Source organism: Elaeis guineensis, chromosome 2 (assembly GCF_000442705.2).
Source record: "Elaeis guineensis isolate ETL-2024a chromosome 2, EG11, whole genome shotgun sequence".
In the NCBI taxonomy this organism is placed as follows: domain Eukaryota; kingdom Viridiplantae; phylum Streptophyta; class Magnoliopsida; order Arecales; family Arecaceae; genus Elaeis; species Elaeis guineensis.
In genome coordinates this window covers 105,446,417-105,516,994 of record NC_025994.2, presented here as the reverse complement: position 1 = coordinate 105,516,994, position 70,578 = coordinate 105,446,417, and the positions used below count along the sequence as shown (strand labels likewise).

Genomic DNA, 70,578 nt, shown 5'->3' with positions numbered 1-70,578 from the left:
GCATAGCTCCATATGTAGATATGTATGTGTTGATATATGCATTTGTGCGTGCGTACGTATGTATGTATGTATGACCTACAGTATATCTTTGCAGCCAAATCTTGACATCTGGAGCCCCTTCCTTCGTGCCCCCGTAGTAAGCCACCAAAAAATCATCCTTGTCAACCTACGAAAGAAGAGAGCGATTAGGAACCTCAATAGATCGATTACCAAATCAGACACATACATCTAGAGAGAGAGCAACCTGGACTATGGTTGAAGCATGGCAGCTATTGAAAGGGGCAGTGCCCGCGGCGAAGGTGAACTCCTCCTTCACTATCTTCCAACCGGAGGAGGTCGTGGTGGTCTCGTTCTTGACGATGTTCTCCCCCATTCGCCGTCCCCCTCCACCTTGGCTGTCGCCCAACCCACCTCAGTTTATCAGAGCCAATTTCTCGCGCAGAAACGAGCAGATGTTATATGCGGGCATTTTATTTATATCCGCCATACCTGTGAAATGGGAGAAGAGCATGGTGAGGGTCCTCGGCGGCGGTGGTGGTCGTGATGGAAGAGGAGACTGCAGAGAAGAAGAAGTAGGCCTGATGGCAGCACAACAGCCTCCGTTGCACGTCGGATGAGGCGGAGAGGAAGAGAGACAGCAGACCTGTAATGCCCAGCACCGCCACAGCCATCGCCACCGCCACCCTCCCCATCTGTCTGCGTCGGTTGGAGTGGGCGGCGACGGACAGCGATCGCTAACTATCGACCCAGAGAGAAGCCAATTCAATACGTTGACCTTGTGAAAGTGAATTGGGTGAGATCTAGCGGTTTAAAAAAATGGTGGTGGTGGTGGGAGGCGGCAGGGTTTGTGCCGGAGGGTTTGGATTTTTTTTAAAATAATATTTTTTTATTACTTTATTCTCAAAATACAGCGGATACAAACATATTTGTAGATCTACCGTCCAACAGTAAAATCATATGTTTAACCCATGATTTCAATACCACATCGGCATAGGTTCAGCCAACATTTTCGAGTCCGTAACCTAGCAATCTAAAATCATAGGCTGCAGCTTGGAACTACGATTTTAAGTGAAATCGTGGATCCAACCCTTGATTTCAACCCTTGATTTCACTTAAAATCATGAGTTCCATCCATGATTTCAAAGGGTTTCAATTTGTTTAATGCCCCAACTAAGCCTCTATTTCTCTCCATTGATCTATTCGAAATATCTCATCAATCTAATCTATCCCAACCTCAAACCCTCATCTCCATCTTAAAATTGACCTAATGGCTTAAAAAAAAAATGGAGATATATCGGAAGAAAAAAAAGTTAGAGTAAAAAAAAAAAAAAAAGAAACAACTTTCACTTAGGTATAAAGAAGATTTATTTTTGAATAATAAGTATAGCGAAAATTTTAGATTTAATTTTTCTCTAAGAAAAGTTGTAGGAGGAAGAATAGTAAATTTAAATAGTTTTGATGATTTTTTAATTAAAATTTTATTTGAAAGAATGTATTGCCTAACTATGATTACATTAAATAAACCAATCTATCCTAGTGTAGTTAAATATTTTTATAGTAATTTTAGTTTTAATAGTTTAATTTATTCTATTACATTATATGTGAAAGAAAAAATTATTGAGTTTGACAGTTGTATTCTTAGTCAAATCTTGGTATTCTGGTAGATGTGATGAATATTTACTAGTTGAAGTCATCGAGATTTAGATTATCTTACCTGTATCAGAACAATTTTTGAAAATGATTGTTTAGATCAAACCATTAAACCTAATGCACATCTATTACCACTTGAAAAATAGACTAATTTATTATATTTTTATATTTAAGTTTCTATCAAGGATGTCACAAAGATAATATATCATATTAGATATTTATCTCCTCAGAGTGATGCTTTCGAGTGATAAGGTTAATTTATTCGCTTTATTTTTATATGATGTCATTCCACCTTACCCGGAAAGTAGTTTCGAGGAAAGCCTCAAGTCCAGCTAGAGGAATAGTGAAAAGTAGCAGACAGAGAGGTGCTCCCGCTTAGGCATTAGGCACAAGAAAGGACCCGTCCCTTCCTTGCCATATGTAATGGTATGTTATATAAATGAATATTTTCAAAGTCCAAAATCATGTTTATCTTATGGAGCTGTTATGACCGCTATCTTCATAGCCTTTCATGTCTCTATTACTGATGAGGATAAAGTTATTAAGCTCAGACCTCCCGACACCTACAATCACTTATCTCTAAGACATATAAGGTATATATTTACTGATGGGGTATAGAGGCGTATGTCTGAAATATATGAAGAAAAAAGTGATAGTGAAGGAGAAGGTCGGCTTGCCGACAGAGATCAGTCTAGACATTCTATTCTGCATACATAGCCTACACAATCAATCAGCAGTCTTCTAATCTACATACATTATCTACTCGGATAGATGCATTGGAGATATCTATCAGTGCGAGATTTGCATGTACAGATGTGCGACTGGATGAGAGATTTGCACGATTTGATTAGTTCATACAGTATTTTTATCATCAATTTCCTCCACCTCCATAGGACTCTACAACGGGTCATTAGGCTCCGACTTCTAGTTGCAGTATATGAAGCTCCACTCGATGATGCATCATCTTTTTTATTTATTTTTAGAGTAATATAATTTGATTTGTTGTAAGTATTTTTTTTTTTTTTGTGTTCATCTAGTTATCAAATGAAATCGTATATTTTTATTAGTTTCATCTTGAACTTGAGATTTCTTTTAATTTAGTAGGTTTCAATTAACACCATTATTCTCATATATTTGTACATTATTTTTATGATGCTCAACTTGTATATTATCCTCATGCACTTGTATAGGGATATCCATATGGGATCACACTATCTCAAATTGCAGATGAATTTATATGCTGGCGATTAACAGACGGCTTCTTTAGCTTAAGTAACAATATTTTCCTATCATGTGATGTGAATTTATTCTCAACTATCATATCAACAGATGACGACTCACAGACCTTTTTCACATCACAGACCTTTGGAATGAAGACTTTAATAATATAATCAGCACTCTTGCATGTGCATGATCCAGCTCAAATCAAAATTGTTGCTTTGTATAATATTTGTCTGTGAGGATTTTTTGAATTGATCCTCAATGAGCGGTTGGCATCGCATATGAGTTAGCATTCGATTGTCCATGCCTTTCAGCCTCAAAGATGTCATGCAGCTTCTAATTCTATAGCTTAAGTAACACCATGATTTTATCAGGGTTTTAGGGTTTAGGATTTTTAAGATTTAGGATTTATGGGGTTTTGGATTTGAGGGTTTTGAGATTTATAACAAGTTTGTAGCAGAGACAGAGATATTTGTAGCAGAGATATCAATACTTAGTAACCCAACAATAAAAAAAAGATAAAAATAGAAAAAAATTAAAAATCCGACTGGTCATCATAGAATAGTGGTCGATTGGACATGGTGGTTGATCACCACCATTGATCGAGCTCGATCGTCGGGCTTAATCTGAGGCAGTCAATAGTCCAGGAGGCGGTCAACCGCCTGAGATCGAGTCAAGAGTCGAGGTCGGTCAATTCAGTCAGTTGACCATCGTTGCTCCATCCGAGCTGTGCCAAAGCAATTGATCGGGCCACAACAACGGTCGACCACCTGAGATCGAGCCGAGAAGTCGAGACCAATCAATCCAATCAGTCGACCACCATTCTTCTCGATCAATGCTGGTTGTGCCATAGAGGTCAACTGTGGCACGGAACGGGCCAATTGACTATAATTTTTTGTCATTTTTTACTGTTGAATTTTCAATCTACATTCCCTAATCTACCTCTCCTTTTTAGAATACATACCCCTACTGATTTGATTGAGAAACCAGCCCATTGAGGCGGCTGACCGCCTGAGACCGAGCCAAGTAACATGCTAAGGTCATGGTTGACGTTGAGTGATACTAGTTGAAAAGGTAACAATAGTACTCTAGAATTTGGGGTTTCATACTTGATTAGTTAAAAAATGTTTTGTATATGTACCATTTTTTGCATCTCTCCATTGATCAAAACATGATATGCAGGTATCAAAATAGCATGCAGTATAGGCATATCGTCCTTTACTTCTCACATTTCTAGGGGTTACGGTGCCAATCGACCGTAATTTTTAAGATTTTTTTATTTTCAGTTGGATTTCCAAAAAAATCCTTTCCACATGTATTGGCACCAAATCAAGGTTAGACTACATACTACTTTTCCGATTACAATTTATGCATGTCTTATGCTGATTTTTGATATAAGATACATATTTACAAAATTACAAGGTTACGTGGGACTTCATATACTTATCTATTCTATACTTCTCATAGTCGTATATATCATGTCCATGTAATCGGATCAACCTAAAAAAATCAAGACTGATAGTCGATCGGTTACCTTAATACGGTTGATCGCATAAAACTGAGACCGACGGTCAAGTCTAATAGATATGGACGGTCGATCGGCAACTCAAAAAAAAAAATGGCAGGGTTCTCATGGAGTCAACACCTGAATATTGTAAGACAAGTATCATGATTTCCAATCCGAATATTATTTTCGAGTCAACATCTGAATATTGCATGATAAGTAATAAAATAAGAACCAACATACCATGAATTCATAGAAAAATATACAACTTTATTTATAGAAAAAAAATAATCAGATCCATATGGTACATATGTATAATAAAATAAAAAAAGATGATGTCCCACATGGTAGCCATCGCATTTTCCTTGCAGGTTGCTTTCAACAATCCATAGGTGGAGCTTCACTCGAGCCCTCATACTTCTCAGTACTACACTCTATCTATATAGCAGCCTCCTATGTAGCTTCCTCATCTATATGGCCTGATGCATGATACAAAAATCTCTGACAGCTAATGTCATCCACCGCATACTCAAAATGTGCTACAGTCTCCTTAATGGATCGAAATTGGATCCTATCATTGTGCATGTATGCAGTCGAGGACATATATGGCTTGAATGTAGAAAAGTCCGAAATCAGAAATGAAGAGGCAGTATGTTGTTGGCTATCTCATCTGTGCATAGTAGGAGGTGCTCCCGATGATGATAGATGCAGAAAAGATAAAAGAGTGGACTTTGAGGTGCCACAGCCATGATTTTAAACATCCATGGAGATACAATCATGCTCGTCGATGACATGGAGGACTGAAGTGTATATCTCCTAGATGATATGTACAAATGCGGATATAGAGTCTGGATGAGTAAGATCATGAATCCACACCAAACTATCACTCTGACATAGACAAGCAAGTAATGTGCAGTACGAACAATAAAAATAAACATGAAAAAAAATAAGGAAATAAAATTAAACTCTCACCAGATGTCAAACATCACACCACTATGATAAATGAATGATGAGTGATGTGATGGTACCAGTCCATATAGGGGTCATAATAGTCTATAGTACTATCAACCACTGGACTGTCCACAACATGATCTAGCCGATTTTTTCAGAGTACAATGAACTGCTAATGAGTGATGCTCCAATCATGATCAACCATCTCCTAAGGTCAATATGATACAATCTAGAATCTATATCATAGTCGAGTAGACTAGCCAACTATTTCCTAAACTGACACATCAATCTATCCATGTAGTGTCACTTTACGATATGAAAATATAAAAATGGCTTCCGACATCGCCATATATCCCATCTACAAAAACAATAATCTGATAGAAGTGCAAGGACCTTAGAAATATATGGCTACCATATAACCTTTTTATGAACATAATTAAATATAAGTACTTTGAATGAAGTCATCCCAAATATAATTATAATATATATAAATCAATTATAATTATATCTGCTCCATGCTGAGACGATCAAGCTGGTACTGATATATCATCGATACATGGGTGAAAACCTGCATCACTAAGAAAGCATCTCTCCACTTGTGCAATGAAATTGGATAAGTGAGTTTCATATCATTCAAATTAGCTTGGATATGAAAATTACTAGTCAAGATTTATTACATTCCTCATGGCTAGCGGACCAGATGGTAATGCACCTCCATCAGCCAAATCCGTAATAGAATCTACAATAGAATGACCTAATCTATAGGGATGAAAATCTATCCTATGCCCACACCTGAAATAAAATGAAGGATCTCGTGATATCATGTGCATTTATTCTACTTGTCCTATAAAGCTTTCTGTACAACCAAGCTAGACCCGCGCTACCCCAACTGTAGTATCCTACAGTCTCAAATTCGACTAGTAGCAAAACATTATATGCATCAGGTTATTTGATTTTTTTTGCGAATAGACACCCTCTCATCAGCTATAAAATATATACTTATGCATAACACTATATGGCTGTAACATCTGCATGAGGGGGTAGCCCATAGAACTGTTGTGCTAACCATACATACCATAGTCGAAAATCCTTGAGTTTATTAGGAGGTGGGATAACACCTAACAAATCTAAGCATACCTTCCACTAATCATGACGTATACTTGTTGAAAATTATGTCCTAAAGCCAATTGGCTTATTGTAAATAATTAAATTTTGTATATGAATTATTGATCAATGAATAAAAGTAATTTTGACATTTTCATCATAAGATGTACATCTTCATTATTAAAACTTTTGTATTATGATGAAATCCTTAGAACTATATATATTATGATAGATAAAGAAAGATTTATCGAATAGTTCTTAAATATATTCGCAATCAAATAATATGTTATTAATAGGACGATGACGCTTATCGAGTGTAGGTCATTGTATGCCATATAGATTGATTATCCTTGTAACCAAGGAGTGTGAAAATACTAATTTGGCATACAGGTGAGATATAGGAGTACATTATCACTGAACAAGTGACTCACCTACTGAGTATTCTACTGTCAAGAGAAGCTCGTAAAATGTATAGGTATAAGTATCTTTCAGATCTGAGAATATCATAGTGACTTGCAAGCAACTCATTGTGCTTAGATACCGGACTACCTGCATTTCTAATGCAAGGATAGAAGACTACTAGGTACAGTCAAGTATTTGTGAAGTCTGTGTGTGGATCAAGATGGGATTGATCCCTCTAAATTATAGGAGATAATGCATCACTGTATTTCAATTTTAGTAAAATTTTGATCAGGATAATCCATATGATGGATTTGAAAGATTAAAATATGATATGGATGACTGATTTAGGGTTGACAGTTAAATCCTACGTCACCTTGAGCATTAGGATCAAAGGGATCAATTATACGGTAACCATATATCGAGGTTCTTGAATATTGCTTTGTAAATATTTGACCTATCTGGATGTTGGATATCATTGCTTAATGGTCACTTCAATTAGTATATGAAAGAGTTTCTATGCTACCGACTTAGTGTTCAAACCTATAAGTCACGCACAAAAGTCAAATATTGTAGGAAAGAATTGACTGGATATTTATATATTCAATTTGAAAGTATGAGACTTGATTGAACATATAGATTAACTTAATTAAAAATTAAATTATAGATTATATAAAATTAAACACTGACTATGTTCAGCAAGCACTGCACATGATGTGCAGATATGATTCCGGAGATGATTAAATCAAATCAATGATCCAAACGATTATAAGAGAATGGATTAAGTCTTAATTACTTTAGATCAGATCTAATCTAATTGGACTTAATTTTATTCAAATTTAATTGAGTTAATTTATCAAGTTAGACTCGAACAAAAATCTTAATTGGATTAGGATCAGCAGTCTTTTCGAAATTGGTTCGAATTGAATTCGAATTGGATTTGAATTGATCCAAATCTAAACCAAATCTGATTGATGCACTTAGCTATTTTTCTCAAATATTCTCTCTCCTTATGGACTGGCTAAGATGGTTGGGAAGAGACTGAAAATAGCCCCCTCCTTTTAGATGTGCGGCATAATGAAAGGAGACACATCTCCTACTTGGATTAGGATTCTTTGTGTTTTAGGGAGTTTAGATTTGATTCAAACAGGAAGTTTATTTTCTAGCATCTAAAGGAGTTTGATTTGATTCTAGGACCTCTTGCCTATATAAGAAGGGGTGTAGAAAAAGAGAAAATCAATCAATAAAAAGCTTGGTGTGGGCATCACCTCTCTCTTGGGCATCACCTAGCACTGGGCGTCTCTCTCCTCTTGGCATCCTCCCTCCTTGCGTGGTAGTGTGTGGGCTATTCCAAAGGCTTGAGATTATATCTCAAGTGTTCTTCTCCTTTCTCTCTAAAGAAAGAGTTCATCCCTCTCTCCATAGCCTTTAGCATGCATGCGAAGTAGAGGATCCATGCATCCGAAACTCGCAAAGCATATTGATCGAGGAGCTTCTTCAATCTTGATTATTTTTTACTACAAATCAAGATAAGAATTTATAAGTATTATAAAAATTTTAATTACTAATCTATTCTATCTTTCTAACATCCGATGCAATCAGATGAATATTTTCTTCAATTGGTATCAGAGTCAGGCCTGTATGTCATGATCGCATAGTCAAATTTTAAAATTTTTTTGATTTTTTTATCTGATTTTGAATCAATTTTTTTAATATCATTAAGCCATAGTCTCTTCTAATTTCATCTATATATTTTTCATCTGATTTTGATCAGCATATCAAATCGATATCAGCCTCTGAATTCGGGCTGCTGAAAATCTATTTTAGCAAAATTTTTTATATAAATTTTTATGCTGATTTAATACATGATTATGAATGAATTTATATCTATTTTGATAAATTTTTTATGATGTAATTTAATTAGAGAATTGATGTTTGAATCAAGCTCAGATCTGAATTTGTTTGACAAAATTTTAGATCTGATTTCAGCATAATACCTGTGCATATTGGATCACATATCTAATCAAAATTTTTCTATACAATCATACATATATTTGAAATAGATTATTATATTATTTTAGATCTAAATTTATTATTTTATATGCTATATAAATTTAGTTTCAGATCTAAAATAATGTATATAATGCATTGATCTAATAGGATTAGATGTATAACATGCATGATATGATCATATTCATGTGCATGCCTAGATTATTTGATAATTTACATGGTGATGTAATTAGTTTATGAAATTAGATTTGACATTTTAGTAGCTCAGTATTCGAATTGAGAAGATCTCCAAGCCATCCAGTCAGAAGAGCAAGTAGGATTTAAGATCCTCTCTTCTTATTTGATAGGGTGCTCTTATGATGTGTAAGGGTACCATTGTAATTAAGTCTCATAATGAAGAATAACGAAAAAAATTTTAAAATTATTTTGATCAAGAGTATATTTAGATTAGATCTAAAGTGATTTATGGTTAATTAAAATTTTAGCAAAATAAATTTAGATATAAAAATTTGATTTTATAATCTGAATTGTATGTTGCATATGATGTAGAAACATGAATTTCTATGATATATATGATGTATACATGAAATTGATACATGTTTAATTGTTAAATATAGAATTAAAAATTAAATTTTGATTTAAAACATATGGTATGCTTCACTTAAAATCCTAATAGAATAGTTCTACAAACTGAAACATATTTCACACATTTAATTTGAAATTAAATTTTAAAAAGATCTAGATTTAAGAATTAAAGATCTTAAGATGCCTCATAAATTGATAGACAATGGATTAGCACGAATCAGGTCATCTAACTGGATTAGACCTAAGATTAAAAATGAATATGGATCAATTAGAGAAATTGATTAAGTCTAATCAAATATTAAATTAGATTAGATCATGATTTTTTTAGATCAACCTCAGTAGTTGTAGCTTGATCAAGTCCATATTTTTGACCATATTAATTAGACCATGATCATAGCTCAAAGGTTCAGTCTGAGTCCTTTGGCTAACTGAATTAAAACTAATCGATCAATTGATGTCTAAAGTAAGTTTGACAATATTGCAAGATAATTCGATCGATATTTTTAATTGATAGTCTGCTTATCTGACCATTTTGATGGTGTTTAAGGTAAGCCAAGACAGACTCTCTCATCGATCTCACTTATGTGGCCAATTTGGTAGATCATATTTTGATTAAGTCACTGATTAATTCCAGTTGACCCATGCTGTTAAGGTAAATCAACGTGACTGATTTAGGTATCTCTAGACCAGCTTGTATAAAGTCCTCTTTATGGTTTGATAAAGTCAGTGGAAGGATTTATGCCTCACAGATCAATCTCTTCTCTTATTCTCAAATCATTAAATCAAATTCTCTAAATTATTAAGTCCTTAAAATGATACAAATATGGAGATAATTAGTTCATAGCCTTCTATTAAGGTATGTGATAATGCATCTAATATTCTAAATAGGCATTAGAGATGCTACACGCCTTGTGTCTATTAGGTATTGAAAGTATTATTCATCATATGATCATCTTGTTCTATCCTTCAGATCAATGGTCAGGCTGGTCGAGCCACATTGATCGGACCTGGGTATTTATTTGTTGGATGCACTTGGTGTAGTCATGTTAATAGTTGGATCTAACCAAAATTTTTAGTTGAGGCACCACACCCTGCTAAAGAGATGCCTGAGGTAAAATCTAATTGCTAAAAATTATTTGAAGAAATAATTGGTTAAAAATCTATCCATAGATGCACTAAGGTTGGCTGAGCTACACTCGGATCCGAATGTAGTCTGTGTGGATTCTAGTACCTGCTAAGAGATTAATATAATTTTTTGAATTGAAGATAAATGCTATTAATTCGTATAAAATAGTGAAAGAATCTTTAGACTAAAGTCTATATCTTTAAGATTTAAATAATTTATATACTAATAGATTTCTGATTTTTTTCAGCAATGACCAACACATTATCGCTTCGATCGCTGTTGGACAGCGACAAGCTTACTGGATCAAATTTCGATAGCTGGTATCGAAAGCTTAAGATCATCTTGGAGCACAAAAGAATCTTGTACGTGCTTACGGATCCCACACCTAAAGAACCTACTACCAATGCACCCCATACTGCGAGAGATACTTATATGAAGTGGCTCAGTGACTACACTACAGTGCATTATGTTATGAGGGCAGCCATGAACGATGAACTTAGTCATAAGTTCTAAGATGCATAATCCGAAAAGATGATTCAATTGTTAAATGAGTCTTTCGACACCCCTGAGAATATTGAGAAACACAAAACCTCCTATGCTGTGTTCAATGTTCGTATGTAAGAAGAAGCATCAATTATAGATCATGTATTGTACATGATCGAGCAGATTGAATGCTTAACCAAATACAGCTTTCTATTACATAAACAATTGGGCAAGGATACTATCCTAAACTCGCTATTGAAGTTCTATCTACCCTTTTTGAGTTATTATAGAATGATCAAGCCTGCAGTGAACTATCATGATTTGTTAGGATTGTTGCAGACATTCAAAAAGGATCATTAGCTTCAGAAGGAGTCAGTGCATATTCTAGAAGGATCGTCTATAGGTCGTTGTTCCTCCAAGAGGAAAAAGAAGAAAAAGATGCAGAAAAATCATGCCTTCGATCCAAAGCCAAAGTAGGACAAAAAGTTGAAAGTCGACAAGAGCCAAGCAAAATGCTTCTTCTGCAAGAAGTTGGGTCATTGGAAGAAGAACTGTCCTGCATATATAGCTTTCCTTGATCCAAACAGGCCAAAGAACAAAAGAAGTAAGCAATCTGTTGCTTCATAAGGTACTTATATGATAACTTCTTATAATTTTTCAGTATGTGATATTATTAGTTGGGTATTGGATACCAGAAGTTCAATTAATATTTATAATTCATTGCAGAAACTACAGATTAGTAGGAAGTTTAGAGAAGACGAGCGATTCCTGAACGATGAAGATGGAAGTCTTGTTCTAGTTCTAGCCTTAGAAACTATGTAGCTTATTTTCGAGTCCAATATTGTCATGTTAAATGAGTGTCATTATTATCCTTCTTTTATGACGAATATCATCTCTATAGGTCTTTTGGCCAAACTCAATTTTAAATTTTTAATAAAGGATAATTTTTGTGATATCATTATGAATGATACTAAAATCATGCTAAGATAATTGAAATATGGCATATACTTACTATCACGACCTGTTGGTGTAATGTACATATCGAACGAACGCTATAGGATAGATAATGTCAGTGATTTCTATCTTTGGCACTATAGGCTGGGTCTATGAATAAGAGCAGAATAGACAGATTAATCAAGAAGTGTGTCCTTAAAATTAATAATTGTGAATTATTACCTTGTGAATCCTGTCTACTTGATAAGATGACCAAGTCACCTTTTAAGAAAAAAGATGAGCAAGCCAGTATGTTCTAGATCTAGTATATACTGATGTATGTGGACCTATGAATATAGGCATCAGAAGAGAATATTATTACTTCATTATATTTACTGATGACCTATCGAGGTATGGGTACGTCTATCTTATGAAGTATAAATTCGAATTATTTGAAATGTTCAAACGATTTCGCAGTGAAGTAAAAAAATAAACTGAAAAGAATATTAAAACTCTTCGATCAGACCAAGGAGGTGAATATCTCACCAGTGATTTTCTAATATATCTAGAAAAGAATGAGATTCTCTCACAATGGATCCCTCCTGAAATACTACAACATAATGGGATCTCAGAAAGAAAGAATTGAACACTGTTAGATATGATTCGATCTATGATAGGCTTTGCGACTCTATCAATTTTTTTTTGAATATATGCTCTTGAAACTACCTACTACATACTTAATAAGATCTCGAATAAGTCTGTAAATAAAATATTATATGAGATATGGTCAGAACGTAAGTCAGTACTCTCACACCTTAAGATTTGAAGATATTCGGCTTATGTAAAGCGTTTAAAGACAGACAACTTGGACCTAAGTCCGATAAATGCTTGTTCGTAGGATACTAAAAAAAACTAAAGGGTATTAGTTCTACCTCACTGAAGAACAAAAAGTATTCGTCAGCAATAGGACAGTCTTTTTAGAAAAGAAGTTTCTTAGAGAAGAAACTAATGTTACTAAAATCGAACTTAATGAAGTTCGTGAGGTAAAAATATCGGCATATACAGAATCAGATTTAATTGGAGAATCAAATTCAGAGCCAGTAGAGGCATCATTAAGGAGATCCGATAGAGTACCATATCAACCGAATAGATATTATGATTTCTTGATCTGAGATGGTGATCCTATCAAACTAGATGAGAACGATGAGGATCCGAATACTTTCATGGATGCTATGCAAAGGTCCGACTCTTAGAAATAGCTTGATGCCAAAAAATTCGAGATGAAGTCCATGGAGATCAATGATTTATGGATACCGGTTGATCATCTGAAGGGATTAAATCCATAGGATATAAATAAATTTTCAAGAGAAAAAAAAAGCAGACGAAAAGGTGGAGACCTATAAAGTCTGTCTAGTTGCCAAGGGATACTGTCAGCATTATGATATAGACTATGACGAGATGTTCTTTCCTATGGTAATGTTCAAATCCATCCGAATCATGCTTGCGATAGCGGTACACTTAGATTTTGAGATCTGATAAATGGATATCAAAATTATTTTCCTTAACGAGGAGCTGGAAGAAGAGATGTATATATGATACAACCTGAAGGATTCACATTCTCAGATGAATCTAAAGTATGCAAGCTAAATAGATCTATCTATGGACTGAAGCAAGCATCTACGAGTTGGAACATGCATTTTGATAAGATAATCAAAACATAAGACTTTGTTAAGAATGGAGAAGAGCTTTGCATCTACAAGTGGGCTAATGATTTTGTGGTCATCTTTCTTGTACTGTATATAGATAACATTAATAGAAAATGACATCCCAGCTTTGCAAAGTGTAAAGTTGTGGCTATCATCGCAGTTTTTCATAAAAAATTTGGAAGAAGCATCCTACATCTTAAGGATGAAGATCTATAGAGATAGATCTAAAAGGTTGCTTGGGGTTATCCCAATCTACGTACATCGATACCATGCTGAAATGGATCAGCATAGAGAATTTCAAAAATGACTATCTATCGATAGGCCAAAAAATTTTTCTTTCTAAGAAGGATTGTCCGACAATTCCTCAGGAGAGAGAGTATATGAGTAGAAACTCATATGCCATAACAGTGAGATCTGTCATGTACGTCATGACGTATGTAAGATCGAATATAGTATTTACTAGAAGTAGTGAGTAGGTACCAGTCTGATCCAGAAGAAAATCAGTGGAAGGATGTGAAGATAATCCTTAAGTATTTAAGAAATACTAAGAACCAATGACTTATCTATGGAGACACTGACTTAAAACTTATAGGATATACTGATTTTAATTTTCAGTCAGATCACAATGATAACAAAAGTATGTCGGGCTACGTATTCACCATGAACAGAGGAGCGATTTGCTAGAAGAATTTCAAGCAATATACGATGGCTGACTCAGTATGCGAAGCAGAATATGTTGCGGCATCTGATGCTTCATAGGAGGCTGTTTGATTGACGAAGTTTATCACTGAACTTGGAGTGATTTTCTCTATTAATAGTCCAGTTTTACTATATTGCGATAGTACTAGAGCTATAGCACAAATAAAGGAGCCCAAGTCCCATCACAGAATCAAACACATTCTGCGATGCTATCATCTTGTTCGTAAAATAATGGATCAAGATAATGTCGAACTGAAAAAGATTGACAGAAAAGAGAACCGGACCGATCCCTTCAATAAAGCTCTCAGGATCAAAGAGTTCGATGATCATAAATGAAAGATGGATATAAGATACTCCCTCGATTATTTTTAATTCAAGTGGAAGTTGTTGAAAATTATGTCCTAAAGTCAATTAGCTTATTGTAAATAATTAAATTTTGTATATAAATTTTTAACCAATGAATAAAAGTAATTTTGGTATTTTCATCATAAGGTGTACATCATCATTATTAGAACTTTTGTATTGTGATGAAGTCCTTAGAACTATATTATGATCAATAAAAGAGAATTTATCAAATAGTTCTTAAATATATAAGTGATCAAATGATACGTCATTAATAAGACGATAATGCTTATCAAGTGTACGTCGTTGTGTGCCATATAAGTTGGTTGTTCTCATAATCAAGAAATATGAAAATACTGATTTAGCATACAGGTGAGATATATGAGTACATCATCACTGAGCAAGTGACTCACCTGTTGAGCATTCTATTATCAAGAACAGCTCACAAAATGCATAGATATGTGTCCCTCAGATCTAAGATCACTATAGTGATTTGCAAGCAACTCATCATGCTTAGGTACTGGACTACCTGCATTTCTAATGCAGTGATAAAAGGCTACTAGATACAGTCAAGTACTTGCGAAGTCTGTATGTGGATCAAAATAGGATTGATCCCTTTGAATTATAGGAGTTAATGCATCACTACTTTTTGATTTAATAAAATTTTGATCAAGATAATCTATGTGATGGATTTGAAAGATTGAAATACGATGTGAATGATTGGTTCAAGATTGACAGTTAAATCCCATGTCACCTTGAGCACTAAGATCAAAGAAATGAATTATGCAGTAATCATATATTGAGGTTCTTGAATATTATTTTATAAATATTCGATCTATCTGAATATCAGGTATCATTGCTAGATGGTCACTTTGATTAGTATAAGAAGGAGTTCCTATACTATCGATTTAGTATTCGAACCTATAGAGTCGTGCACAAAAGTCAAACATTATAGAAAAGAATTGATCAGATATTTATATATTCAATTTGAAAGTATGAGACTTGATTGAACATGTAGATTAACCTAATTGAGAATTAAGTTGTAGGTCATACAGAATTAAACATTGACTATGTTCAACTAGCACTGTGCATGAGGTTTGAATTTGATTTTAAAAATGAATTAAATCAAATCAATGATCCAAGTGATTATGGGAGAATAGATTGAGTCCTAATTACTTTAGATCAGATTTAATATTATTAGACTTAATTTTATTAAGGCTTGATTAGGTTAATTTATCAAGTTGGACTGAAACAAGAATCCTAATTGGATTAGGATCAATAGTCTTTTCGAAATTGATTCGAATTGGATTCGAATTGATCCAAATCAGAATCAAATCTGATTTTGTGTACTTAGCCATTTTTTTCAAATATTCTCTCTCCTTATGGGTTGGCTAAGATGGTTGAAAAGGAGTTAGAAACAGTCACTTCTCCTTGGGCGTGCGCCATAATGAAAAGAGACACATCTCCTACTTGGATTAGGATTCCTTATATTTTAGGGAGTTTGGATTTGATTCAAACATGGAGACTCCTTTTTCTAGCATCCAAAGGAGTTTGATTTGATCTAGAACCTCTTGCCCATATAAGAAGGGGTGTGGAGAAGAAGGAAATCAATCAACAAAAAGCTTGGCATAGAGATTCTTTAGTGTGGGCATCACCTCTCTCTTGGGTGTCACCTAGCACTGGGCGTCTCTCTCCTCTTGACGCCCTCCCTCCTTGTATGGTGGTGTGTGGGCTGTTTCCAAGGCTTGAGATCAGATCTCAATTGTTCTTCTCTTTCTCTCCAAAGAAAGAGTTCATCCCTCTCTCCTATAGCGTTTGGCATGCACGCTAAGTAGAGGATCCGCGCATCCGGATCTCGCAAAGTATATTGATCGAGGAACTTCTTCAACTTTGATTATTTTTCATTACGAATCAAAATGAGAATTTATATGTATTATAAAAATTTTAATTGCTAATCTATTATACCTTTCTAACATTCAATGCGATCGAATGAATTTTTTCTTCATACTACATATAACTAAAAGATCGTCAACTAATAAGCCCAATTAGATACTGATGTCCTATAGTATGATGGTGTACTCCCTGTATGGTAGGTGAAACATATGAGTCATTGGATGCCACCACTCTACGGATATAGTGATCAAGTGCCAATCTATCTAGATGAAACCAACACAGCATAGGCCATAGAATCTGACTAGCTACAGATATGGTACTATATGTATATCGAGTAGTATCAACCAATGGATGGCCAGCTCCCTCCTTCGATAAGTGAGAAAGGTAGACTCCTGTTAACACCAAAAAAAAAATCAACACATCAAAATTAAACCAATGCAAATAACTTATTTATATGATTTTAATAATATAAAAACATATCTAACCATCTAGATGGTCGATGAGTGATGAGTAGCCTACCCCTATAATACGGAGTAATCTACCAAATCTGGCTCTATGTATACAATATGCTGCAGATGTTAAGAGTAAGAGAAATGAGTATTATTCACCTATAAGCAAAGCTACATAAAATTACAAAATTTGCACAAACTTTCATGATATACTATATGCAAAGGAAAAATTGGCAATATAGTAGTACTAAATCAAAGAAACCAAATATATATCATAGATAAACTGGATCAAAGGTTCATTAAATTTCAACAGAATACAACATTAAATGCAAAGTTTTATCAATTTTTATCAAAGTTTATTCGCTATTTCTTGGACATATCCGTCTGTCATGTCCTTCGCCATAAATTTGACACCTAGATCTGTTGTCGACTTTCGTCCAATCCATTGTATTCCTAAGTCTTGAGGATCATAGTCTTTTCTTATATATCATAACCGTTCTTTTTGTGATACTATCTATATATTATTTATTGGTTGCGATCGATATTCTGCATCTAAATTAGTCAAAATTGATAACTATAACTGTGATGGGACTCCATGGTATGGCATTGATCAATATATCGTCAGAAATCAATTGAGATATGAGTACAAGTAGCCATCACATGTGAACACGGTAAATGATCGCACTGTCATTTGTGACACAATACATACGATCTAATAACCGTTCTATTTACACCCAATATTGTTTAAAAATTAAATTTAGTCATTTATTACAAATATTAACTTGATCATAAAAAGAATGTTTTGCATTACTATTCACCTTATTATTATTGTCCTTATTCATATAAGGTCCATGGAACGTAATTTGAACTTGAAACACCCCACTTGCCCTATCAAATCTTGCAACATTATGGGACGTGGCTTTAGATTGGTTGGTAATTACATAAGTTGTAGCAATAAGGATAAATCTTTTATTTCTGTTTAATGCATCCTCTGTCTGGGCATGTCAAGCATCGAAATATGATACAAGTTGGAAGAATGTTAGCCGTACCAATAAAATTACTGGTAGGAAGCGAGTATTCTTACGCACTCCATTGAAACATTCGGACAAATTAAAAGTCATCATTCTAAATCTTCGGCCATCATCATGTCCAATGGATCATTTATCTATAGAAATTTCATTTAACTACTAAATGACTTTCGAGTTTATTTTTTCAATCTTCTTTATGTACTTGTTGAACTTTTTGACTTATGTTTGTGTCCTAGTTTTTTCATCAAATCTCTCAGTCATGCATCCCTCCTTATATTGAAGTTGCTCGCTATATGGCGTAAGAAATATACATGATATACATTGGATAATTGCCAATCAAGATGTTCATTTTATATAATAGACAATATACCTACATGCTAATCTGAAATCATACAGATGTCCTGACATGATGGAATACAATGTCTCAAACAAGCTAAAAACCATCTCTATATATCAGTAGACTCTTCATCTACTATAGCAAATATAAGTAAACAAATTTGATTGTTTCCGTCTGCAACAGTTGCAATCATCAATTTCTTTCAATACTTTCTATATATGAATGTAGCATCAATACTGCTTATTGGTCTACAGTATTTGAAGCATAATATTTCGTCTCAGTCTGAACTGATCAATACATTCCGTACCATATCATACCAATGGAGAATCGATTTGGTTCAGACTGATTTTTCGAAAAATGATCTAAACTGGATCGAACCAATCAGATCGATATGGTATCAGTCCGAACCGTCCGATTTCGAACGGTATGATCCGATATGGTGTGGTATGATATCGATTCGATCCACTTCTGCTTGATTTTTTTCTTTTCTTTTGGCCATTGGGTGAGATTTTTTTAAATTTTTTATTATCGATGCGGTCCAGTATGATACGATACCGTACCGGCTAGCAACCAATACAGATTCTGGTATCAAGTCTGCGAGCCATTAATATATAGTGCAAAGGTCTAAAAAAAATATGATTAAATACAGTACATGCTAGGTGACCAGTAGGAGTGCTAATAAACTTCATCCAAGAGCTAGGGTTAAATTTTTCTACAACATGCAACTACTTCGATAACAAGTCACATGATTTATCCCAATTTCTATATGTCAAGGTCATTATTTTTTACTTCACCTCCCATAGCTTTATATAGTCGGGCATGTAGTTGAATTTATTCTTTATGACTATCCCAATGCCAGACGATGGAAATAAACAGTACTTCTTTTACAAGATCCCATATTTCATTCATGATGAAGTTCGAATCAAGCCTAGAATGATTTTTAAAAAGTATGGCCGAAATACATGTATGCAGACCAATATATCATATGATTTCAAAAAAAAATCATACCGCTTACTTACTCAAAACATCCAATTGTATCCTGACTCTCTATTTTTACATTTAACTACCCAAAGCTCTGGCTTCAACTCAACAATCTTAAATTCATAATGTATCTCAATGGAATACTATTTTACTATTATTTGTAATTCCCACTTATCCATAAAATGAAGCCCTTTACACAAGTCATCATCTCTTTTCGATGTGCTATCCTATGCCTGCAATGCAGAAAATATTGATATATTAATAGCTGCCCAATTAATACTCTTGAATATCCTAAATGGAGCTTCAAACACTAAAAAATTAAGCGCTCTCCAATAGATCGGCACTCTACATCATGTGATGTACCGTCTTGCTGAGCATCATAGTCCACATCACCTTCACTTGGTACATCATCTTCCTTAAATAGCCGATTATCTATATGAACTATATTGTTGGCAACTATATACATTGAAGTTTGTCTGATAGTAATATCTGGCACATCACTATCCATTGTAGGAAATTGATCCCCGGTGTATCTTAAACTGGTATTCATTGGGATAATGTCAACTACATAGGGCCTAGAGGCTCCAATCTATTCGGTCCCTTGAGTTGTCATTCCTATGTCTCGGCCAGCTATTTCATAATCATCCCGATCAGAAACAGTTCTGGTGTCTTCAATGGATTGCACATCAACGTATAACTCAGCACCAGATAAATAAGAATGTAAATTTATTGTTGAAAAGATAATTTCAATATCTTCATCTTCAGTAATTAGAATAGGTTCATACTTTAATAGGTTCAGCCTAAGTGCTTCATGTTGTCAAAACATAATAACCGTCAATGTATGATATACATAGATAATTTGCAACTTCTAAAGATGAATAAAGCACATAGTTCCCTTATTCACACCCCCACAATATCACTGAGCTGGAGGATGACATGCTGCAAATCAAATCAGCAGAGGTTTAACGTTAACAGCAAAGTAAAGTTAGATGAAATGTTGTCAAGATAAGGATGATACAAAATAATGTTGGTTCCAAGTTGAGATACCTTGATCTGTGTCCTATTGTAGGTGTAAGCCACATGTTTGAGGTCATCTGTGCTCTGGATCAGTGCTGGATATGAAAATTCCATTCCCATATTCTCCTCCAGTGTCATTATTTCATCCCAGGTATCACCATCATCCATGGAGAAGGCAAAGCACAGTCTCCCTCATTTTCGCGGTCGTCCAAGTTCCTTCGGCCTACAACGCCATACTCGGACGACCCGGACTGAACGCCCTCAGGGCGATCGTCTCGACGTACCATCTCCTTGTTCGATTTCCGACCAAAAATGGAGTCGGAGAGATGTGCGGAGATCAACAGCTCGCCCGATGATGCTTCCAAATCTCCGTCCAAAGCGACGAGACAAAGGATCCCCTGACAATCGACAAACTGGATCAACGGGAGGAAGAAGAGCGGGGTTCGCCGGCCGAGCAGCTCGAGGCGATCCCGATAGGAGAAAATCCCGACAGAAAAGTTTGGGTCGGGTCTCAATTGCCCGACACCGAACGCCACCGACTGGCGGAGCTGCTGACGGCCAACGCCGACATATTCGCATGGTCGGCAGCAGATATGTCGGGCATCCCTCCAGAAACAATTACTCACCGACTCAACGTCGACCCGACCATGAAGCCGGTGAGGCAGAAGAAAAGGTCCTTCGCCCCAGAAAGGCAGAAGGCCATTGACGAAGAAGTGGACAAGCTGCTCGAAGCAGGCTTCATTCGGGAATCCACGTATCCCGATTGGCTCGCCAATGTCGTCATGGTCAAGAAAGCCAACGGGAAATGGAGGATCTGCATCGACTATACCGACCTCAACCGAGCATGCCCGAAGGATAGATTTCCACTCCCGAAGATCGACCAGCTGGTGGATGCGACGTCCGAATTTCGACTGCTCAGCTTCATGGACACCTTCGTCGGGTACAATCAGATCCGGATGGCGCCTGAAGACGAGGAGCACACCGCGTTCGTGACCCCCAAGGGCCTCTACTGTTATCGGGTGATGCCCTTTGGATTGAAGAATGCCGGCGCCACCTACCAGCGACTCGTCAATAAGGTCTTCAAAGACCAGATCGGGCGTAACATGGAGGTGTACGTGGACGACATGCTGGTAAAGAGCACGCAGATCCCGGACCATGTTCAGGATCTCGAGGAGACCTTCCGCACCCTTCGACGACACCGAATGAAGCTCAACCCGACCAAATGCGCCTTCGGGGTGACCTCAGGAAAGTTCCTCGGATTCCTCGTTTCTCAGAGAGGGATCGAGGCCAACCCTGAGAAGATAAAGACGATCCTCGACATGCGTCATCCGAACACCAAGAAGGAGGTCCAACAGCTGAACGGAAGAATCGTCGCTCTTAGCCGATTCATTTCCCGATCAGCTGAAAGGTGCCTCCCGTTCTTCAAGACCCTGCGCCAGGCGAACGGTTTCTCTTGGTCGGATGAGTGCGAACAGACCTTTGAAGACCTGAAAAGGTACCTGGCTTCCCCGCCGCTGCTCGTAAAGCCGCAGGTCGGGGAGACCTTGTATCTCTACTTGGCCACATCTTCTGAGGCGATCAGTTCGGTGCTCGTTCGGGAAAATGAGTGCCGAACCCATCAGCCCATCTACTACACCAGCAAAGTGCTCCACGGCGCCGAAGCCAGATACTCGAAGACGGAAAAGATGGTTTTCGCCCTGACCGTCTCCGCGCAACGGCTCCGACCATACTTCCAGGCCCACGCCATCGTGGTACTCACCAACCAGCCCCTGAGGGCCATACTGCGCCGACCCGACACATCCGGACTACTCGCTAAGTGGGCGATGAAGCTTAGCGAGTTTGACATTCAGTACCGACCGAGGCCTGCCTTGAAGGCTCAGGTCTTGGCCGACTTCATCGCTGAATGCCCGACGACCGACCGAAGGTCGGGAGCTGAAGGCCCGGGACGAGATTCGGTCTCTGAGCCAGACCCGATCTCCACCTGGGTACTTCACATCGACGGAGCCTCCAACGCTCAGGGAAGCGGGGCCGGGCTCCTGCTCACGAATTTGGATGGGGTAGTCACCGAATACGCCCTCCGGTTCGACTTCAAGGCCTCCAACAACCAAGCCGAATACGAGGCACTCCTCGCGGGCTTGAGGATGGCGAAGGAACTGGGTGTCGACAGCCTCCGGGCATTCTCCGACTCTCAGCTGATCGTGGGGCAGGTCAAGGGCGACTTCGAGGCGCGAGATCCGACCATGATCAAGTATCTTCAGAAGGTAAAGGATCTCGTGGCCCGCCTCGAGCATTTCGAGATCTCCCACATCCCCAGGACGGAGAACGCCCGTGCCGACGCTCTCTCCAGATTGGCAACGTCGGCCTATGATTCTTTGGGTCGGACGTTTGTCGAAAACCTCCAACAGCCGAGCATCGATCGGGTCGAAGAAGTATAGCAGCTAACGTCTGAACCAAGTTGGATGGACCCGATCGTCCGGTACCTGTCCGACGGGACCAGTCCCGAAGATCCCGCGGAGGCCAAGCGACTCCGATGGTCGGCGTCGCAATATGTGATCATGGACGGCCGACTCTACAAGAGGTCGTTCTCCCTCCCTCTGCTCAGGTGCTTGGGACCGACCGACGCTGACTACGCCCTCCGAGAGGTTCACGAAGGAATTTGTGGGAATCACTTGGGGGGCAAGTCCTTAGCCTTCAAGGTCTTACGACAGGGCTACTACTGGCCGACCATGAGGAAGGATGCGGCAGAGTTGGTCCGAAGGTGCGAGCCATGCCAGAAGTATGCCAATATTCAGCACCAACCGGCCAGCCAAATCACTCCCATTGTCGCTCCATGGCCCTTCGCTCAGTGGGGAGTCGATATTCTCGGCCCCTTCCCACCGACGTCAGGCCAGAAGAAGTTCATCGTTGTCGCCATCGACTACTTCACGAAGTGGGTCGAGGCCGAGCCCTTGGCGCAGATCACCGAGCGGAAGATGGAGGACTTCATCCAAAAGTCCATCATCTTCAGGTTCGGATTGCCGCGCACCATCATCACCGACAACGGACGGCAATTCGACAACCAAGACTTCAAGGACTTCTGCACCAGGTTCCACATCCGTCATCGACTAACTTCAGTCGGGCACCCGCAGTCCAACGGTGAGGTTGAGGTGACGAACCGAACCCTGCTCCATGGACTCAAGACCCGACTGAACGAAGTCAAAGGTCTCTGGGTCGACGAGCTGGGCTCCGTCCTATGGGCTTACCGAACGACCCCCCGTGTCCCGACCGGGGAGTCGCCGTTCAGTTTGGCCTACGGGACAGAGGCTATGATCCCGCTCGAGATTGGCCTGCCGTCTTCAAGGGTCGAGCAGTACCACGAGCCGGACAACTCCGAAAGTCGGAGGGCCGACCTAGACCTTCTCCCCGAACTGCGAAATGAGGCTCAAATCCGAATGGCCTCATATCGACAGAGGGTCGCCCGGTACTACAACGCTAAGGTCAGACCAAAGCTCTTCAGGCCTGGCGACCTAGTCTTGAGGAAGGCGGAGGTGTCGAAGCCCTTGGACCAAGGGAAGTTGGCTCCCAACTGAGAAGGACCCTACAAGGTTGCTGACACCTTCGGCCCGAGGGCCTACCGGCTGGAGACCCTTGAGGGGAAGCCCATTCCCCGAACTTGGAACGCCGACAACTTGAAGCTGTATTACCAGTGAATTTTGTGGTTGGAATACAAGTTCAGTTTTAAATTTCGGAGTCCTGATCCTTCGACGTTCAACGATCCATCGGCCCCTTACCAGGACCGATGCACCTACGGGAGTCGATACTCCTTCGACGTTCAACGATCCATCGGCCCCTTACCAGGACCGATGCACCGACGGGAGTCGATACTCCTTCGACGTTCAACGATCCATCGGCCCCTTGCCAGGACCGATGCACCTACGGGAGTCGATACTCCTTCGACGTTCAACGATCCATCGGCCCCTTACCAGGACCGATGCACCTACAGGAGTCGACAGCTCACGCGATTGTTGTCGCGACTTCCGACCAGGCTGCGACCGGTCGAGGGATATTCGGCTTACCACCGTTTTCACACAACGCGACCTTAGTCGCACCCATAGCTTCCCGACCGATTGACGGTCGGTCGAACGACATCCGGCTTGCTACCATATGTCGGACGATACAGAACCCGACGCAAGAGCTTGGGGATCCGACTTACTATCGCTCCCCCGACACTGCGCCGGTCGATGTTCGACTGAACGCATCTACGGAAGTCCGACTACCGAACCTTTACCAGGTTCGGTCGGCTCCCGACTTAACAGATGCGCCCGAACGGCGACTTCAACTATTGGAAGCCGACATAAAGTCGGGACACAAGCTACTTCGGAGCTATGCAAGTCGGTTAAGTCCTACCGACTTACCCGAGTTGGCGACTTCTCTAAGTTGGTAACTAGGGTTCGACATTACAGCAATAAGAGATATTTCAAACAAAAGACACAAGAAAAGACAATTTCATTCATTGATCAAAGGAAATTACAAAGTCGGGCCGAAGCCCGATTACATGTATTTTCAAAAAGAAACAAAAGGAAGACGGTCGGCTGGACCGATCATTCATCCTGGTTGATCTCTTCGACCGACGGAGGATCGGGAAGGATCGGCGTCTCGACCGTGAGCGGCGCTGGGTCAACGGCAGAAGGATGTCCTTCAGTCGGCAAGGGACCTTCGGTCGGCTCCTGCTCCGGGACGGCTTCCTCCGCTGGGATGACGCCTCCCGAAAGCTGGTCAGCCTCCTCTTCGGTTCCCTCCTCTTCGGCGAGTAGCGGGACGACTCGGCTGACGTCCACCTCCGGGTACAAGGCATGGACGGCATCCCGACCGTCCTCGAACCCGACCCGGTAGGAGGCGAAGCCCGACTCGAGCATCTCCTCCTTGTACCGGTCGGAGGCCCGGAAGTCCTCAACCGCACGATCGGCCGACTCCCTCGCCGACCGTGCCTCATCCTCAGTGTGGGCCAGCTCCTCCCTCGCCAACTCCGCCTCGGCCCTAGCAATTTCGACGTCGATCTGGGCGATGGACAACTCCTCTTCGGCTTCCGCGAGCTTCCCCAGGCTGGCCCGAAGTTGCTCGCGTTCCCTTTGGAGTTCGGAGGTGGCACCATCCCGTTCGCGTCGAAGACGACGCACGACCCGACCTTTGTGCTTGGCCTCCTTCTTGGCCGACTTCAGTTCGGCCATAAGCCGGGAGACCTCATCCGTCAACTTGGCCTCCCGGTCGACCGACTCCTGCAGTTGATCGACCAGCCTCGCTCTTTCGGCCTCAGCCGCCGCCGACCTTTCCTTAAAGGCTGCCCGAACGTCGCCAAACCTTCGGTATCTGGCCTCCAACTCGGACATGGTGAAGATCAGCTGCCGACGAAAAAAAGCTTCGTCAGAATTATGTGGCAAGCAAAAATTCTTCTAAGGAAAAAGGTGACGCGAAGCTTACCTCCACCATTGTCGGGTAGAACCGCGACAGCATCTCGGTCACCTGTCGAGACCGCAACGACTGTACGTCGGTAGGGAGGAGGATCCCCTGGCACAACCTCCTCGCAAGGTTGTGGTCGGCCAAGGCCGATGCACCCTCAGGGTAGTATGCGTTGGGGGGCATTGATCTCTCCTCCTCCGAGGGCTCCATCGGGGCTTTCCCCCGATCAGCTGCCCCGACCGATGGGGCTGGCAGCGATGGGACGCTGGAGTTCGACCCAGCGCCCCCCGTTGCGCCAGCGGACGCCTCCGGACGATGTTCGGCTTCCCGAACGACATCCGGCTCCACCCGCGGCGGCGAAGCAGCCGACACTCCTTCGGCCACTTCCTCGGTCGGCCTCTCTTCGACTTGGACAGTCGGAGCCACGAGGGCTATGATCGGCTCCGACCCCTCGATCGCCGACGCTTCCACGGTCGGCGGGACTGGGGCTGGTCTCTTGGAAGGGCGCGAAGGGCCAGCCCCCGACGCTGGCCTCTTCCTCGCGGCGGCAAACTGACGAATCTCGGCATCGGTCGGCCTCATCCTCGGCGGTGTCCCTGCAAAACCGACCAGTGTCAAAGGCCAGACCAGAACTATCCTAAAGCCGAACAAAAAGAAAAGCTGGGGGATCGGGCGATACCTATTCGGGGGACCAGACTCAGGCCGGCATCATAGAGAGCTTGCTCGGTAACAAGCTCCCTCTGCTTCGGGACCGACATGTCTTTGAGTCGGTGGAAGTCCTCCCGGTCGTCCGCGTCGACCCGACTGTTGTCGTTGGCCTCAGTTCGGGGTACACCCCAGCGGGAAGGAAAGCCCCAAGAAGAAGAAGAAGAAATGAAAAAGAACTGGTTCTTCCATCCATGAATGGACGATGGAAGACCAGTTATGAAAGCAAGACCCTTCCGAGGGTTGAAGAGCCACCACCCTCGGGCCTTGGGGTGGGGTCGGAGCACAAAAAATGCCCGGAAGAGGGAAACGCGAGGGTTGGTCGGCAAAAGCTGACACAACAACGCGAAGGAGATTATCAGACGAACAGAGTTCGGCGCCAGCTGCGCCGGACAGAGTCCGTAGTAATCAAGCAGATTCCGGACGAACTCCGAAATCGGGAGCCGAAGACCCGCGCGGAGGTCTTCGACATATAGCGCCAGGTCGCCAGGCGGAGGGTTGTTGACCCGACCGCCGGCCCCTGGAGCGGAGAGCCGAAACTGCTCCGGGATGCGATAGTGCTCCCGAAGCTGATCGACATTCGGCCCCGAAAGCGAGGAAGCCTCATCTTCCGGAGCCGATCGGGAGTCGTCGGTCGGGTTCCCCGACCGAGCTCCCTGGGTCGGTTTCCTGGTCATTATGCAGGAACCAAAAGAGCAGAAAGGGAAGAAGAAGGAGAAGAGGGGACCACGAACCCGATGGACCCTCTGGAAGCAGAAAGGAGCTCTGCCCGCGACGACCAAGAAATCGCCCGGACAGAGTTTCCCCCAGCAAATGGCGAGTGTGGGTCCTGGGTCCGGGAGGTCCTATATATATAGGGCCGACCGACGGCCGAGATGCTCCCGCGCCAACCAAAGACCTCCAGATGCGCGACGCGTGGCGCCCGCCGGTTGGCTGAGGATTCGGCGTGCTTCGTCCCGGGACGCCCGCACCGCCCTCATTAAATGCCGGAGCGGACGCCGGCCAACCACCATGACACGCGGCGCGCAGGGGTTGGCTCCGCAGTCGGCCGCCCGCGCCGGTCCGCGTTCCCGATGGGACGCCTCACCCGCGATCGGCGCCGAATATCCGATCGACTGACGCCGTATCATCCGGCGCCCGATGTTCTGACACCGACGTGACGACTGACGACGACAAGACGTGGCGTCTGACACCTGACGCCGGCGCGACTTCTGGCATCGACTAGATGATCGGATCACTTGGGATTCGTGAGGTGTCTGACAACGGATCAGCCGGCGGTACGGTCGGATCTGCGCATGCGACAAACCCACTCCCAGTCGTCCGGTCTTGCTACCCGAATGAAGGCATCGGCCAGCTCTCCACCCGACTTAGGAGTGGAGGGGGGCAACTGTTGGGGGATACCCACCGACCGACCGACCGACTATCGGAGGGCCCGACCGGCTGGCGGCCCGACCGACCGACCGACTATCGGAGGGCCCGACCGGCTGGCGGCCCGACCGACCGACCGACTATCGGAGGGCCCGACCGACTGGCGGCCCGACCGACCGACCGACTATCGGAGGGCCCGACCGACTAACCAACGGCCCGACGGACGACTCTGACTGGCCGATCGTAGGTCGGGCGACAGGCCGACGGACGCCATCAGCGGCTAACTACGGTCGGGCGACAGGCCGACGGACGCCATCAGCGGCTAACTGCGGCCATTCCACGGTCTATTCCCGACCGACTAAACCCAGAGGTCCGGTAGCTGACCCACATGAAGCTCGCCGACCGACGGAGGAGTCCGACGCCACTCTGCTGGCCACCGACCTGGGGTCGGCCGACTCCACCAACCACCGTACGGTCGCCAGACGTTGTCAGCCCTGACACGGACATGTGGCACAGTTACCTAAGGGCATTGTCCCGCCGAGAGCCGGGTCAACCCTGGTGATTAGACGGCTACACGGCGACATAACGTTTTCACGGCGGCTCTGACAGCCTACAGTGAGTTGACAGTTCCTCACTTGTCCGCGCCATTAATGACTGCGCCATACCTAGCTCCATTATATATACCGGGGAAGGCAACAGTGCAAGGGGTCGATCCGCCCGTCTCTCCCACATACGCAGGCTCGCTCCTCTCTCACTCTCCCTCTCTCTTTCTCAGAGCTCTCTGTTTGCATTTCACTGTTGCCCAGTCACCTCTCTGACTTGACCGTCGGAGGGTCCCCGCCGGAGCCGCCTCCGGTCAGTGCGGACTTCCTTTTGCAGGTGCACGCTTCCCGGCGATCGGGCGACGAGGCGATTGGCCGCAACAGTTTCCTTACAGTATACTTCCTGCCCTGAATGATGATGTTATGGAACTTACCATGATAGATTTCTTTGTTAACTTCAGGTACTACTAGTTTCTCTTGTCCCATGAAGGAGATTTGTTATATGTTTCTTGTTTTTTTCGATGGGTGGTGAAGCCCTTGACATTAAAGGTTCAAGCTTGCTAGTCCTTGAATTTGATATGTAAGCTATCGAAAAGGTCCGGACCCAAGCATACCGTATGTCATTATGGTATGAGATTGTGTATCAGTTCGGTATCAGTGTGGTACCGACTGACAAACTTTGCTTCCATTTACTGTAGCCAAATTTCAGCTGCTTGCATAACAAACCTAGAAGGAAAGCTTGATGGGGTTTCTGATGTGCACTGGATTGATGCATCATAGATGGAATATGCCAATGATGTATGATGCATTTGCTGCTACTAAATGATATAGGAGAAACTGCTAAATATTTGATTTGAGTTGATTAAGGATCAAAGGTTGAATTTTGTTCTTTTTTGATGAAATTTTAATGGAAGAGAATAGAATATAAATTTTTTGGTGTGGAGTTGGAGCCCTGTCAACATAAAGGCACTCTTGTCTAACCTTCCTGAGCATGGCTGTGCTGTTTTACTACCGGTCTATAGTCATGCATATACATGCCGCGTGAGTTCTATGTCAAATAATTAGTTTTCATCAAAGAAGTTCCAAGGCAGAATCTCATCACACTGCATTCTAGGCTCGTAGCCAAGTCTAGATGTATATACCACGCACCTGCCCCCTAATATGGATTCTTATATTGTTTTGATCCATTCAGTAGCTTCCTCTTCTAGTTTCACTTTTGTTCTTTCCTGTGATTAGTTTCAGATTTAATCAGTGAAAAATAACAACAGTTCCCTATAAACCATTAATTGCTAGTTATAACTGCTTCTCGGGAATATTGTTGAAACGAAAAGGAAACGAGAAGCAGTTTTCCCCTTTAAACAATGAAATCTTGTTGTTGTTGATGCAGTGCTTCATTTGATGTATGCCTCCTTCTTGCATTGGAAAATATGTCCTTGGTTGGTTAAATCTGTCCAGAGCTCTCATCCAGCTTACACAGTTTTCTGATTCATGGTGAAACTCCTTTTTTATCATACGTTACCGACTAAACTGACTGAAGATGAAAATTTATCTTGAAATTTGGGATCCTTGTTTGCTTACTTTTGGTATAATTTAGGATCCTGATTTTCTCATGAGTTGAGGAAAGCTGCATTTTTTTTTTGATGAAAATAAAATTTGCATTTGTCATCCGTTTGAAAATCCATCAGATGGCTTCTTCCAACACACATCCAATAAGATGTTCGATACCATGAAAAAGCAATTGCATCTGTGCAACCTGTAGTTCAGAAAGAGCTTTAGCCTTTCCTTTAATATCTGAGACTATATTCTGGTTCTACTATATGATACTGTGACTTTGTAAATCCTTACTACTTGTGTCATTATAACATTATCTTGGAAGACGTAGAAAATGGATACACTTCTATTTCAGCAGACTTAGCTTTATTTTTCCCAAAAAAATGATCAAAATAGTAATGATTAAGTTGGATCCATTAGCAGATCCGATCGCAAGGGACCAAATCTGTTACTCCGATTATGTAATTGAGCTTGTGTAAGTACGAAACATGAAACAATGGTTAGTCTTCAACAAAAATCACTGACTAATTAGCATGTCTACTTCTGTCTTAGAGTTAAAACGGGTCGTAGTGTTGCAGGCTTGCACAAAGAACAAACTACTTGCTGGAGGATGTGATAATGCTTTTTCAGCAAATATTTGGTATTCTTAGAAGAACAGTTTAAAAAACATGGATTCTTGCTATTTGTCTACTTCATCAGGTCATGTGATCCGCAAGGAGGATGGATTTTTGCAAAGAAAACCCTCTGGCCCACTTTCTCCCAGGGCCAGCAGGAGTGCACATATTACAAGGTGCACCATTGTCTCTTTGCCCTTCACAAATTGCAGCATAGAATGTTTATATACATTGTACCTGTTCAACAGTTTCATAATTTTTGAAGAAATACGTGTTCGTGTGCCATAGCTTTTGATACATAAGGATGTCTCTTTTAGAAATTGAAGAGTAGAAACAACTGAGAATGAGAACTGAAGATGACTAAAATAGGCTGTCTTTGCAAAATACATTACTTTTGTTCAGTGTACAGCTCAAAACCCCTCCCAAACCAACATGCACAACACATTCCATGCCTTCTATATAAATTTGTGAAACTGTCTGCCCTTAAAACATGACCATCTGTCGCTTGCATCTTAATTTCTCCTCAAACAAATTTCCTCTGTCCACGGTGTATAGCCTCATCTTTGCACCCTTTTCTCCTCAGCTGCTTGCCTTATTTTGAGTTCTAGTAGTACATACACACGATGGTTGTTCTGGGACTAGTTCAGCTGACAGCAGTTAATTCTGCAGCTAATGTCGAGAACTGTACCAAAAGAGATATTCAGATTATGGCCATGAGCAACCATGAATTCTGGTACATTGGTTCTGTATCATATGAGAAAGCCTTCGAGAATCTGAGGGAGGCCCTGCAGTATTCTGATGCGAATAGCTCTCATGTACATAGCTTAAAATTACCATCCTTAGCATTTGATCTAACTGCTATCAATATTTAGGGGAAGTTCTGATGGAATTCAGCCTGGGTGCTTCATGTTGTCAAAACATAGTAACAGTCAATGTATGATAATACATAGATAGAGTTTACAACTTCTAAAGATGAATAAAGCACATAGTTCTCTCACTCACATCCCCACAATATCACTGGGCTGGAGGATGACATGCTGCAAATCAAATCAGCAGAGGTTTAACGTTAACAGCAAAGTAAAGTTAGATGAAATGTTGTCAAGATAAGGGTGATACAGAATAATGTTGGTTCCAAGTTGAGATACCTTGATCTGTGTCCTATTGTAGGTGTAAGTGACATGTATGAGGTCATCTGTGCTCTGGATCACCGCTGGATATGAAAATTCCATTCCCATATTCTCCTCCAGTGTCATTATTTCATCCCAGGTATCACCATCATCCATGGAGAACGCAACCTTGAGCACCCCTCTCGAAATTGTATTATATACTAGTAAGAGTCGCCCATCCTTCAGCTTAACTCCGTCAATGCCTATATTATGATCATAATCATCATGCAATGTAAGCCAACCTAAACAAAATGATCTCGGTCGAGAAGAACATCGCAGAGTTCAAAGATGAACCTGAATTTGGATTAGGAAGTTCTGTAGGTGTTGCAGAGCTCCATGTCAAGCCCCCATCAACCGATTCCGACATACAAATCTTGCCTATGGTTTCAAACGATCGCAACAGCATGCGCAGAGTCCCCTTGGCAGTCTGGTATGGGACAGGTTGAATCACACTGAGGGTTTCATCTTCAACGTAGATAGGTCCATATTTCTTCCACGACCGGCCACCATCGGTCGCAACCTGAACATAATTCAAAGTAAGAATCACCCAGCGGAATGATGAGCTCTAAGAAGACATTGATGTGGAAGATCACCTCCAACCAAGCTCCCCAAGAGTTCCAACTTTCCACAGAGGATCCACAGAGCAAGCGACCATCATCCAGCAAGATAGGCTGCAAGCAAAAGTTGGCTGTCAGCAAACTAAATGCTCCCCTCCCTTGCAAACCTCAAGATCCATTACCCCGTGGTGTTGTTCTGAATAGAAGCAATTAGCAGGTTAAAGTAATAAGACGTAGACGTGCCTTGTTCTTTATCGGGCCAAGAATTCCAGGTGGAAGCTGTTCTCTGTCCGACCAAGTAATGCCGCTATCAAGCGAGCGCTTCATGCAACCACTCCATCTGAGGTTGGATGGATAAAAGGAGTATACAGCAAACCCAGTGGAAAAAAAGATTAAGGTAGCAAGAGTTTTCCGTGTTTGTTTGCTTATAATTTGACACCCAAAAAGTATTGAAAGGTGGCATACTTACTTTTGAACATCCTGGCCAATTTTGTAGAAAAGGAGCAGCTCGCTCGAGGGAAGCCGAAACAAAACAGGGTTCCACATGGGCACCTCGAATTCTTCATCCACAACTGATGGAGGATGCCAACCTCCATCCTGCACGATAGAAAAATTAATCTGCTCCTTCGGTACAAGCAGCATGCGAGATCTCAAGCAGCAATAAAGAGGGAAAACAATAAGCGTGGACATGATATATATATATATATATATATATATAGTGGATCACCCACCGTGTATCTCTGCAGCCAAATCTTGACATCTGGAGCCCCTTCCAGCGTGCCCCCAAAGTAAGCCACCAAGAAGTCATCCTCGTCAACCTACCAAAAAAGAGATCGATTAGAATCCCCAATAGATCAATTATCAAATCAGACACATACATCTAGAGAGAGAGAGAGAGCAACCTGGACTATGGTGGAAGCATGGCAGCTATTGAAAGGGGCAGTGCCCGCGGCGAAGGTGAACTCCTCCTTCACTATCTTCCAACCGAAGGAGGTCGTGGTGGTCTCGTTCTTGATGATGTTCTCCCCCATCCGCCGTCCCCCTCCTCCTTGGCTGTCGCCCAAACCACCTCAGTTTATCAGAGCTAATTTCTCGAGCAGATGTTATATTGGGGCATTTTATTTCCACCATACCTGTGAAATAGGGGAAGAGGATGACGGTCCTCGGCGGTGGTGGTCGTCGTGATGGAAGAGGAGACCGCAGAGAAGAAGTAGGCCTGGTGGCAGCACAGCAGCCTCCGTTGTAGGTTGGATGAGGCGGAGAGGAAGAGAGACAGCAGACCTGTAACGCCCAGCGCCACCACCGCCACCGCCACCCTCCCCACCTGTCTGCGTCCGTTGGAGTGGGCGGCGACGGACATCGATCGCGAACTATCGGCGCAGAGAGAAGCGAGTTCAATACCTTGATCTTGTGAAATTAAGTTAGGTGAGATCTAGCGGTTTAAAAAAGTGGTGGTGGTGGTGGCGGGCGGCGGCGGCAGGGTTCGTGCTGCATGATTTATTTATTAGTCTGCCCCGCGAGGGACCCGGAGGAGGCGTGGGCACCCGCCCGTCACGTGTAAGGTCGGCTGCGGTCACCGCAGGCAAGACCGCCCGATATTGCGGGATGGCTACTTTCTTAGTGTCAGTGTCAATGTCAACACGTCGACTTATTTAATCTTGTCATGTACTGGCATTTACCGCAGCACGAGATAAGGTGAGAAGGAAAACGGGTGGTTGTGATTATAATCCTGATGAATCAGTATTTTAATATAAATATATTATCAATATGTGTTATTGTATTTTGTTTGTTTCTTTGTATCTAGGTTTTAGTTTACATGGCAGATAGATTTCCGAGAGACGCGGTTTCGGTCGCCACACCGTTATTTTGCGTTTTTTTACAAAAAGCCTCTGTTTATTGGAGATCTCTCGAGTTGGAATTACCGACTGCTAATAAAATTACAGTTTATGTGGGGACGTTTAAATGCTTCTTCAGCCATCTTTTATCTTGTGAAACGTTAAAATTTTTTTTTTTTTTGGAACCCCTGCTCTGAAAATCTTCCTTGCGACTCAAATCCGCTACCAAGAACCGCTCAGGTAGGTGGATACTCAATTCTTTTTTTAAAATTATTTCTGACAAACCATTACTTCTCATGACTTGTCTTGTCTGGACCTTAGTATGTAGTTTCTATTTGTTTTGCATCTCTATCACGCTGATGCAAAAGAAAATAAAAAATCTAATGTTTCTTGAAAAGCGATGATTCATTAATTGCCCTAGAGCCTGTAGAGTTATGAGAAATGGTAAGCTAAGCTGATAGCTTTAAAAGATGTTTAAAATGTCTTTTTCTAGAAAAATGATTCCAGAACTTGCTGGATGAGAATACTACTAAGAGTTCCAGATGTTGATCATAGGGCCAGAGTCTAGGTTGATTATCTAAGAAAAAAAAATGGAAGAATTTTGTTGGGTGGGTGCCGGCCGCGGCGCGGGGGGCGGGGTGGTTTGTGTGGGGGTTTGGGTGGGTGGTGTAAAAAAAAAAGAAAGAAAAAGGAAAAAAAAAAGGCCTGAGGGCTTGTTTAGGAAATCCAACAAGATTTGGGGCATGAATTGGGCCTGTTAATCTATCCAGCCCATATTGTTATAAAGTCCCATCCTAATCTTAGCCTAATGTTGGCCTGTAGGAAGAGAAAAAGATTTTCATGAATCTTTTTCTCTTTTATAGGGGATAAGAAAGTATTAGATTGATATGGGCCTACTCAAATGAACTTTCTACTTCATGAATCTAATGGAAAACCAGCCCAATCTTGCTGGATTTTTCAAATGAGCCCTGAAAATATTAATGAAACTTGGACCATTCATCTTGACAATAAGAAACATCTGTCAGTTAGAATTAATAATTAAAAGCATGTTTTGATATTCCTACATGAAAATTTCATATGAATTGTACCTGTTGGCCACTTGGCCTATCTAACTTATATTTTCTAAGAGTTTATCCAAATCCAACCCAAATCTTAGTCTTGGGACTATAGGAAAAAGCTTATGCAGATTTTTTTCCCCCTTCCAATAGAACTTAGATTCTGTTTAGCTAAGTTTTTAGAGTGCCAGAAAGTATTTTCTAACTCTCAAAAAGCACTTTGGAGTAATACAGTGATGTTTGGTAAAAATATCGAGAAACTATTTTGGCTTTGTCAGAAAGTTGAAAAGATCTATTTGGAGAAATTTGTATTTTGAAGCTTTCTTCAAAAATACTTTCTGCTAATATCGGGAAGCTGTTTTGCTTTTTCCAAAACACTTTATCAATATGGTTACCAAACAGCAAATAGTTTGTTTGTAAAAACTTTGTTTCTAAAAATTCTTCTCAAAAACTCTACTTCCGAAAACTTCAAAAGCTCTACTACCAACAGCAATCCCAAATAAGACTTTAGACTGGATGAATTTTGGTTGATACAGGGCCATGTTTAACCCTATAGAATTTTTATTCTAATTCCATGGAAATAGCCAGATAGGTCCTAAATCTTACATCTCTTTTGGTCAGAATCTTACTAGTTTCTGTTTACGCATTTACGCCATTGATGCACATTGTAATTTGTGGAACAGATGTTTATATTGATCCAAGTAGCCGTCATAATGCAGTACTATTAATTTAAGATAAATTTCAAATGTTTTTATCTTTGTGATTGTCCAAGACAGATGCTATGTTTTTTTTTTTTTCCCTTCTAACTCTAAAACAGTTTCTATACGAAGGAATAGTGGGAGCAATAGCTGTCTTTTTTAGCCGGGAGACCAATCAAGCGCTAATTTTTCTGATGTTTTAGGATCTAGTTGGAATCTAACAGGAATTGTGGCCATGTCCTACGGTTCCGACTTGTTTGACTATTTCATCAGTTTGGTTAATGAACATGGTTTACAGATCTTGTGTTAACATCCATCTGGTTCATTTGACAGCATTGCTAGCTTGCCCAGACAGAGAATAGGAGGAGAGCAATGATAGGTAATGTGGTTTGGTTAATCTGGAATTCTCACAATGCAAGGATCTTTCAACGTCATTCGACCTTTCCTATTCAATTGGTACGCCGGTTGACACTTTATCTACAGGACATCAATGAAGCTTTTTAGCCAAATTCCTACTCAAAGACCCGGGGCAGCTTTATGTGCCTAGTCGGTAATCAGCACATTTTTTTACCAAACTTGTTTGGCCCTCTCTTTGGGGTATGAATTCTAAACTTTGATGCTTTCATGCAATCTCAAGGAGTTGGCACCACCTTCATTATTAGGGATGCTTATGGTATTCTTCTATTTGCTCAGGGTAAGCGCCTTTCCTCCTGTTCTGTGCCTCACGTAAAGCTCATGGCAGCCTGGTGGGGCTTGAAAGCACCAGCCCAATATTTTATAGACAAATAGTTCATGATGCAAGGTGACTTCCTTACTGTGATTCATTGGATTACACGTTCCTCTTCATGCTAAGTGATTGAGCTTCCTATCTATGAAGATCTTTTGGCTACAATTAGTCTGTTCTTTGCTCGCACCGCTTCCCATATCTATTGTGGCAGATTGGCTATCAAAACAGGCTTTACTAGGAGATTGCTCTCTCTCTCTCTCTCTCTGGGAGACCTGTTGCCGTTTCATTTTGCCCAGATTTTGCAACATGATTGGATGCCAATTGCCAAGCCTCGTCATGGAGTCCAAGTGCTGGCAAATGCAAGAATTCCTCCCATTCCTCATGGCTCACTTTGTCCAGCTGGCACCCACCCCCCCCCCCCCCCAAAAAAAAAACAGACTTAAACCTGGCCCAAAGCTCGAAAATTATTTCTGATCGGACTCAAATAGAGGTATGGCCCGACCCAATTCCATCCGCCAGAGGAGGTAATACAGTAAGCTACATTGGTGCATGAGTCAACGAAGGCATAACTCTGCCACAAGCAAGTACTTTTGATGCTCATAATTTTTTACAATACTCTTCTTGCATTTCACATAAAAGTACAATAGGGATTTCTTTGTTACATCGCAAAGTTAAAAAGAAAGGATGTTTTGGAGAATGTCATATTCTAACAAGTGAAAATGCCATCACGAGCATGTGAGGACTTGCACTGATATATTCTCCCAGCATTGAAGTTATTTACTATCAACAACAGCAACAGTCAACTAACACACAAAGCTGTTTATTTTTTTTACTGTCAATACAAAAGAGAGTTAATGTACTGCTGATATACACTCTCCGATGTCAAAATTTTACGGCTAACCACTATAAAATCAGCATATTTCTCCATTGGCATGTGAGGATCCACACCTCAGATATGCACTTCAGCCCTTGCTCTTCAGGAGACTCCAATTCTGCCCATGGTTGGCAACTCTCTGATCGGAAGATTCGACACGTGCCGCAAGCACAGCTAGCTGACCTTTAACACTGAGGTCAATAATATGGGAGTCATCATCACCATAGCTAATGACAAAGCCAGCTATTAAGGATGGATCGATGATGTTCTCCATTCTCAAGTTTCTAAAGCCCGTCAATCTCTGCATCTTCCTAGCAATGAGATCGATCTGTCTGCTATCCAGCTTCACAGCAGAAGAAACAACAATGGCAAGCACATCAATTGGCTGCGAAGAGATGCTGCCTACCTCTCCCACGACATCTTCTATCACATTCAACTTCTCATTATACATAAAAGAATGGAAGAAGTTCGGAGTAAAGGGCTGGAATTCCACATCATGTACTGCTGTCCTGCGTTCATCGTTATGCTCGATAGTCATATGATGATCCATAGAACTAGATTGATGTTCATCACCGAGCAGATGAGACAGGTTGCAAATGCCATTACCGAACCCTTCTGGCATGCCATTCTGTCTTTCATTCTCAATAGTAACATTGGTTGCTCCAGTAAATGATTCCCCTACTGAGGAGTCTCTGCTTGCAATGGTTATTGAGGCACTCTTCGATGAGCTCAGCTGCGGTGCCTTCAAGGAACGAGTTCCATGCCGCGGCATAGCCATCGGAAGTTGTTGACACACATCTTGTGCATCAGTACCTTTGGAAGGGAACAATGGCTGCCCACAGGGACCGATGGACTGATTTAAGATGCTCATCTGCCAGATTTTGAAAGTGTCAATCATCTCTTTGAACATATCAAATGACATCCAAGGAGACACAAACTCAAGCAATACAATTTTTTTCCCATGATTTATAATGCTAAGATGAAGTATCAAGATATGATTTGTTAAACCTGAAAGAAGAGACAACTAAGGAACAGCACTTGAAAAATTGGGTTGGTGATATAAAGCCAAAACAATACAACTAAGGCCCGAATTAGTGATGAATTTACTTGGCTCAGAAAAATCCTGACATTAAGCTCCCCTTGTTTCCTAACTTCTGATTTTTCAAGATAATGCAGATAACAATCTATATGCAATTTTACATGAAATGGCAGGTTATGTAGAACATAAGCTCAATCATCAATGGGCCAGAAGTGTGAATTGGCGCATAGAAAGAGATTGATCTAAGGCTTTGAAAGGCAGAGTTGACACTTGTATCTCTCCAAGAACTAAGAATACTCACTAAAATTTTCAGATTAGCCTTCTCCTTGCAAGAAGAATGATAAAATCTCAGGTTCTCTGGAGCCAACAGGACTGATCTTGGTGTGAATATGGAATTGAATTCAAGCTGACCCGCACAGACACAAGCATGGTGGACAAGTGTGCATCTACGGGTCCTGATCTTTTTAACTGGCTTAGAACTTGAGAAGATTTGTTGAACTAGTTGGATTTTTTTCACGATTGCAGAGCTGAGATTTTGGACCGGAAAAGCTAGGTAGTCCGCATAAAATGATTTGCTGCTAGCTTGCAAAAAATTCATGGCATGAGGTGGCCTAAGTTGAATGCAGAGCATTTAAGTTTCATAACCATGTGAAGTTGAGTGCTTCTCCTAAGAAAACAACTCCTTAAGATATTGTGCTTGTTTTCCATCGTAGCATTCATTTCGAGACGAACACTCCATAATGCCAAAGACAGAAAACAAATGGAGAAACCTAAAGAAGAAGAGACAATCCAGTTTATTTTAAAATGGATGTAATCTAGAAGTCATCAAATCCAAATCTTTACCAGATTCAGGTCTGATCCCACTGCTCTGAGACCCGGTAAGATTATATGAACTAGTTGGCATAATCCCAGCGTTAAGAATCCTAAGAAAGAACGACGAGATCTTCCTCCACGCCAACAGACATGTTGATCGCTTGGAAATTCCTATTTTGAGTGAAAACATCTAATTTTCGAAAACATGTGAAGTTGAATTCCCCTGTTGTAGAAAAAAAGCTCACAAGATGTTATGTTAGCCCTCTAGCTATGCTTGCGGTACTGATTTTGAGAACAAACACTCATTTATCCATCTTCTATTATCGGAGGAACAAAATACTCTCTCTCTCTCTCTCTATATATATATATACATGACAAAACCTCGTATAAAAAAGCATTATGGTAATATGGTCAGCAGTAATTATGGGGAGAACGAGCAGTTTGTAACAATAAACAGAAGAATAAGAGAGAGACCTGTAAAGCGGAAGAAGAGATGTCCTCCACTTGAGTTGACTCGAGTTGAGGAAATAAAGGATGAGAGGAGAAGCCTCAACCTTTCTCTGAAAGAGCAACAAAGTGGAAGGAAGAGGAAGGGGAAAGTGAATAAGGATATAAAAATGTCATCTACTTTATACTGGGGAATGGATAATGGGGGATTGCGTGCATAGGGAGCTCTCTTATCGAGGAGGAGCAGGAGGCGATGACAGCCGCAGAAGCCCCATCTTCACCTCTAATACGATATCCACTCGTCTCCATCCCCTTGAACGATCTCCATCACATCACATTCTCTCCATCTCCAATGGATAAATATGGGCTACCTCAAACTTACTCAAACCACTCAATTTGCACCTCCAAGGATATGTTTGGGTTAATTTCACCCACATTCTCGGTGGTCTAATTGGCGACCGCCATCATCCATCTTATGCGAGAGGAGCTATGTATTAATGCATGGTGGGGGTGTTGTACAATGGATGGGCTCCAATGCAACACGGGCCGTCACGGCTGGGACTGCGCTTCCATCCATTAGCATAGTCTAGATTAACCCAAGCTGCCTTCTCTCTCTCTCTCTCTTCTTTTTTTTTTTTTTTTTTTTTTTTTGGGTAACATGCAAACATTACTATATTATCAAAATTAAATCCGTCAATATATACTTATTACATCATATTCAGATCCCCATCTATTTACAAATAATTAAAAGACTAGCATCTCAGAATATAAAATCACAGCTGAAATAATAAAAAGATGCACATAAGTCTTCAAGGTCTTTCAGAAAACTCATTTAATGATGCATTGACTTATATGAGGTTGAAACAGATAAGCATACTCCAGATTGATATTGTGGTTGACCTTTGCTGTTGAAAACTCAAGAAAATATGAAAAAAATAAATATGAGTACTACTTTGCCATAGATAAGCAGAAGAGTTTACATTGTTCAAGTGACGACATAAGGATTTAAAATTTGATCCTTCCAAACTACACAGATACAGAATTTTCAGCATTAATCCTTCAAAATCGGCCCTGTTGAGAAGCCAACTATAAAATGAGCAATCAACTATAAGCATAATACTAAAAGGAGTGTTCCTGTTCGCTGTTGTTTTGCAGTAATATTTATCTGTTTTTCAATAAATTAGGTTGGCAACATGAAATAAGTAATGATCTGATGCAGTCATGCAATTAATCCTGTCAGTGATGCTGGAAAGGTTAAATGAATATCTAAGTTCAACATCATGGTGAACAAATGTAGCTCTTATCAAAGAGAATAATTCATAGGTAATAATAATTTGGCAGCCGGATTGCAAAAAAATATAGCAATATGAGTGCCCTCGATACAAATAACACCAGCTTTTCTGTCGAAGTCTGCATTCTCAATGTAATAATATAAACAACCTAATTTTCCTTGACTAAGGCCATCCTGACCTGATATATCCACCTACCCTAATCTAAACCATACCATGGACACGTAGAGATTGATAAAGTCGCATTGGTCAGGCTACAAATCAGTTTGAGTCAAATTCAAATTAGGTAATTTAGAATAGGAGCAAGAATGAGTCAAGACCATAACCTATGGTAATCATCCAAGTTGCACTCTTATGCAAGAATGAAGTTATCGAAAAGATCAGCCAAAGACATTTGTCGAAAGACATAGATGCCTAATAAAATCATTGAAGATATCCATTATATATACAATTCTCACAATCAACAAAAATATAGGTTATAAATGGCATCATTAAATATGCCAATAATAAAACCTACTCCACTTAGGTAGAATTGAGCTCTATTTACACCGAGTTTTATATCTTCAAAGACATGATTTGTTTCAAAAATATATTCTATATTTATTAATACTGTAGCTCTATCTCTAACAAAAATTACATCTTTTTAATATCAATCTGTTTTACGTTTTATGATTTCAAAATTCAAGTAGGTAGATGAACCGAACTCAACACCATATTTCACAACATCCTTCTATTTTTTTATAGTTATTTGTAAAATCAAAGATTTATTTCTCTCATAATTTTTGGAAAGCAAAATCGTATTTCTTTTAAAAGAAGGAATGAAAGTAAAAGCAAAACATAGCAAAAATTTGTGCGAATGTTATATTCACGATCACTCTCCTTACAGTATTTGCTAAGTTATAGTCAAAAGAAAACGACCACGACATTCGTGCATTCAATTAATGAATTCTCTTCATGCATCATTTTCTTGTAACAATGTCAGAATTATGATCATCACAATATTAAATGAGATCTGTCGCGTGCGGCATGGATATAATCCTAAATAAAATAAAAGTATCAAAACATTATTTATTATGTAGAATACGTTTGCTTGTTATATTACTTATTACCAACCTTCCATTTTTCCAATCCACCCCCTCTCCCAAATCTCTCTCGCGGATCCGCCATCGCTCCATTCTCCACAGCTCTAGGGTTTTCTCGGCTGGGGCGGGGGCCAGCGTGGGTTCTTCCGGTGGGATCCGGCTGGGGCCAAGGGCCGGACCGGGCTGGGCTCGGGCCGGACCGGGCTGGGCTCGGGCCAGCAACTTCTGTCCAGCTCTACGCAAAAATGCAACCAAATCGGTAGGGCCACGTGGTTCTCCGAGGCGTCTCCTGCTCAAACTCCACTTACCTTCTTCCTCGCCTCCCCGCCTCCCCCACCATTCTCTCGCTCCAGAAACCAAGCTTTGGAGCAGCTATATCCGACCGGTAATCCTGTTGGCCTCCGATTACTCGTTCATTTTCTTTTGTTTTTTGGTTTCTGATCAAGAATCCTTGTCTTCTCTTCGTATTTTCTTCCACAGAAGGCAAAGGGTATGTCGGCAATCGCAGGACTCGACGATGAGACCGTCCGCAGCATGGCAGTCGGTTCCATCTTCGATGACTATGTGAGTCTTGATTTCCGATCAACACATACGTTTATACATTGCTGTTTCCTTGCAGACGAAATTTTTTAGGTTATTTGGATGTTTATGTTCCTGAGAATATTGCACGATTGCCATTCTTTATATATGATTGGGTACACTGTTTACCCTAATTCTAGTAGGGATGAGATCGAAGGGATTTGTTCCTTCGATGTCTTGATGTTATCGTGTGCTTGATGCTATCTGTTTAAGGACATCTTTTGTTCATCTTTTTTTCCCATCCTCATGGTCGGAGCTTGTCCATTCGGGAGAAAGGTGAAAAGGACCCTATGGAACTGTCTGGTTGTTTTCTTTGATGGTGGTGGCCACTGATAAGAAGATACGGCTTATTGAGCTACAAAAGCCACGGTTTCATGTGTAGTGTTTAATTCTCTTCAAATTTGTTCTGCTTTACCTCATGTTGATTCTGGATTAAGGATCTTTGCAAGGAAAATGGGTCGGTGGATGTGCCCCAAGTTAGTTGTCAGTTGCGGCTTATGCATGCCATTATTATTATGGGGGATTCTGTTATTTTGGTTCGTTGGATTACACTGTGTTCCTAAGAGATGAATACAGTCTGATATGTTAGTGCTTGTCTCCCCTTCTTCATGTTAAAATGATTCCAACCATGGAGGAGGCTTTCTACATCTGTAGGATGTCTTATAGACTTATACAGCCAATTAGGTAGCTTTCCCTCTCTTGAAAACTTGAACTATTCTTGCATTTTGGTTGGAGCACCCTGCTTTGTCCTAAAGTCACCTTTCCTACAAAGTCAACAACACTAGTCAGAGTTAACTTAACATTGCAAGCCAGTACTAGGAAATATCAGTACTTTTATGAACCACACTTTGATTGGAAAACTGAACCTTGGTAGATGAACTCAGAGCACAATAAACTTGCCCAAGCTATATAAATTCTAATACTAGATAACCCAACTAAAATATAATGCTGTGAAATAACTTACTTTGATTCTTACTTTTTAAAAGTTTCTAATATTTAGGGATTTTATTCTGTTTTTTTGACCAAAACTCTGAAACTCAATGCGAAACTGTTGGAACTGATGAAACTCTACCAAGGGCAGAAACCAAAAGCAAAGTTGGATTCTAAAACCTGGATCTTAAAGGTGTATTATCCCATCTTATATCAGAGTTGTACCTCATTTTTATTATTCTAGAAACCATCTGCTTTCTTGTTATCTGCATTAGAAGAATATCCTCTCACCATGGCTGGGAGTTGGGAAGTGAATGGTAGCATTCTAGATAAATTGGTTTTATTTGGATCCACTTGCACTAAATTTCTTTTTGAAATGTGTAGTGGATCCAATGAGATTTATCCAAGTCTCAGTTACCCATTTGTATGGTTAATGGTCTTGAAGCATGGCATTTATCTTATTTCACTACATGATGTTTTATTACATGAGTTAGTTGTTATGTCTTGCTGATCTCATGTCAACTTGTTGCAGGTAGGGAAAATAAGTTGTCTTGATTTTCATCGTACAGAAGATCTGCTTATCACCTCATGTGAGGATGATTCTATACGCCTTTATAATATCACAAATGCTACGTGAGTATGCTTTATCCCCTTGATTTGATGCACATAATGAGATTAAGTTTGTTATAGTGGTAATGTGGTAGTCATGGAGTTTACTTTTATTGGACAATACATTGTTTTGGTGTTTAGCATCAAACTTCTATTGTGATTTTTAAGTAGCTTGTTCATATTTTTCTTGACCCAAATCAGGGTTCCTTATGGTCATGGTCCATACTTGCTTGTGGGCCAATTCGGGATATAGATATATGGAGGACTAAACTATGAGAAAGCTAGACATGTGGAGGGCAGCACCCTATTCATGTGCTCATTCTCTTGGTGGGTACAGTGGCATATTATTAGGTGTTTTTATTGTGTGAAGCTTTGATATTGACTAATTTATGTTAGGGTATGACAAGTTGATCATGGGACAAATTTCAAGATTAGTAGACTTTGCCTCTAATTTAATCTATATCCAATGCTTCTTTTAGAATTATTTATCACATCTGAGATGTCCGCTCATGGTGGCAAGGTGATTACCTATTTTCTTTTCTTCACATCCATCACTATCTCGTGCATCGATCAGGCTGATTGACATTAGAAAATTGCAGATGCAGGAAAGTTCATCTCTGCTTGTAACCACTGGATGAGATAGTCATATTTTGTGGATAGGTGAACCCTGCACGGGCCAAATTGTGCTTTAGTTCTTTCCCTATGCAGATGTGCCCATGGGCTGTTTGGGGGGAGAGGGTTCTGGGATTAATGTTTGTTGATAGTTAGCATCTGTCATGTATCTCTGTTATTTGTGGTATCATGCTCTATGTATAGTGTTTTCATCTTCCTTCTTGTTCTTCAGGTATGAGATCTAAAAACTCTTTAAACAAGTAAAATTTATACAATGAATCAAGTGTCTCATTATCTCACAGGCAGGGTTTTTTGCTCTTATGTTACTCTATAAGTGGATTTTATTGTCTGTTCATGGTAAGGGCTCTATTTTCATTACTCTTTTATAGTATCTATGGCTTTGCTCTTTTGCCAAAAGATGAGACAACATGGAGATATAAAAGCTGTTCTTATTTTGGCAAACCAGAACCTAAAAAAATAATGTGGATTTCTGCATTTTCTTTAAAATATTTGTATTAATAAGTCAGAGTTTATCTTTATATTCAGGTTGCTGAAGATGACATATCATAAGAAGCATGGTGCTGATCGAGTTTGCTTTACACATCATCCAAATTCCATTTTATGCTCTTCAAGATATGATTTGGAATCTACAGGTGCTGCTTTTCTTTACATTGCACTATGATTTGAGTTCTGTTTGACATCTTTCCTAGAAACATTCTGGTTTTTCCCCCTCTAATACTCTTTTTCTTAAACAGAATCTTTGCGGTACCTTTCTATGTATGATAATCGTTGCCTACGCTACTTTAAAGGGCACAAAGAGAGGTGGTGATTCTGTTGCCATTTGGTAATTATTCAGTTGAAATTTGGATTCTTAGCACCCACCTTATTTCTCTAATTGCTAAATAAGCTCTTTCATTTTGATTTCAGAGTGGTTTCACTCTGCATGTCTCCTATCAATGACAGTTTCATGTCAGGATCACTCGACCATAGCGTAAGATTATGGGATCTTCGTGTAAATGCTTGTCAGGTTGGAGTGTCTGCTTCTTGCTGTGCATTTTAGGTTTTGAAATAAGTGCATAGGGGATTAGCAACAGATGATTTTTTCCAACGGACTTGTTCTAGGTCAAAACATACTATTCAGATTGTCTGAATGCAATGCATACTTGTTGTTTAATCTTCAGGGGATTATGCGGTTACGTGGTAGGCCTACCGTTGCTTATGATCAACAAGGCCTTGTTTTTGCGGTTGCAATGGAAGGGGGTGCTATTAAGTTGTTTGATTCCCGTTCTTATGACAAGGTCTTTATCCAAAGTAACCATGAGTTCCTGCAATTTATGTGGAATGATTACCTATGACATTCTTTCCAATTCTCAGGGTCCATTTGACACCTTTCTGGTTGGTGGAGATACTGCTGAGGTTTGTGATATTAAGTTCAGCAATGATGGCAAGTCCATGCTGTTGACAACAACAAATAACAATATCTATGTTTTAGATGCCTATGGAGGAGAGAAGGTTAGTTTACCACTGGGATTTTCATGCATTATTCATTAATCAAAATTATTGAAATCTGGCATGACAATGTTTGATGGTTAAAGTAAAAAAGAACCTTCTACTTTTGATGCTTACCACGTCCACTACTATCAGTTCTGTATCCTGAGATTCTTTTTAAATTGTTTCTACTTAAGGCATAAGTGGCTTATGAGTGGATGTATGCATGACATTGCAAAGTGTTCTGTCAGTGAAAATCTTGTTTTTCCTTTGATTTATGATCGTATTAAATTTTCTGTTAGCAAAATTTTGCATGTCTGCAAGAACTTTAAATAAACCTTTATTTATGGCATTCTAAAAGTGATTAAATCATTTACAAATTTTGTAACTTTGTTAATAACCTTTATTACATGAAAGCTATCTTTTTAGGAAGATTGTAGTGCTGTTATCACATTTTATATCCTCTTGAAACTTGAATTCTATTCACTTTCCTTAACAGAGTGGCATGCCAATATGTCTCAGCCTATGTGTCAAGCAGCTTAAAACTCCTTTCTTCCTTAAACTTATGCTGCTTGGCCATGCTGTAGCCTCAGTTAAATGAATGTCACTTGTGTCTGATACTAGTGACTGAAAACACCAGCCTCTCCAATTCGTGTTTGCTTTATGAATCCTAATTCTCTGCTAATTCCTTTTTAGGGAAATATTCTCTGTTTAGACATATTTTTCCTAATCCTTTCTATAACTTGAATACTTTTTTTTCGAAAAAACTGGCCCTCCTTGTGACAAAGATAGCCTCCTTTAAAAGCCAAATTTATTTGTTATTCTTAACAGAGAATTGCCATCTTCACATTAGATGCAATATTTACATAACAAGCTTGCTTTCAGCTTAAGAGTTGAGATCTGTTTCCTCATTTTACTGGTTTAATATGGTCTATTCACACTGAATACAAACATATATTTTCCACAGTGTATATATTGTTATCTTTCTTGCTTCTAGTTTAAAAATTCAAGACGTATCTAAGACTTGGAAACATATACCAGACTCTTCATAGATCTATTATATACTTTACTTGCAGATTCTAACTGTTCATGGGCTCTTACAACCATGAGTTCAATATGGTTCTTATCCCACCATAATAACATCTCGAATTAGCCTTGTTCTTGAGGCTGACTAGTGCTGCATGGTTAAAAAAAAGAATTATGAATTTTCATGTGTCGTCTCCTTGAGCTAATTTGGAGTTTGGATGAGGAATGTATTTTGATAAAGAAGACTTGTAAGCCAGACAACAATAAAGTATTGGTTTTCTTGAAACATTTGAAAAATAACTTGCTGCCTACATTGTTGGTGTCTTTTTCATCATTCTTAATGCTAATATCGTTAGAAAATAAACACTCTATATTTCATGATTTGTACCTGTTACTGCTTTTTTGGATACATGTGAACATTATCAATTGACTAGTTACATCGTCTTTAGTGTACACATCAAACAAGTTAATTTATCAAAACATCTAAGATAAAGAGTGACATTTTGAAATATGAAAAAATTGATCACTGAGTTAGCACTTAAGGATAATGCACTTTGTTAATTTTTCATACAAGGTAAAACACCTTAAGAAATAATAGCTTTTACTATTTTTGTTGAAAAGTAACTTTTACTATTTTTATTCAACATTAATAAAAAATTACTAAGTAATGAAAATGTAGTTTATTCCTATGTCTGTGTGTGTGTGTGAGCGCGCACGTGCGCCAAATTAGACTTCTGTATATGCATCCATGTTCAATCCTCACATTTGTGACCATGCAACTTTGGTAAACTGGATCTTTTATTTTGCTTATGATGGACAAAGTCTTCTTCCACCCAGTTACGAGGTGTTTATTAAAGTATGAGTTCTTTAACCAGTCATGCACATTAGCTATAATTCATTACCATTTATTTTTTAATGATATGTTTGTGGCAATCCTAAGGATTGATTAATTGTCACTTCATCTTTCTATGCAGCGTTGTGGATTTAGCCTGGAACCATCACCTAATTTAACATCTGAGGCTACCTTTACTCCTGATGGGCAATACGTGGTGTCAGGTGAAATCATATCTGTTTCATTATAGTTTATAATGTAAATTGATATACGCTTTTTGTTTATTTTATTATATTTGCGGATGTAAATATAGCTACACCTTTAAAGGCATCATGATGGTTAAAATAAGTTTCCAACAGCGAGATGGTTCATCAATTCCTCAGCTAGAGTCAATTCTCTGGCAACTTTTAGCTTTTGTTAACATGTGCTACAAACAAATGGCCTTGGTTAAATAGATACATATTGGCCTGATTTAACAATAAAAAGAATAACAGCCATCTTGGTAACTAATCCTTCATCTTCTCCTTTATTCTTTGTCCTTTTTCTTGGTTCAATTGCCACATCAACTTCCTTCAATTTATATAGGTTCTAATTAGGTTATTGACTGATCATACATAGATTTGTAAAACCAACTTCATATAGATGCTCTTATACAAACATCAATGTGTATTTTTGTCTGTAAATATCTATGTGAAGGATGATGCATGACTTTGAAGTGAGCTTGCCATTGTTGGAGAGATAGATAGAAATAGCCTATCTGTTTTTGAAGAGTGTTTTAGCATTAGACTTTCATAGTTGAATTTTCCTGAAACTCCATCCTCTATGTCTCCTCACTTGCGTCACCTGTGCTCTGTTATACTGCAACATATGCATATGTACCGGTGTTTTATCTGCAGGTGCTTATAGTGTAGTGCATCTACCATCCACTGTATGCTCGGTCTCTATTAAGGCTGTATGGGTCTCACACTGTGGAGTATATGGTATCAATCCGTTTTGGTTTAATGTTGGACACAGAAATGCAAGCTCAATTTGGATCATGCATCTGCAGACAAGCTGCTTTGGATATAATATGGATTTTCTTTTTTAAAGAATTGTCCTTGTTATGAAACAAATTCTTGATGCTATGTTCTACTCTAACACTTGATTAGCATATTGTCGTTGAATAGGTAGACTATTGCTATATCTAAACTACTTCTATTGGGAAGTTTAATTATTTTAAGCATAAGTATTGACTCTAACATCAGTGTACATCATGTAGGCTCTGGAGATGGAACCTTGCATGCTTGGAACATCAACAAGCGAAGTGAGGTATATCATGTTTTCCTTTTTTAGTTTTTTTTTTGGGCAAGAGGCCTATAAGCAATTCCATTGATATAACAATGAGGTAACAAGATTTCTTCCCTCATTGGTTCCCACAGACATTCTTAAAATCAGTTTATGGATGGTCTAATATCTTGAAATGTGTCTCGTTATCAGTTTTTACGACATCGACCAAATTTTGTAACCTGCTTCATAACAGTAAACAGAAAAAGCCATCTCATAAATGATAGTTTGGGCTGTGGTGGTTTATAAAATAAGGTGGGGTTCTTTGTCTAGAAATGCTTATCTTCTCATTCCAACAAAATAGGAAAAGATACTAGATTAACTTTCAAGTGAATCATTCTACTTCGTTTCAAGAAGTGCTTGGGAGCAATAGAAACTATGATTATAGGGATAATAGTTTGGCAGCAGAAGAATGAGTGGTTAGCTGCTGCTTTTTATGAGAAACCTTCTATTTGGAGGCAAGTCCCTCTTGACAGCAAGGATTCTTTCACAGGTAGCCTGCTGGAACAGTTACATTGGTGTTGTGACTTGCTTAAAGTGGGCTCCACGTCGTGCCATGTTTGCAACTGCATCAACAGTTCTTACTTTCTGGATACCTAACCAATCCAAGTTGAATGAGGAATGCAGCACAGCTGAAGCGGGACATGGTGGATGATTGAGGTCACCATCTTTAAGCTGCTTGGGAATAGGTATTGTTTAACCTACTTTAAAGCAATTGTTTGTTGATGCTTCTGGTTAAACTCAGGAAATTTTGTGTAAACTTCATTTTTGAAACAAAAAACACCTATTCCTCTATTCTTTTTGGTCTGCATTTTTTTTCCCCTTTTTCATTTGTTAATTGGAGTCAATATTTGTGCTGCAACTTCTCTTGCATTTAATTGAAAATTCCAGATAGAGGTTTTCTTGTTAGCTTCGAGTGTGAATTGTCTGTTTCATTTCCCTCAACACTACACTTTACATCAATCTCATGCTCCTGAAGATGTAACAGTCATAGCCTTTAAATTTTGCGACTTGTGGCACACTGCATCTTTAAAAAGCTTTACCATTGATAAGGTTAAAATTGCTGGTATCTGTCCTCAGAATGCCTGTTTGATCTACTACTCTACCATTTTACTACCTGCTTCTGTAGTGGGAAGGAGAATAATTACATTTACATTTCTAGTGGAGATATAGTGTGTTATCTTCCATTGAGGATGCCACTGAAGACTTGGCTGTTCCCTCCCAGTGATGCTTCCCACTCAATAGAGGCCATGAGGATTTGATCCAGCTTCACTGTTATCTTCCTCATTTCCAGATGGTTCAGTGGGTCATATCTCAAGCACCAGATGGAGATGTCTGCCATCTAAACTGGGTGACATAACAGTGGTTTCCTTGGCAATGAGGAGGGAGCGAATACTAGCAGATCAGTGCATGCTTCGTGTGCTTGGGTAGGTTTATTTGCATGTAATTGCTTATGAAAACAAGACACGAATCATAGAAGGCTAACCTTGTAAACTTGAGTGTGATTGAGATTCTGATCTATAGCTGCCTCCAAGTACTCTCTGGATTATCCTCTTGGAAAGTTCCTTTCATCTGCTCATATTTTGATAGAGATACAAATTGATGATGTCAATGTAGTCATTCCTTGGGTTGTTCAGAAATGCTGATTTTGTTTATGAGCATCTACTCTGACTACTACACAGCCTCGAATGCAGAGGAAATTCCAAAAGAATCGATAAAACAAGCGAGCTTATCCCCAAACAAAATAATTGCATGATCTGGGCAGGTAACCAGGAGTCGAGACCAAACAAGTTGCTATGCGATCTTCCTCTCCACTGGGTTCCACGAACCCTCTTCTTTTTTTTTTTTCTGATGGAGGGTTCCACAAACTTTGCCGGCCCAAAATCTGCAACCTGTAACGATGAGCACTGCCCTTGAGCTTATTATGTCACGACAAAATGGTGAAGTTGTAGATACCTTGTACTTGATTCTTAGGATCGTCCAAAAGCTCCTCTGTAGGTGGTAGCACAAGAGAATATCTAATACTATTCTTTTCAAGTTCGTTAAGCATATTAAAGTATAGAGAACAGTTAAAAATGCTCAGAAGGCTGACCTTTGTTCTCAGTCCATTATCCAGCGAGATGTTACTAGTTTCTATGTCGCGACGAACATATCGTGTCTTAGCATGATGGTGAATGTACTGAATACCCCTTGCAGCATCCGATGCAATCTGTGCAAGAGCATTCCAAGAGAGAAGCTGATGTCCCGCTTGGAATTTATGTTATAGTTTGTATCAATAGTTAGATCAAGTTGGATAAATGGTAAAAAAAGTTCCTAAGAACAGAAATAAAGTCACTTTAGGTGTCTTATTTAGATATTACTAGAAAACTATAACATTTTGTGGGTTTGTTGTGTGTTTAGTTGCGCAATTAAATATTTTACGAGGCTCAAAACCATGAACCTAAAATTAACTACTGCAAGAAAATTTTTCGTGTCCATCATTTTCATTTATTATCGTATCACATTTAGTTCCATATTTGAGTCTTTTTTCTTTTGACAAAAAAAAAAAAAAATTTCTGTCGCAATTCGTGCATCCACATAGGCTGCTTTGCTAAAATTTCGGCAGTGGGTCATACAAATGCAAGAGCACACTGTTGTCATCATCTGCTGGATAACTTATCGGCTCAAGGTGATAGAAAAACTATAATTTGCTAAACCTTTGTTCTTTTTTGAAGGGAATAATTTGTGAAACTTGATTCAAGATGGAATTGGACTTCAAATACCTGTTTTCCTGTCAATCCAAAGTAAACACTCCCATATCATCTCTCTCCAATTTTTTCTAGTGTCATCAAAGTAAGCTTAGGCTCCCCCGACCTCTCCCAAGCTAAATATTACAGGCTTTTCAGATCCAAATGGCTGAATATCTATCTATAATACTCTTTCATATCTTATTACAATTCAAAAAAAAAAATATACAGAGATATTCTCTCTATTTTAGCCCAATTTTACCACATCCTCTGTATTTTAAAAAATATCAAATAATTTTTTTAATTATTGATATGTTTCAATATGGTTTAAATATTTACTTACTAATAAATGGTGTTAGTTTTTTCTCTTAATAGACAAAAATGTCCCTCACTTATGGATGGACTTGGAGGAAGAAGAAGATAAGAAAGAGAAATAGATGAAGAAGGAGAAGATGAGAGAATAGCAGTCGGCAGAAATAGATCGAAGGAGAAGGACAACGAAGAGACGAGGATGGGAAGGAAGGAGAGAGAGAAGGATGGTTTGTCGATGAGAAGAGGCAGAGATAGAGGAGATCGTTGTGGAGGATAGCTTGTAGGCAGCTTGGAGGAGAAGGATGAGAAGGAGAAAAAGATGAGGAGGAAGAGGAGGTGGAGGAATGGGTGGAGGTGGAGGGAGCGTCCATGAGGAGAAAAAATAGATGAAGAAGAGAAAGGAGAAGGATGGATTGCTGGTAACAAGGGGTGGATGTTGAGGGAGCTATCATAGAGGGATAGGACTCATTGGTGAGTTTGAAGGAGTCATAGGACGAGGAGGAGAAGTAGATTAGGAGGAAAGGGAGGAAGAGAGAGGGGTCATCGGCAAAAAAATAGGTTGGAGGAGGAGGACAAAAGGGGGAAGAGGATAAGGAGGACAAGGAGGGAGAAAATGGGTTGCCAGCAAAAAAGGATGAAGGTGGAGAGAATCGTCGTGGAGGGAGATAGCTTATGAATGGCTTGATGAACGAGGAGGAGGAGATGAAAAGAAAGAGAAGGAGGTGAAGGAATGAATGGAGATGGAGGAAATAGCTATGGAGGAGGAGAAATAGATGAAGGAGAAGAGGAGGGAGGAAGGAGAAAGGTAGATGTCCATAATGAAGGAGTAGAGGATCAATCGGAGAGAAAGAAGGAAAAAGGAAGGAGGTGGAGATAAGGATATTTTTATTATTTTATAAAATAAAAATATCATGTGAAAGCTATGTGATATTATCTCGTTAATAGAGATAGATAGTTGGATCATATTAAAATATATCGATAACTAGAAAGATCAATTTGATATTTTAAAAGAATACAGGTATAAATAAAACTAGATTAAAATTGAGGGAGTATCTCTGTATTTTTTTTTTTTAAAAAAAAAGATTGACTTAAATATATAATTGGGATATTATTTTTTTAAAAACAAATAAGTAGAAAGATGATTATAACTTACTAGTGATAAAGAGTCGAAACCGTCCTAATTCTTTTGATGTCCGCAAATTCTGATTCATTGGAATCATCCTAAAATTCTCTCCCCACTTGTTTTGTGGATTGAAGAGGATTGCATACTTTTATGAAATTCTATATTATAATACTGGTTGAACGCCCTAACCTCAGCCTAATAATCAATCCCTGATGAGATTGTTAATCGATGAACTATTTATATTTCTTTATATGTTCATTATTTCTATAAAGAGGCTTTCTACTGACTTTATTTGCTTCCAACTACTTCATGCCTATTATGGTAGTTTGGTTCTTTCGAAGCTTGATGCATATTTTCTATGGTATTCATTTGTTGGGAACTTAAATGAACAATGATATGCTTCTTTACTCGATCAAGTCTCTCATTAATGGCCAGTCAATTGATATCATATTGATTGCCACAGACAAATAAATTCATTATCTTCAAAGCATGTAGGAAAAAAAAAACCATTCGCATATATCAATTGATAAAAAAAAAAATCTATATTGATTGATGCACATAGAGGCTTATCTTTTTTATTTTTTTTATTTTTTTTTAGTGTGTGATCCAATCATTGCAAACGATGATTAAATGATCATGTGATGTTTATCTAAGCTATTCAAATATTTTTAAAATTTATTTATTTTTATAATTTCATGATCATTGTTGATTATCATCATACTTTTAAATATATTTATTAAAATATTAAAAAATAAAATTTAAAAATATTTAATCAATTTAAATAAAAATTACATAATCAGTCAATCATAGCCATGGGTGCATGGGAGAGGTGGGATTTTTCGTACGTACCAATTATTATAGTTTTTTTATCAAAAAAAAAAAGGAAAAGAAAAAACATGTAGGGCAGCTTGTGGTGTCCAAGAAAGTCAAGTAACAGCCATCTTAAATGTCAGTTTAGATCCACCCGTCCGTCTGACGCTATTAATTTTAACCTACCCACACAGTGTCAAACCCATGCTGTGTCAACTATTGGTCACTAGCACATTGATTAGTCCCCTTTCTTTTTGTTTTTGGAGTGGGGTGGGGGGTGTGGAACATTTATTAGCATGCAGTGTTCTTGCACATAAAATACCAGTAACATGCTCAACCATTTCCACATGCCAGCCCTGACAATACCTAGGTTTCGGTTTGCAAACCGGGCCATCTACACTTTGAGCCAAAAATCTTATGATGCATTTGATTGGCGATCGGTTGAAATTGAAATAGGTCGGATTAAAAATCAAAATGACCGTGTTTCTTGGTACTTTGGATTCATGACTAAAAAAGAAATCAGTATAGAAATATGATATAAATATTAAAAAATGTCGGCTACATTTTATGAAATTAAAATATTTTTATTTTATTCGAGGATCAAAAAAAAAAAAAAAAAAAAAAAAAGAAGAAGCACTACCCAACCAAATGAAAGTTAATAATTTTATTTCTATTTCAAAACTGAAGTCCTGCCAACCAAACATATCTGCATGCTCAGGATCAGATTGGATTTTGTTTCTAGCCCCAAGCCTCAAAATATCTAATTCCAAACACGAGAGGAGTGAGTGGTCGCTGCTCCAACGGTCCTCCATAAATCGCTCTGATTTCCACGATTCCATCCTCCGGCCGCTGCTCGATAGGTCCAGTTTTTTTCCGATAATAACTTGGACAAGATCAAAGTGAAAAGAGACAGTCCTATTCGCTGCAACCGCTCAGCTCCCCGGTTCCTTCCGAGCCCATGCCACGTCCTCCTACGGCCACAAATGCACCCCTCCGCTACCTTGCCATCCGCATCACAGCACGGAATAAGAAACCCTCGAATGGTCCATGTGTGTATGACATCCGGTGGGGCCCGCTGCAAATACACGACCCATCATTGCTGCGCCGAACAAGCAAGAGTCAGTTCCCCTTCGCCTCGGCACAGCGAATCCGGCCATCATGTGCCTCTCGAAGGCCAATTGAATAATAGCAAAGCGGAAACGACAAAAGAGGGCGCCAATAATTAACGGGGAAAAAACCCGGACCGCGATTCTTTCACGTGTCGAGTACACGTGCTACGTCGCCTTCCCAATATAATACGTCTCGATGCTCGTGCAGCCTTCGACTTAACACATCACCCCCCGAACCTTCCCTATTCACAGTTTTGCCACCACCGGCAGGCGCCCACACAAGCCCTATCCGGTTGTCGTGTCTGTCTTCTATTGGCCAGCAAGAAACCCATTTCGCTGTGTTGAGCTGTACAGCTCATCTCAGCCTCATGTGGAAAGCGAGGGCAGTTTTTCTCTCTCTCCAGGTTGAACCCGGTGTATCCTTCACCTGTCCGTATAAATGCATACATCGCCGTTTAACCGCTCCGCTCTCCGTTCCCTTCACTTCTTGGAGAGAATTCTCTCCTCCTCCTCCTCCTTTGTTGCTTTTGTTTCTTCCATTTCTTTCTTCTTTTCTTGGCTGCTGCTCTTATGGCGGACGGCGCGAACGGGAGGGCCGGAGGTGATGTGAAGGCGATCTTCCGGCAGATCTACTTTGACCTCAAAGCGGAGCTGCTCGAGGATCCCGCCTTCGACTTCACCGACGAGGCCCGGGAATGGATCGACAAGGTATGAGAGTGTAACCCTCCTCCCTATCTCGGCCCTCGCATTCTGTTATCTCCGTGCTTTCGGGCGCTTTCTTGGAGATCTTTCGAGTGGAATGACGGAAGGGTTGCTGGGATTTGAAATCTTGATCGCCCTGCTTGATTGGCCCTATACGGAATTTAACTTCCCGTTTGTCCTTCTTTTGAGAAAATTAAAGTATTTTTTAGTCGTTAGGTTTCTTCTATGATCGATGATTCTCCCCTGTTGTATCAGTGCTATAGATCTAATGCACATATATACACCAAAGATTTCTGACTCTTGATCTGGTAGTTCTAGTACATATATACACCAAAGATTTCTGATTCTTGATCTGGTAGTTCTAGTATTTTTTTTCTTGCTTATTAATGTTTCTAAATTCTATTTATGCTGATATTTTATGTGATTTTAAGTTTTATTGGAGGATGAGGTTTTCGTAAATCTTTGATGATTGTTGTTGGAATTGGCAAAACACATATTTTTGCTGATTCCGTGCGAATGAAATGTAAAATCGCAAGTCATCTTTTTTTTTACCCTCCATCCTGTGAAATCATTTGATGATGCTGGGGTAGAAGCTGATCAGGACAGAAAGTGGATGTTTGGTACCTTGTTGCGTGGGATCAGAGCAAGTAAAAGCTGGGTTTGGCAAGTAATATTTTACAAGAGGTGCTTCTTTTGACTAAATTATTCTTTCCTAGTAATTTTACATGTGAATACAGTGAAATAAAACCACAACGAAGGCAAATTAATAACTTTCTCAAACTTTTTACTCGTAGTTGTTTTTGGTCCATAAGATATTTTCCGACATACACAGGGATGTGATAAATTCATTAACTCAGAGTCTGTGTTGATGCCAATGTTTTCCTTGTCCCTTTTTCACTTCACATCATTAGTCAGGTTTCAGAACGTTTTCCGACTTTGGTGAGTAATGTTTACATTTGCTGTGTTATCAGCCATGTGTTAAATAATATACATTGTCATATGTATACCATACGTTGAAAGAAAAAGGCAAATACCCCACAAGTGATAGGTTTCACAATTATCAACCGACCTTTTCTTTTACAACATCATAGTGATTTGGCTTTTTATAGCCAGAATCTATTTATTTCTTCCTAACATGTCCAAAATACAATACCTTGTCTTTAATATATGTCAATGACCTTTGTTTGTCATGTGCATACTGTAACAGATGCTGGACTACAATGTACCTGGAGGTGAGAGAGTACACTGCCTATGAGGAGATGATGTTAAAACATATTTTAAACAGTTCTTGGCTTAATCGATGTCATTACTGCTAGGTAAGCTGAATCGTGGGATCTCTGTGATTGATAGCTACAAGCTGCTCAAAGGAACTGAACTGAGTGATAATGAAGTGTTCCTAGCATGTGCCCTTGGTTGGTGCATTGAATGGGTAAGCAGTTTGGTTTTGTGTTCCGTTCTAGCCTTGCCACTTTGTTTACTTGACCATTTATGTTAACAATTGACTTGATGTTTACTTATGGACTGGAGCCTGAGCCATTTACCATTAAAATGTCTGCAGCTTCAGGCATATTTTCTTGTCCTTGATGATATTATGGACAACTCCCACACAAGGCGAGGTCAGCTCTGTTGGTTTAGAGTAGAGAAGGTCTGTTATTTAGTTTTTCTATTAGATTCACTTGTTAGTTGCTTCTGAATTTTATTTATATGATTTGCATGTTCCATATACACCCTTAATTTTAGATAAATTACATTTTTGTTGTCAGTTTATCATCAACTAAGGTTAAAAATGTGTTAATATACCAACTCTGAGTATGGTTTTTGTCTCATTCTACTTTTATTAAATTATTGGCTCTTCAATTTTCTGTCGTAAAATTGGTTAAAAGTTTATTAAAATTTGTGGAGATGCAAGATTTCACTGAGAACCTGGGCTGACTTGTGGACTGAATTTTTGAGATGTGAGCCTTTTTTTTTTTTGGAAAAATCAGGGCCAATTTACTAGCATATAAAGGTGATTGTGAGCTACTTTTTGTTAGGGATTGACTTAGATATTTCTCTCATTAAACAGCACATAGGAGGCCTGCTTATTAAACAGGCCTGTATTTGTGCTCGTTAAACAGCACACTGGAAGCCTTCCTATCAGTGGCTGCATAATAGGGATAAATCAGTATTTTTTTTTTCTATAATAAGTGGCCTGCTAGTCCCCTTTTCCAGCTTCTTGTCTTTACGCCACCTTCTTTCTATTTCTCTGTCTGAATTTTGCTTGTATTTGACTCCTGTTGTCATGAAAATCCTCATCTTTGATTTACCCTCATCTTTTTCTTCTTCCCTTATTCTTTTATAGAAGGGAGGGGGTTATTGGCAGTCATCATGACTGACTTGTAATTTGTGGTGATTTTGGTCCTCTTTGCTAAATGCATACCTGGATCATACCATGTTGTTTACAACTTTTGAATTGCTAAGTGCATATCCACTTGACTGTAACTTGCTTGATTTCTAAGAACATGGGCAGGCTTTTTTGTCTATACTCTTCTGTTTTGCTTTTCACATAGCTCTAAAGTGAGCTATTAATTCATCTTAATTTCATATAATAGGTGGGTCTTATTGCTGCAAATGATGGGATTATACTTCGCAATCACATTTTTCGGATTCTTAAACGGCATTTCAGGGAAAAGCCTTACTATGTTGGTCTCCTCGATTTGTTTAATGAGGTAACCATCTCTACATTGGTTCTTAGGATTTGCTTCAGTTTGCAAATTGTGGATTTTCTGATTATTTTAATGTATCCTTGAAGGTTGAATTTCAGACGGCTTCAGGACAGATGCTGGATCTGATTACTACTCATGAAGGAGAACAGGATCTGTCAAAATACAAAATGCCAGTGTATGTGAGGGATTTACTAATTATTTTGTAGGACATACCATAATGTGGTCATGAAGATATATGTTCTAGTGTGTCCATGAATTCTCATGGAACTGATATGTATCATTGAGCTGTTTCCTGTACTACTGGATGATTTTAATGTTCCTGAATTAGATAAACATTTTGTCATTCTGCTGTAAATTCTCTTTCTTTGACCCAATCTTCTTGCCCACTTTAGTTGTTGCTAATATATAAATTATTGAACTGGGATGCAGTTATCACCGCATTGTTCAGTACAAAACTGCCTATTATTCATTCTACCTTCCGGTAAGTTCGGATGAACAATTACATGATATGATGCATCTGCTTGTACATTTTTTCTTTAATACCTCATAAACATCTTAAGGATGAATTGTTCTCACCATGACATTTTTTTTTTTTTTGTTGAACTTATTGGTTGTTTATAGCTATTAATGCATGTGCACTACAGTTGTGAAGTCAGTTGTGAAGTCAGTTGGATTATAAGATGCCTAGGTAAATGAACCCTTCAGATATTGTAACTTTGCATGAGTGTTGGAAGTTAATGTTAATTTATGGTATATGCATAGACATATAATCTACACAGTTGAGATTGAAGTCAAATCCACCACATGAAATTTGTGCATCTTCTTTTGTAGTGCAAATTTATTGCCATGTCTTTATAATCTTTTTTTGTCATATGTTGAAGGAATTGCACCTAATAGTGGAGTTTCATAGCTTCAAAAGATTCTTTTTTTGGGTTTGGGAGGAAGGGGGAGAGGGAGGGAGGGAGGGAGAGAGATTGTAATGAATGGATCTTCACATGAACCAGGGGGTCATTGGCATGAATTGAATTCCAGTTGTTGCTGGTTGATAAAGCTTGATTTCTTAATTGATGGTCATAAGTCCTAACAGCTCTTGTTATTATTTGTTGCCTTCTGGTCTAAACTTCCAGTTAATTTGAGCATTCCATTTAGGGATGCATGGATTAGGCCTGCTCAAAAAATATTTTGAGCTGCATCATGCTTTGAGGCCTATCGGATTAGGCCATGTCAGAATATAGACCTAATAAAACCACTTTTCAATAAGGTCTGAGTCAACCTTGACCTGACACAACCATGGCCTGGTCTGTATATGTGTAGTATGTTATTAATATATAGCATTATATAATATATTTCAACAACTGGCATATGTGTTGCTATCAAAATTTTAGTTAATAGGATTTTATAGATGCTTATTATAAGGATATGTCCCAATTTGCATCATGTTTTAGCATTGATGTTGCAAAGTTAGTGTGTACCATTGACTTCTTATTTGATATTTTATATTTCATTTGTTGAATTATAACTAGTTTTTAGGTTTCTATACATACATATGATTTATTATTCTAGGTGCTTGCCTAGTGCCTATGCGTTAGGGAGCTCTCAGATGGCCATCTGCCACTTGTCATCTATAAAAAGATGCATATTAAATTCCAAATATCATTGGGATTGCATTCTACTATTTTTCTTGGATCCATGCCTCGGCTACCTTTTGAGTCCCTCATCTCTGTTGGCATTAACTCTCACAACCGTGAGTGCAACTTGGGCTGGGGTAACCACAACCCATAATTTAGGTTGGGTTTGACCAATATAAACCTATATGGGCTTGGGTTGGGATTAGGTTGAGAGCTTGGGTGACCTAACCAACCCCAAATTTCTATAGTCAAGCAGCTAGCCCAACCCAACCTAAGCCCGACTCCTATTCTTTGTAGAGCTTCCAACTTGAGCAAAACTAAACCTGGCTCATATTTCTATAGTCTAAAGATTGATTAAACCTTGTTTCAAACAACCCAACCCAGTTCATCCAACCCCACTCAAGTTGTATTTGGGTTGAAAATTTTGGAGTTGGGTTGGTTTTGGGTTTAGGTTTGCATGTCTTTGGGTTAGGTCAGTTATTTTCTCAACTTTCTCTTGCTTGCTCTTGTTTCCATATCTGTTCTTCACTTGCAATGCAACTATAGAGGCAAATTTTGGCAATAATTTGATCTTGATCAACATGGTGGGAGATGATTATTGTTCATATGCTAATTTTGTTTTGCATACATTAGCTATGTAGGCACTTTCAACCATATAGGCCTGCGTGGCAGATTAGCAGCAAATACAGCTATATGCATTACTTTTATAGCAACGCAATGATGATTTCGTTAAAAAAAAAAAAAAAAGTTTTGTGAAACCATGTACATGCTGTTTGTTTTTGTATATGATTTCTCTCATGTGAATTCTTATCTTGTTGTGGCTTTATTATTGCTATTATAATCATATTGTAATATTTTTTTTATTTATATGAATTGTTGGCATCTCACTGTCCTTTTATTGGAGAGTTTAAACATTTATTGACTATGCGATGTTCAGGTGGCATGTGCATTGCTGATGTCAGGAGAAAATTTGGATAATTTTGTTGATGTAAAAAGCATTCTTGTTGCAATGGGAACATACTTCCAAGTACAGGTGATTCTCGCTCATAAATAGTATGTATGCAGCTTTTTAATTTCAGATGTGGAGCTTTCTTTTTATGTAATCGGTGACAGGCCTTTTCTTTCAGGATGATTACCTTGATTGCTTTGGTGATCCTGAAGTAATTGGTAAGGTAGGTGGATCTCTCCCCCCCCCCTTTTCCTCTCTCTCTCTAACACATACACACATACAGAGAATCATGCTTGTTGGATTGTGAAAGCAAAATTTATTATTCCTCTTAAAGGATTTTCTTTTAGTACTGGAAGTTCTTCTTATGAATTAAGATGTATTTGTGACAGATTGGCACTGACATTGAAGATTTTAAGTGCTCCTGGCTTGTTGTGCAAGCCCTGGAACATGCTAATGAGACTCAAAAGAATATATTAATGGTAAGACCAATATATTTTTCTTCCATTTTTTCTGTTTTGGTATAAAGGAACACATAATTTATGATATCTTATCTCAGGAGAATTATGGAAAGTCAGATCCAGCTTGTGTTGCAAAAGTTAAATCCATTTATAAAGATCTTGATCTCCAGGTTTGACAAGAATACTCTTATATTGTTAGATAATTAGATACTATTTATGACCCTTGACAATTATCAATTCGTCCCTCCTTTGGCAGCATTTTTTGTGGTAGAGCATAATTTGTTCCTGATGTTGATTATGTATGTACTTGTTACAGTACAATATACATGTTTCTATGCTTCACCCATTCATCATGTTTGTATGTGATATTTTGGCATATTTCTTGTAAGTTATCCAAGCTTGCTATTTTATCTGTGATATGTTATTGCCAAGGACTCAAGCCCCGGCGGCACATTCTGTGAGACACTGAGATGGAGTACCATGCCTAGTGTTGGGATAAGACTGTCCCACCATTGTCCTAGCATCCTAATCGCACAGGTCGGGACATCCCCTATCCAAGTCTCAGGATGGGGTGGAACGGTTGTGTGTCTTATTCCATTGGAAAATCAGGACAGTCCCATTGCACCGGATTTAGTACCTTGGTTATGACCATAAGATAAAATATCGATCAACATCATTGTATGATCCTGGTACATCACTGATTTTGGCTTTACTAGGATAACATTTTTCCTTTTTCTTGGTCATAAATTTGTCGATTGTACTGATTTTGATAAACCAATTGGGGTAGCTCTAACACATGGGATAGTTCAGCATCTGCAAAACCAAACAGAGGAGAATTTTTGTTGGGAACATATCTGCCTCAATCCACGTATGTGATTCTACCTAATTGAAGGACGCTCATTTTAAGGTAAATGAATGTTTTGGGAGGAGGCCAGGTCAGCCTTATAGGTGCCCTTAGTGTTTTACGTCATGTTTGAGTATTGAAATTTGATAGATGAGAATGATTTGTCAATTGTTATCAGATGTTGCCAAGCTGGTAGTTCTCATTGACTAACTTCATCTTATAGCTGATATGTTATCTTTAGTTGATGTTGCCAAGAAAATCATGGCGTCCCTTTCTGAAGGCATATACTTTAATACATAGTTCAAGCAGTGTAGGTAATTAATAGCATTGCATAAATTTTCAACAAAGGGAATCCACGTAGTTTGGGACTTCATTTCAGTTTTCATCCTGGAATATGGACACCTGGTCTCTGAGCTAAATCATATCTTCCACAAATTCAAATTCGTAAGAGGTACTTGCCACCCAATATGAACTAACCCAACACTAAAGATCATTGATCAACGGGAAAAGAATACAATGGTCAATGCCCAAGAAGTAAAAAGAGAAGCATTTAAGGCCCAATCAGTTGTCCCTAGGCTCCGTTTCAATCCATCTTGACAAGAAAAAAAAAAATAGTTTGTTAGTCAAAGTAGAAAGGAGAAAAAAGATGGACAGGCAACTGTAGTTGAACAAATTAATCTGGAATTGTTGAAATTAGGTAGTCCTTTATAAAGATGCATATTCAGTTATGATCAAAATAATAATTTTTTTAATTATTTAAGGTAGTGTTCATAACTATGAACATAGAGTTGCTTGTCTCCTCGAAGGCTTGAACATTTGTTTTTAGTAGAATTATTTGTAAGTTGTGTATGGGATGTTCTTTTATTAGAATTATGTTTTCAGTGGTCGTTAGTCTTTCTAATATGCACATACATGAGCCTGATTTTGTAGACTTCTGATTACAAATGAAATATCAAGCTGTTTTGCCTCTGTATGTGTATGTGTGCATCTTTCCCTTCTCTCCTACAAAAATAAAGGATGATTGTCAATTTGGTCCCTCTTTCAAAATCAATATTACCATCCATACTCAACTCCTTCATATGCACGGATGATGTGTGCAGCTACCACAAGTACGATATCTACTTTTAAAGTATCGCAGCCTTTTAGCACTTAAGAACAAATTCTTTTATTTCAAACTACATGACGACCTCTATATTACCCATGCCCAACAGACCCCTTCTATCTGCCTGCAGCTTGATAATTGATTTCTTAATTTCTTTAGTTACTCCTTGTTCCTGGTGCCTTACCCCTTTGAAATGCATCTAATTGAGCTCTACCTCAAGATAAAAGCTACCCACACATAAGTCATTAGCTAGTTGTTTACTTCTATACCATTGATCTTAGATTCATAATCGATGAAACCCCTTCTTTGTCTTGTTTACCAATTGGTTTTAAGATGTCAAATGGAGTATTATGTAGTTGTGGTCTTACTTCATAGTGAGATTGCTGATAACTGTCGTATCTTAGTCATGGCATGATGTGTTAAAAGTCTTATATGGATCAATTCGAAGTGCCTATGTGCAAGCTGGCAGCGGCACATCATTATCTTTTTTCTTTTGTCCAAATGATCCAATAAACTCCTATTTATTGGTACAGGTGACTGATTTTCTAACTTAACATTTGGCTTCAGTGTCACCTTACTGGAAATTATATAACCTACCACCATATGCTTTAAAAAAAGGGTGGCTCAATGCATGAGTCTCCTGCCACAGTGGGGTCTGAGGAGGGGTCAGATGTGCACAGCCTTTACCCCTGCATGTGAAAAGGCTGTCTCTGTGTTTTGAACTCGTGACACCCAGGTCACAGTAAAGCAACCAATGGAATGCTTTTAAAGTTTTGATTATATAGATACTCTTATGTAGCTATGCATGAATCTGTATATAATGAAATGTTTATTTTCTTAGTCATCATAATAGCATAAATCATCAGGAGACGTTTCTTTTCTTTAGGATGTGTAGATGCAAAATTCTGAAGACAGATGAATTGTTATTAAGCTCAAATCTAGTTGTTTGTTCTGTGTCAATATTAATAGAACGGGTTTGAGGTTCAGAGAGGAAACTTAAAATGTCTCCAACCGAATGCCTGATAGTGTTTACTGCCACCCAGTAAGGAACATTATGGTGACTGACAGTTATGTCTAATGCAAATATGCATTGAACGTTGTGCAGATGCTGGATAAGCTGGTTCAATTAACTGTTAAACACATCACATCCACCCTCACAATGTGATGCATGAAAACTCAAGTATGTTATAGTAACTGAGCAGAGTGGATAGGCTGGCAATGCAGACTGAATACCAAGATCTTGAACATAAATTTCTGTTTATGTGTCAGGTGGTAGCTGTGTCTGCGTGGTGACCTCCTGAGATATAAGAATTTGTTCAGATCTCTCTCTGTCACGCACACATACACATGCGCATGCGCTTTATTATATTTATACGTGTACACATTGGATTTGTTTCTATTTGCATGCTCTCCTTTTCTCCAGTAAATTTCATTTTGTTCATTCAATGACCAATTAATTTTCACAAAACCTCTTTTCACATTGTGCTTCAAGTATCAGATGACCTTTTTCTGTTTGCACCTCTTTCCCAGAATATATTTTTTGAATACGAGCGAGAAAGCTATGAACAGCTGATTTCATCAATTGAAGCCCAACCTAGCAAACAAGTCCAGGATGTGTTGAAGTCCTTCTTGCACAAGATCTACAAGAGGCAGAAGTAGCTCTCTGAATATGAGAGTTACAAACCATGTTAGAGCAACATGGCGTATTTCCTTGTGACGTCTTTTTTTTGTAGCACTGATATGACTGAACAGCTTTGTTGTACCATCCTATGAAAGAGCCACACGTCTCTCTTCTGAGTTGCCCACGTTCAGCGTTTTCAGCGTTCTCTTCTAGTCTGTTTCTACTGATTTATTGGTCTTGCACAATGTAGTCTTGTCCTTTAGTTTCATTTAGAGCATAGAGCATTGCAAAATTTCTTCATTATGTTTTCATTTCAAGAGTTAGACTGAACAAGCAACCAGTTATGAAGAACAGGCCACATTATAAAGGCTCAGTTCCGAGAACCAGCCATGCCCTGCCTACATGTTTTCTTTTAAGCAAAATACCCTGTCTACATGTTAGGTGGATCTATTGGTAAGTGTTAGGCTTCTATCGTTCTGTTTTTATGTTGAGCCATCTGGCCAGCTGATCGATCTGTTGGTGTTTACATTAGTATAAGAGACCTTGAAGTCCTCCATTTCCTCAGGGAAATTATGAATGCTCAGAAGGATCAAGAAATAAGGAGCATTTCAAACATAAATCTGTCTACTCTGATCAATGACAGTCGCTGATACTTCCTGCAGTCAGGGTCCAGGAGTGTCTTGCGTTTGAGCCACAATCTTCATCCCCTCCCAATTTCGTTGGGTTTGTCCAAGGTAACCGATACGGAACTTGTGTAACGAAGCCTGCCATGAGTGTGGCTTTCAAAGTGGATTGTAGAATAAAACCTGCTCTGGGGTGATGAATCCGTAAGAGTTGTCTGGGCACCCCAAATATTTGTTAGGCCATATCCAACGGATATGGTATCTGATGTATAACTGGTCAGCGGATGCGGCACTTCGCGGCCAGAGAGAGTTTGAACCTAAGACTTCTTGTGGGGGGGCGGGGGGAATTTTATTTATTGATTAAGAGGGATGAGATGCTGCATTGTTACAGGAGAATGGAGCATTCATGGGTAGCAGTGTTGTATATAGGTTGTGGTTGGGTGGCAATTGACCAACCATGGGGTGGGCAATGTTCATATATTCTTGGATTCAATGGATGTTGTTTGGGGCCTTGTTGACGCAGATTTTCATCTCGAGGTCAGATCAACTGGAGTTGGATAGCAACGGCAGATCGGCGATGGTCGGATGACGGTGGCAAGATCTGTAAGAAAAATTTCTAATCGGAGGTGGCTCTGGCGGAGATCTTCTGACGCTCAAGTCAAAAATTCGACAACAGAAAGAAAGGAGTGAGCGTGTTGGGAGAGAGGAATTTCATATCTGAAGGGTCTCTCTTAGTCCTTTTTTTTGTAGGTTAAAGTCGTATAACCGTTTCGAAAAATTATGGAGCGATTCAGATACGACGGGCGAGACTTTCGGTCAAGATTGATAGAGTAAATCTTGGAAAAGTGGATAGCGAGCCTTCGTATGCTTCTTTCAAAATAAATAATTATGGAGACCTCGGAATACGCATTTAATAAAATCATATCAAGCCATCAAATCCCAAAGACTTAAATCAAGGCCACTTGGGAGCTTTTAACAAACTGATGACACAGTCTATGAGTCCCATGACGACCTTGGCCCCTGCATCAGCTACTGATCCGATCTATGACCACGATTTTTTACTTCGGCAATCCATCTTCATCGATCTTTGATGTTAGCCGATTCAGCAAGAAGCTGGTCCTATTTGATTTTTTTTCAAAATTTAAATGGCCACGACATCCAGTTAGTTCTGAAACAGAAAAGATATGTGCAAAAACTATTCCATCAATTTTGACCAAGAGTCTCATCACGTCACGTCTGAATTGTCCTATGATTTATCCAAATGGTTTCACGGTCTTAACCTACAAAAAAGGAGCCAAGAGGGACCATCCAGGTATGAAATTTCTTTCTTCCAACACGCTCACTCCTTCTTTTCAGTTGTCAAATTTTTGACTTGAGCATCGGAGGATCCCCGCTGGAGCCATCTTCAGTTAGAGACTTTTCTTGTAGTTCCTGTCATCATCGTCCGGCCGTCATCGATCTATCATCATCGTCCAACTCCAACTGATCTGATCTCGAGATAAAAACTACGTCAATAGATCTCAAAGCAATTTTTTTTATTTACTTTTTTTTCTTTTTTTTCTCGAAAAGAGAGCTTTGGAATCTTATGCGATTTCATTAAGTAGATGAAACCATTATAAAGAAAGGAACGTAAAGTAAATGCATAAAGAAGGGAATAAAAAAGTAAAGGTAACGGCATCTAGTTCGGACATGGTGTCTGAAAACGGTATTTGATCCGTTGGCCCTCGATAGTACTGAGGTGACGTACTTATCCATTGAGTTCATCCATATGATGAGAAGGAGGCCGCCTATTCATCCAAATTCGGCTCCGAATCGAACATTCTCCAGTGGGGGTTTGAGCCTTATGGTCACGCCCAAGGGAGATAGATGAGTCGGGTTGTTCCCCTCCAACTCCCATTTGTTTTAGCAAAAAAAAAAAAAGAGTACTGGTAAAATGTAAAAGAGTGAAGAGAAAATAAAAGGAGGATGTGAGCTTCCGATACAAGAAATACTAATACTGCTTCTTTTTCTTTCGAGATAAGCCTTCGATACACAAGAGAAATGGCTCCATCTACATCATAGTGCATTGGTAGAAAATGTGGCCATTTTTGTCTTTCCAACATGAACCATCGAAGAAGTCTCAAGTGAGGAACGAAGAAGGTAGAGTTAGGGTCGTTTTGTATTGGATGAAGTCCAAGGTGCTGTATGAAGGCAGCCTAAACTTGTGCAGTAATGGGAGGTGCAAAGAAGATGAGAATGCCTCTTTTTTTTTAAGGTTGCAGAGGATGCATGATAACAGCCTAGGCCATTTTCGCTTGCTAGATTATCAGCAATAAGTAGTTGGGAAATGATTGCAAGCCATGCAAAGGCAATTAGCTTGGTTGGAAATGGTAATTTCCAAATAAGCTTGGCCCAGCTTAAAGTCCATCTCAAGAGTTGAGGAAGTGGTAACAGGATTTGACAAAGAAGGTTCCTTTATTAGTGCATTCCAGGTGTAAGGTCCTACTTGGCTGAGCTTTTAGAGTGCTAGAAAGCACTTTTTGACTCTTAGAAAGTACTTTAGAGTGATACAGTGATGTTTGATAAAAATATCGACAAGCTATTTTAGTTTTGTCGGAAGCTGAAAAAGTATATTTGGAGAAAGCTATATTTTGAAACTTTCTCCAAAAATACTTTCTAATTAATGTTGGAAAGCTGTTTTGCTTTCTCTAAAGCACTTTATCAATATAGTTATCAAACAGCAAATAGTATTTTGTAAAAGTTCTACTTCTCAAAGCTCTACTTTCGAAAACTTTAAAAGTCCTATTGGTAACAGCAATCCTAAACAGGTCCTAAGATTTCATTGGCCATTTGAATTGGCTTGACATATTAGTTGCTCAAACTCTAGTAGAGGTAGGGGCAAGCACGGAGGCAAGGTAAGGGATCCAGGCAATGCAATTCCAAGAGACAATAAAGACCCCAAGAGAACAATGCATGCACTTGCAGTGAATGTGGTCCAGAGGAGGGATCAAAATAGAATCCGAGCCCTGCACCATTTCCGGAGGAGATTTTAATGCTGCAAAAGAAACCGCTGGTGCACTGGATAAGTTCACTAGATGGTGGACTCGGAATGAGTCCTTGCAGCAGCATATATATATATATATGGGACCTAGACTACGATTGGTTTGGACCAAGGTTTAGTAGTGGCTGGTGTCTGGTTCTGGATTAGTGGTGATATGAAACTAGTTTAAGCTGTAGACTCTCTTCTCCATGTTTTTTTTTCTCTTTTTTTTTCAATTTAATTACAACTTCACATCTTAATCTAGTAGCCTCAAATATCAACCAAATAAGAGAGATTTTTCTGATCAGCTAGGGGCTCTAACCCCTATCCTACACACACCCTTGGGCCAAATCCTAGGTCTTCAGGTAATTTGAATGTGATGCTTGCAATACCAATTTGCACCAAGGGATCAGGGTTGCATGTTTCACGCAAAAGAAGGATTCACTTTCCTGGGTTCAATGCTTCAATCCACCAGTTGTGGCCAGTAGAAGGTTGTTCTGGTCTATTCGAGAGCTCAACCTATTTGAACTTTTACCCTATCTTTGCTGCTGTATTCCTTTCTGTGTTTTATTATGTTATGGCTCAGAAGGGCTGCTAGTTCTTTGCTATGGTTTTGCTATGTCCTGTGTGTGTATGTTTCAGTGGGTATTATGCATCACGGGCTTCTATATTCTAATGCCTTCGACTGTACAGGAGTCTATGGTTGTTTTCTCAGGCCTCTATTATAACTGCTGCTCTGTATTCTTGGTGCCGATTAGTTTAAATGATTCTCCAACCTAGCAGCATCTCAGCCTAATCCTATGCTTTCTTACTTTTTTGACTGCATGATGGGATATTTATTATACCAATTTACTGTGGTTCAGCTATCTTACTCTTTTCTCAGGTTCTTCTAGTTAACCCTGAGTTACTGCATGGGTATCAGAACCAATGGCATCGCTTTGTCAATCTAATTGTTCAGCTGAAGTGCAGAGTTAATTGTTCTATTTTCTGGTGGTATGAAGATACCCGGGATCATATGTGCTTTCATGTCTTCCACCCTGTTTTAGTTTTCTTGCTGCTGTATTATTTCTTTGTTCTACTGTTCCAGCTATCTCTATTTCTGCTTCATCTTGCTGGAGGTTATCATCTGTTTTTCTCGCATATAGGTTGCCAGTGGTGTACTATGTGGGGAATTAGGATGCCTATGTTTCTCTGTCACTGCAGTTTCTTATTACTTTTTGTTTCCTAAGCTT

The 70,578-nt window shown here is 39.6% G+C and overlaps 5 protein-coding genes across 10 annotated transcripts in view; 2 read left to right on the top strand and 3 right to left on the bottom strand.

Moving 5' to 3' along the window:
* LOC140855355 (uncharacterized) overlaps nucleotides 1-813 on the bottom strand; it is an 842-nt gene extending 29 nt beyond the window's left edge. The window contains exons 1-3 of the mRNA XM_073251238.1: nucleotides 490-813; nucleotides 245-395; nucleotides 1-166 (exon numbers count right to left, since the gene is read on the bottom strand). The exon at nucleotides 1-166 is cut by the window's left edge and continues 29 nt beyond it. Of these exons, the coding sequence (XP_073107339.1) occupies nucleotides 1-166; nucleotides 245-395; nucleotides 490-692 (520 nt within the window). The 5' untranslated portion in view covers nucleotides 693-813. The remainder of the gene's footprint in view (nucleotides 167-244; nucleotides 396-489) is intronic.
* A 30,165-nt stretch (nucleotides 814-30,978) lies between these two features.
* Nucleotides 30,979-33,946, bottom strand: LOC105046209 (uncharacterized). The gene is made up of 10 exons (XM_073252523.1): nucleotides 33,491-33,946; nucleotides 33,260-33,410; nucleotides 33,089-33,175; nucleotides 32,827-32,954; nucleotides 32,601-32,697; nucleotides 32,394-32,471; nucleotides 32,095-32,320; nucleotides 31,780-32,003; nucleotides 31,637-31,671; nucleotides 30,979-31,536 (listed from the first exon to the last, which is right to left on the bottom strand). The coding sequence occupies exons 1-10, from the start codon at nucleotides 33,715-33,717 to the stop codon at nucleotides 31,503-31,505; spliced, it is 1,287 nt and encodes a 428-aa protein (XP_073108624.1). The 5' UTR covers nucleotides 33,718-33,946; the 3' UTR covers nucleotides 30,979-31,502.
* Nucleotides 33,947-37,298: 3,352 nt separating this feature from the next.
* Nucleotides 37,299-40,043, bottom strand: LOC105046198 (ATP synthase delta chain, chloroplastic). Its single transcript, XM_010924718.3, has 2 exons — nucleotides 39,873-40,043; nucleotides 37,299-38,417 (listed from the first exon to the last, which is right to left on the bottom strand). Exon 2 carries the CDS (start codon nucleotides 38,415-38,417, stop codon nucleotides 37,635-37,637), a length of 783 nt encoding a protein of 260 aa, XP_010923020.1. The 5' UTR covers nucleotides 39,873-40,043; the 3' UTR covers nucleotides 37,299-37,634.
* Nucleotides 40,044-42,253: 2,210 nt separating this feature from the next.
* Nucleotides 42,254-51,255, top strand: LOC105046164 (protein ANTHESIS POMOTING FACTOR 1). 6 transcript variants are annotated; one of them, XM_073252522.1, is made up of 12 exons: nucleotides 42,254-42,475; nucleotides 42,697-42,780; nucleotides 44,258-44,358; nucleotides 45,493-45,599; nucleotides 45,702-45,768; nucleotides 45,874-45,973; nucleotides 46,128-46,244; nucleotides 46,321-46,458; nucleotides 48,435-48,516; nucleotides 49,551-49,600; nucleotides 50,109-50,304; nucleotides 50,841-51,255. In XM_073252522.1, exons 2-11 carry the CDS (start codon nucleotides 42,709-42,711, stop codon nucleotides 50,268-50,270), a joined length of 996 nt encoding a protein of 331 aa, XP_073108623.1. In that variant the 5' UTR covers nucleotides 42,254-42,475; nucleotides 42,697-42,708; the 3' UTR covers nucleotides 50,271-50,304; nucleotides 50,841-51,255. The 6 variants fall into 6 exon arrangements, with proteins under 6 accessions (XP_073108623.1, XP_010923009.1, XP_010922991.1 ...); XM_010924707.4 differs by having other exon boundaries at nucleotides 42,254-42,601; nucleotides 50,910-51,255; XM_010924689.4 differs by having other exon boundaries at nucleotides 42,254-42,601.
* Nucleotides 51,256-56,144: 4,889 nt separating this feature from the next.
* Nucleotides 56,145-66,004, top strand: LOC105046147 (farnesyl pyrophosphate synthase). The gene is made up of 12 exons (XM_010924674.3): nucleotides 56,145-56,403; nucleotides 57,605-57,629; nucleotides 57,714-57,826; nucleotides 57,956-58,042; nucleotides 58,989-59,105; nucleotides 59,189-59,277; nucleotides 59,532-59,583; nucleotides 61,668-61,763; nucleotides 61,858-61,902; nucleotides 62,069-62,158; nucleotides 62,236-62,307; nucleotides 65,614-66,004. Exons 1-12 carry the CDS (start codon nucleotides 56,266-56,268, stop codon nucleotides 65,740-65,742), a joined length of 1,053 nt encoding a protein of 350 aa, XP_010922976.1. The 5' UTR covers nucleotides 56,145-56,265; the 3' UTR covers nucleotides 65,743-66,004.
* The last annotated feature ends 4,574 nt before the right edge of the window (nucleotides 66,005-70,578 follow it).

Excerpts from the sequence above, each read along its gene's own strand:
- LOC105046209 (XM_073252523.1), bottom strand. The coding sequence starts at position 33,717 with ATGTCCGTCGCCGCCCACTCCAACGGACGCAGACAGGTGGGGAGGGTG. Across the intron at positions 32,698-32,826 it reads ATTGGCCAGGATGTTCAAAA|ATGGAGTGGTTGCATGAAGC; the intron begins GTAAGTATGCCA and ends ATCCAACCTCAG. Across the intron at positions 31,537-31,636 it reads CCCAGTGATATTGTGGGGAT|CACCCAGGCTGAATTCCATC; the intron begins GTGAGTGAGAGA and ends GACAACATGAAG.
- LOC105046164 (XM_073252522.1), top strand. The coding sequence starts at position 42,709 with ATGTCGGCAATCGCAGGACTCGACGATGAGACCGTCCGCAGCATGGCA. Across the intron at positions 45,769-45,873 it reads TTTAAAGGGCACAAAGAGAG|AGTGGTTTCACTCTGCATGT; the intron begins GTGGTGATTCTG and ends TTTTGATTTCAG. Across the intron at positions 45,974-46,127 it reads TTCGTGTAAATGCTTGTCAG|GGGATTATGCGGTTACGTGG; the intron begins GTTGGAGTGTCT and ends TTTAATCTTCAG.
- LOC105046198 (XM_010924718.3), bottom strand. The coding sequence starts at position 38,417 with ATGAGCATCTTAAATCAGTCCATCGGTCCCTGTGGGCAGCCATTGTTC.
- LOC105046147 (XM_010924674.3), top strand. The coding sequence starts at position 56,266 with ATGGCGGACGGCGCGAACGGGAGGGCCGGAGGTGATGTGAAGGCGATC. Across the intron at positions 58,043-58,988 it reads GTTGGTTTAGAGTAGAGAAG|GTGGGTCTTATTGCTGCAAA; the intron begins GTCTGTTATTTA and ends TTCATATAATAG. Across the intron at positions 59,584-61,667 it reads ATTATTCATTCTACCTTCCG|GTGGCATGTGCATTGCTGAT; the intron begins GTAAGTTCGGAT and ends TGCGATGTTCAG.